The sequence below is a fragment of the Asterias rubens genome, chromosome 18 (genome assembly GCF_902459465.1).
Source record: "Asterias rubens chromosome 18, eAstRub1.3, whole genome shotgun sequence".
NCBI lineage: Eukaryota > Metazoa > Echinodermata > Asteroidea > Forcipulatida > Asteriidae > Asterias > Asterias rubens.
In genome coordinates, this window is record NC_047079.1 from 12,416,274 (window position 1) to 12,484,954 (window position 68,681).

Below are 68,681 nucleotides of genomic sequence, written 5' to 3' on the forward strand. Positions count from 1 at the left end.
TTTAAATTGCCAATTCCAATTAGTTTCGGAATTAAGGTGCCCAAAAGTGGCAGGAAACCCCCTTCAAGTGCGAGTGATTCGCGCCATTGAATATTTTTATGTTTTGTTAAAAGTTATAATTTACAGCATGTACATTGTGTTTGCGAAGAATGCACATGTCATGAACGTATCTTTTAAATATCTTCTTAAAAATAATTAACATTATTCATCATTGGGCGTGTCGATGCCAAGCTGTCAATCGCCCTAGACTCAAGCTTCAGATTGTCTGGGGTATTTATGAATTGCTATTTGTTTCTTTGGGTAATATTATTAAACAAGCAAAGTTGTCTTTGATTTTAAAAACATTTTTGGCACATATTTGCTGAAATTGTTTGATGCAGCTTTAATTTTTTCAGTATAAATAAGAATTTTAAGTTTGATATATATAGTATAACTCTTTCCTTGCAATCTCTGTCTTTGCATTATAGTATTAAAAAAAATAGTTTTCTTTCATAATTTTCTAAGTTTGTTTTATGCAACATGTAAAATAAGTTTAAGTTTGAAAAATAGTATAACAGATATTAAATTTGCATCGGGGATAAAGAATATTAATTTTGTGTTTTAACCCATATACACCGATGTGGGTTACCCGAGTTCTGTGAAAAAAATCACAGGCATATGATAAAAGCAGTGTCATGGCAACTAGTTGGTATGACACTGCTTTAGAATTGCAATGGTCGTTGGTTCGAACCCCACCTGAGTAATATTTTTTGCACAGAACTCGGGTAAGTACTGAGTATATAGTGCTAAAACACACATCGGGGTATATGGGTAACCCCCCCCCAAAAAAAAAGGAAAAAAAAACAACAATATATATATACATATGGCACTTCAGAGGGAGCCGTTTCTCACAATGTTTTATACCATCAACCTCTCCCCATTACTCGTCACCAAGAAAGGTTTTATGCTAATAATTATTTTGAGTAATTACAAATAGTGTCCACTGCCTTTAAGAGCAATTAATTCAAGTTCTGGTGCAGTCACCGGAGTGTGGGCTCGAATCCCGGTCGTGACACTTGTGTCCTTTAAAGCAAGAAACTCTACTATAATTGCTTATCTTCACCCAGGGGTATAAATGGGTACCTGCGAGGGTAGAGGTTGATTGTGAATGAAAAAGCCACAAGCGCCTTGGAGGCAGCTCAGGGCTGTATACTCCCCAGGTAGCTGAGAAACATTAAAAAGGGATGTTATAGGGTCCTATGGCCAGGGCACTCAGTAAGCGCATTGATATGGTTATTGTGAAATGCGCTATATAAGAATTTGTTATTATTATTATTATTATTATTATAAAAGAGTAAAAATAAAATAAAATAAAATAAAATAACAAGATAAACTATTATATTCGTCCCATAAGTTTGAGTTACGAGTGTTACTGTATATACCAGCCAAATCAGTAAAATATTGTGTTAGTTAATGCATGTATGAAAGAAGCCTTCAAAAAAGTGTTATTGTATTAAAGAAGCCTTCAAAAAAGTGTTATTGTATTAAAGAAGCCTTCAAAAAAGTGTTATTAAATGAGTGTTGCAAGAAGAGTTCTTTTTAAAGCAAAATGGATCGTCGCTGTTTTTACGAACCAACAAAACAGCCATTTCAGATGAAATGTGGAGTACGAGAAAATCGTGTTTTACGAAATGGGAGTATTGAAACGCTAAATTTTAGAGGTTTATACTCCAGGATGGTTGCAAAGGGTTTACTTTTAACAGTACACGTGAATATTTTATCAGTACTTTAGTTTAAAAGTAATTAGCTTTTTCGGTTCGTAAAAGCATTTTTTACTGTGCACGCGCATATTGATGTACTGCGTGAAGGTTTTACGAACCGGTGCGCGTACTATTATTTTGTCACTTCGTAAAACTAGTGTAAAGTATCAGTCACATGGTAATGTTTCACGAACTGACGAAGCGGTAGTTTCGCCCCAATATTTTATGAATCAGTTGAACTTTATTTGCAGCTCTGCTTTGTTGACGTCCCCAAATATCACAAAGGTGATTTAAAAAACCTATTAACCTAAACAACAAAATGAAAAATGTTTGAAATGCGTACCGAATATGGACTGAGTAAAATTATTGGAGAAAATGTTGTTTCAAAATCAATGTTTGATTTTCAAAACTGCCCATACTAGATGGATTCCCCTGCCATATTACACGAAAACAGCAATCAAAATGAAAAACTAAAACAGATTTAGAATAATGAGAGTCAGTTATAAAGCATTTCCAATTATTCGGTTCTTGCATCCAAGATTCAGTTTTTTTTGTAAACAAGCATTTACACTTATTCTGTTCATGCAATCAATTTTTAAACAGAATATCATTAACATTAAATTTAAAATCATTTGAACATAACACCTGAGCACCAAAGTAGAAATTTATTTTAAATTTTATAAAGCATTTACATGTACAATGATTCTGTTCTTGCAACCACGATTCAGTTTATTTTATTTTGTAAACAAGCATTAATACTTATTCTGTTCATGCAATCAATTTTTAATCAGAATATTATCATTAACTTTAAATAAAAATTCATTAAAACATAGGCCTAATACCTGAACACCAAAGTGGACATTTATTTTAAGTTTTATCATGAAACAGCTGATAATTTTGTTTGAACATTCTTTAGGGAACAATGCCAAGATATAATTTAGTTCCTGACATCCTGATGCATTCGATGATGTGTAACCCAAAATTCATAAGAATGAGTTAAACCTGTAATGTTTTTTTAAAACGTATTTTTAGAAAAATACTGTAAAAAAAAATTCTCTTCCGAATTGCGTGCATGTAACTTCAATTCTTAAATGTGCCGTGTATATACGATATGACCTATGTTTACATTCAAACCGCCCTCTGTTGACAAAACACTTACGTCATGTTTAGCCGGGCACTGAGTTGCTTAGTCATAGTAAGATTGCGTACACTTTCTAGCTGGCTGCCAAAACACAAAGGTTTTGCCCGCCGGTATGCGCGCGAATCATGTTATGGTTTGCGTGTGACGTCAGAGGTGACATCGTCTATACGTTTGGTAATTGGAGCCTACTCATTGTGTTAATCCTAAACAATGAAAATAACCTGAGAAAATTTCACTCAAAAGGTGGTCGCTTTTTGAAATATCACCGACAAACAAGAGTGAATATTTCTACTTCACAGGGGAATTTTTCACGAGGGAATACACAGTCTGAGAAGCATTAAGACCGTTACGCTTATCAGATTTAAATGTTTGAGGATAAAAGGTGATATGGTTTTTCGATAACTGTAGTACCTCAAGTGAAAAGTTTCTCAAAATGCAATATACTTTAGTAATTTTGTATTGCCATTAATTTTCAGAGTTGTTACTAAACGTATACAGACCCTTTAAAGCCAGTGGACACTATTGGTAATAATTGTCAAAGACCAGTCTTCTCACTTGGTGTATCTCAACACATGCATTAATAACAAACCTATACAAATTTGAGCGCGATCGGTCGTCGGAGTTGCAAGATAACTATGAAAGAAAAAAAACACCCTTGTCACACGAAGTTGGGTGCTTCATCAGATGCTTGATTTCGAGACCCCCAGGTTCTAAACTTGAGGTCTCGAAATCAAACTCGTGGAAAATTACTTCTTTCTCTAAAACTACGTCACTTCAGAGGGAGCCGTTTCTCACAATGTTTTATACAGCCAACCTCTCCCCATTACTCGTTACCAAGTAAGGTTTTATGCCAATAATTATTTTGAGTGTCCACTGCCTTTAAACGCTAAGCAAAGTGTGATGTCACAATATAAATTATAATGACAACATTAGATAATACTTAAATTTAACTTAGCAATTTGAACCTGGAATGTTCGGACTCTCCATCAGCCAGACAATCAATCTCAATTTCCTCATCCACTCCATCAAGAAGACTTTGACTGGGAAGCGATGGGAATCTTTGAGACCAACTGAACTGACTCTATTTAAGGAGAGCAAATGAGAGTCGGGAACGGACATGGAAATCCCCTGACAGTAAAACAAAGAAAACAGTTATTTCATAATAATAAAACAAACATGATTCAGAAAATGATTTTCAGTGCTCGGTTTTAAAAGTTGATGAAGAGAGCAGAAAGTTTGGGCTTACAATCAACATCAGCAAAACTTTGAGGACCTAAACACCAGCAAGGTAAAACAAAAGTTTGTGTATCCATAAAGGGAAAACAGCTGGATCAGGTCAACAATTTGCTAGGGGAGTCATCTCAGTTTCTGGTAGCAATGAAAATGACATCAAAAATCGGTTGGACTGGCTATGGGAGCGATACAAAAACTGAATACGGTTTGGAATTCTCATCAAATAGCAACATTAACCAAACTAGAAATAGACAGGGTACCCATCCGATCAATAGCCACTTATGGATCAAAGACTTGGACAGTGAAGACAAGTGATGGAAACAGACTGCTAGTCTTCGAGATGACCTGTCTGGGGAAAATCATTTGGGTTAACACAAGAGATAGGTTGAATGACACATCAGTCAGAGATACATTGGACTACCATTTTCATCATTCCTCATGGGGTAAGTTTTTGTAGAAGGCGACAAGATCTTGTTTGGCAACTACTGGGCAGGACCCTGTGCAAAGACTTGTAAATCTCTGTACTTCCCTGCTGACAATTTAGGTCTACGGGCCATATTTTTGACCGTGTGAGGGCGCTCTCAATCACTTCCGGGGGTATATTAATTCATACCCAAAACAGTTTTTAAAGATTGGAACACATTACCACCACAGACATCTAATCCATCACAGACAATAAGGCTTTTAAAGGAGCCGTTATAATCCACCTCTAAAGCAAATTAAAACTACGGCGCAACAAAAGTGACGGAACGCCTATTAATTTGTGCAGGGCGAATCGCGTGTACTCCCGGAAGTGATAAAAATCTTATTTATAGCGCCCTCGCGCGGTCAAAAATAAGGGGCATTGGGAAGTTCTGGTTTAGGACAGGGAGTGTTCTCGTTAGCAGAACGGAGGTTGCGCAAATTTCTCAGTTGAAGAGTTATAAACTCTTTTTGTGTGTGTGAAGTCATGAAGCTAATCACATTGGCCAGATCTTTGTGAATTTTGAGTTGTTTTACTTTTGTCCAGTCGATGGAACTACCATCACCCGCTTCCCTGCATTTGAGAATCCCCATGGCTTGTCCGTATGACTTCCAGTCTACTATGTCAGAGGTTTTGACATGTCCCACACATAGGGGCTTATCCTCTATTATGTTAGATAGTTGACATGGATGGAAAACTTCTTCTGTACGGGCCAGGTTTTGCTCAATCTCTGAGTGCATGCTATCCCCCTCACTTTGGCCATGGTTGCTTTCAAAGAACAGAGTTTTCTGTAAGTGTACAGAACAAAGGAATTTCCACAAAGTGACTGCAACACTATGTGATAAATTTAACTTATTACTAATAATATTAATAATAATAATAACAATTCTTATATAGCGCATTTTACAATAACCGTATCAATGTGTTTTACATTAGTGCCCTGGTCATACTGCCAATAACATCCCTTTAAATGTTTCTCAGCTCCCTTGGGAGTATACAACCTGGGCAACAGTTTATATCGCTCCAAAGGCTTATTCATTCACAATATCAACCTCTACAGGTACCCATTTATACCCCTGGGTGAAGAGAAGCAATTATAGTAAAGTATCTTGCTCAAGGACACATGTGTCACGACCGGGATTCAAACCCAGACCGGTGACTTTTTAACCATAAGAACTTGAATTCGATGCTCTAACCATTCGGCCATGACACTCCACTAAATCTCTAGTTTGTTAAAATCATGTCAAGCTGTATTTCTCGTCTATAACTTACCTTCAGTTTAATACACTGTTAGCCCTTCTGCTAAAATTTTATCAAAAAAAAAATTCACAACTAAGTGTGCTGTGTCAAGGCCACAAAAATAACGTTCAAAGAAAACACAAAATACTGCAGCTACCTGAAGGGTGTCATGACCTTATGTTTAGAGCAGCGTGTGGGTTCGAAAGGGTGTCATTGCCATGTGTTTAGAACATTGAATTCAATTATGATGGTTAAGTCATTGGGACGTAGGTGAAATCCTGGTCATGATACTTGTGTGTCCTTGGGCTAGATGCTTACTATTACTGCTTCTCTTCACCCAGGGGTAAAACATGGGTACCTGTGAGGGTAGAGGTTGATGTTGCGAATTAAAAAAGCATTTTAAGTGCCACAGCAGCTCAGGCCTGTATACATCCCCCCCCCCCCAGGGAGCTGAGAAAGATTAAAGGAATGTTATTGGCCCAATGACAAGGGCACTATAGTGAATATCATTATTAAAGGGTCTTTGTACTTTTTTTTCTAACACCAAACACAATGTCCACAGATTTACATTTAACTTCAACTGTAAGTTTAGTGTAAAGTCTGTGGACACTTTGAAAAAGTAACCGAATCCTTCAAATGGGCTATAAGAAATATTGTAACGAAAATACACTGTTACAAATAAATTCCAGTCAGCACACTTTATTACTTCATAAACTTTATTTACCAGATTTTAGGAAAGATTAAAGTACAAGTTCAATGTTATAATTATTTCAATGTAAAGAATGACTTTATACTTGTCAACCAAAAGTTTGATGACCTCTACAAGCTAAATTCACCTGTGCCGTATTTAGCCGAGGATTATTATGACTTAGAATAATCCTTGCGCTTGTGTTGAATGACCAATCAGAGTAGTGCAAGAGGCATTTTGTTGTGAGACGCTAGCTGCTTGCGTTGTTTGCGCACCCTAAAAGCTATAAAAGACGAGCCAAATGTGAGCTCGGTGTTCAGATTGCTGTGACTTGTTCTAACCCGGTGAGCAGCGGCTAGACTGTTCTAGAAGCGCGTCTTACAACCAGCGAGTGTTCCATTGCAGATGCACATTGACGCTCCGACTCATCGTCAACCACTTAGGCTTTAGTTTACGTACGTTACGCACATGTAATATACAGAAATAAGTGAAGACATCTGAGACCGAATACAAGTGTTATCATCATTAGACGAGTAACTTGATCTCAGAGTGCATGTTCTTGCTGAGTCTATTACTTGAACAAGCGGTTTCCAGGCCCGTTACATTATTACTAATACAAAAACGCATAATTATTGGCAAGTGTACACCACTAAATAAACTGGAGACAGCAAACAGTCTCTACTACTAATACACCTGTCTTTGAATGTAGTTCTTTTAATTCACTTGCATCAAATTGTGCTTCTTTATTGCTCTGTAGTACCAAAATCATGGTGGTATGAATGCTGTCAATGCTTTTGATAAAATGAATAATGACGACTGGAGAAGAGACCAACTATCCGGAAAGGAAATGTTTGTTGAAAACAGTCTACGTACGTAAAGCCCTTTCATATGATGTATAGATTGTCAAAATAGCTTTTGTGGTTGAGTACATAGGAACTTATGCATAATGACGACTGGAGAAGAGACTAACTAACCCGAAGGAAAATTTTGTTGACAACGCCTTGAAAACAGACTACGTACGTAAAGCCCTTTCATAATTATGATGTATAGATGGTCAAAATAGCTTTTGTGGTTGAGGACAAAGGAACTTATGCATAATGACGACTGGAGAAGAGACTAACTAACCAGAAGGGAAACGTTTGTTGAAAACGCCTTGAAAACAGACTACGTACGTAAAGCCCTTTCGTATTATGATGTATAGATTGTCAAAATAGCTTTGTGGTTGAGGACATAGGAACTTATGCATAATGACGATTGGAGAAAAGACTAACTAACCGGAAGGAAAAAGGTTTGTTGAAAACGCCTTGAAAACAGACTAAAAACGATGCTATTTATAGGAGAAGAAAATAAAAAAATTAAAAAATAAATAATACAAAATGTGCTCGTCGAGTTGTCTCCCATCCAAGCACTGATCTTGCCCGATGATCTTGCCCGATTTAGCTTAACCTCAGTGATCGGATGGGAACCGATGTTATCAACGTAGTATGTTCGTAATAATGATTTCCTTTTTAAGATAATAATATTATCTATACAATAAATTCGATTTGTACCAGAAAACAACGTAAATTTTGAAATTTTAAACCTCTCTTTTGAGCCGGAAGACAAAATCAAAAAGGGGTCATGTCTGCGAGGCGTTTACGGAGTTTTTAATGACCTTTCTGATGATGCATTGATTGTAAAAACCCCTAATGTAGATCAAAAGTTATGATTTTTTAAATAATAAACTTTGAATTAGTCTATTTCGTCAACTGAGGAAGTTATGTTTCCCAGACATTGTGTTTCATTCATATAAATTACTTTGGACAGGTAATCTACTATGATTGGTCTAGAGGATATCAAAGCCGTGTTTATAACATGCGATATAAATAAAGTATGTTTTAAGATATGACCTGACAACATTGGTGGCAATAAAAGAAGACATTCTTAGCGCTGATCACATACATGAAGCTTTAACACACAGGCAAGATGAATTGAAGTTAAAATGAAAGAACTATTTGTAACTTTTGAAGGTTTTGGGCACTTTTTTTATTACGTTAATGGGATGAAATGTCCACACAATTTGTTGTTAATTCAATGGCCATACATGTATTTGTACAAGCTCAGTATGTGCTAATAACTTTCATTTGTATTTTACATTCAGAATTTACTTTGTGCTTCAGCGCTCTCTTTTCAGTCCAGCGCACTGCGACGATCACAAGTTTGAGCCAAGATCTTGGTCTGCTGATGTTCTCGCTGCAGCTGGCACTCCCTGTCCGGTCCACTTCTCTACATGTATGTCAGTTGTCCATGGTGTTGCTTAAAGAACTCTCCTCTTTCCCTCAACCGACCCCTGTAAAATGTCTTTGCTGGAACTCTTCGCGACGCATTACGTGTTAAAAGAAATTCATCTTTCTCACTCTTTATGGTATCCCTGACCCAGGGTTTTGTCCAAAATGCATTATGGAAAGCCCACATCATTAACTGGTGATTATTTTCAGTAAATACTCTCTATTTTTTTTTCTCCAGAAAATGTTGACAAGAAAATCTTGTACTGCAGTGAAATATGTCATTTTTTTTCCTGTGATACAAAGATCAAGGTAATAGATACAGATACGGATACGGATAATGATAACCGTATCCATTTACATCAGCCGCATGTTAGATTTTGTTTCGCAAACTATAGTTATGTTTCACTTGAGTGCGTTCGCAAACATGACCGATAGAGACCCCGTGTTTTATACACTGCATTTTCTCATCGTTTTGCTTGCAAATGACTAACAATTTTCTATCTATATCAAGCACGATACCAGTGAAAGCAGTTCCATGGGAAATGTTTTTGATCTGGGAAAAAAACATAACTAAAAGTCTGCAAAACAGTATCCTACGACGTTTTTCTACGACGGTTATGAGCTCCTGTATCCAGAGGGCGGCCGAAAGTAAGCTTTCCGTATCTGACTTTTGATTGGTCGACCGACGTTCCTCAGACAGATCAAAACAAGCCAAGATACGGTAGCATTCACTGCGTTTATACACTTTAAGACGTCTCTCCTTGGTAGACACCCTGAATCGAGAAACCGGCTTGGCCAGCGCTGAGGAACTACGCTCCTGCATGCTGGATTGGAACATCTGGAGAGAAATCACTGGGCAGGCTCGAGCTCCCACATGGCGCTCGACTTGATGTTGATTTATTCAATTACATCTTTGTATCCAATGAAATCACTGGATCTAAATAGCAGGTACCTGTCTTCATCAATGCGGATAAAGACAGGGGCCCAGTCTGCAATCTATGGGTACGTTCGTTTAGCTTCCCTAGGTCGACCCCGGCCTGCCCCGGTGCGTTCGAATAGCTTTAACGTCATTCCAGGGGTTCACCCGGGTCAGCCCCCAGTGCCCTGCTTGTGGAGTGGGTCAGTTGCGGGTGACCCGAAGTGCATGCCGTCACCACGGGAGGGCGATTGTGATCGTCCAATAAGCTCTTGTCAGGGGCTCACCCGAATGAGCACCGCGGGGTCGACCAAGGGAAGCTAATCGAACGCACCCTATGTAGGCTGCAAACTGTAAGAAAATATACGTACAGGGCGCTGTGGCTCTGTGGTGTTATATAATAGACCTTATCGCAAATACCAATGCGCAAGCGCAGACTGTTGAATGAGGTGCATTGTGGGATATTATATGGATCAAATTTGGATACCAGCTAGACCACAATGCACCTAATTCCAAGCTTTACGCGCGCGCCCCGGTATTTGCGAAAAGGTCTATTGAAAATATACTTACAAAGCGCCCTCTATGTATCAATTTATCAAAAATGTAAAACAATGTGAGGTGTGTACAGATCCGAACGTTGGTTTTGTGTGTGCTCGCGAACACCGTTTTCTTAGAAACCGGGGGATGAGAATTACAAAGCGCCCTCTTTTGCTTCTATTTACTACAAACGTACAGTGTGCGGTGTTGTTACCCAGGCTACAATGCCGGCTATATCTCTTTGGGCCCCTGCCCCCTTTCAATGTTTGTTCCGGTCTTCTGCGTTACATTCAACATTGAGAGGGGGACGAGGCAGGGGAGACAATGTTTATTGTTAGTGGGAAGTGGACAGGGAATGGTTTTATATAACGTAGGAATGGGTGGACCAAGCATTTTGACCGGGATTGTAGGCCCCGTTGTCGGAGGAACACAACTCGTCTTATGATTGGCGACCAAACATGTTGTTTTATTTTTGCTTCCGAAACACTGCAAACAAACGAAGTGACCCGGCTCCTCCTGCCTTCCCCAGGCTGGTAGGAGCCGCGGTTAACGAAGAGCAGGAGTGCTATCGATTTTTCCTCAGATATTCTGATATCAATACGGTCTGAAGCAGATTGAATCAAGAGAATGTGCTTTCAGAATTAAGAGAAACGACTATGGTCACCGCTCACTGTAAGAAGAGGGAACCAGCTCCAAGGGACAAAATCTCCTGCCCCTCGCAATTCAAGGGCCACGCGCAGTTCTCCAGGACTAGGCGCCCGGATGGGTTGCCGGTGTCTCAGTGAAATCAGTGCTGCCGGAGATTCTTTCCCCTGTTTGAGAAACTAACATGGGCTGAGTGAGGGTGATTTAACAGAGGGCGCTATCACAAGTAGTTTATAACAAAATCTTATATTTTATGGAGATTGCACTGTCTAATTCTTATCAACTTTTGAAAGGGGGCACATCTCAAAACTTGTCCAGCTTTTACTTTCATAACTCTTGGTTTAACGTTGAAATTATGACACAAGATGTCAACTTTCCCATAGGACCAGTGTAGTACAGTGCCTGCCAGAATACTTCAAGAATGTACAAGGTCACACTTGTTGTAAACAAGGTTCACATGGATGAGGGGGAGGGAACTTGGGGAGAACATAATCTCCTGACACACCTGCCAAAATTGGGGACAGAATCTCCGGGGACAGATTTCCATGAAACACCGGCCCAAGGCGGAATCCTGCGTTACGTGTTAAACAATAGTACTTAATCAAAATCACTTCAATCTCATCAACAATATTGTTAGTTAATATGTGACCCTTGGAATAAGTACGTGCATGAAACGGCAAGTCTGATAGTAGCTCTTTAGTTTTATTGAGATCTGTAAACGGTGAATCTCTTGGGTGAAGACACACAAAGACGTCAGTTTAGGTCTTCTGCCCAAAACAGAATGATCATACAAAATATACAATAATAATTACATAAACTAAACTTTAAAAGAATAAACAATGAAACGATAAAACAATACCCGCGGTTCGTGCCAAAATTATGGACGCGACCGCCATCTTGGATTTCAGGCAAATTAACAGTGAAATGCAATATAAACAGGTTATTTCTAATTCCAGATGCAATGATGAAAGAAACTAAAGGATTTCCAAAACGTTACGTTAAGTAACACTGCTAAGATTTTTAGGAAAGTCTCTGGAGGTAATAAATAATTCTAAACATCGCAAGTCAATAAATAGCTAGCCTGATGTTGCAAAAGCAACCAAATATCCACTAAAGTCAACAAAATTCTATAAACAAAATGAGACTTGAGGATAGTCCTTATTAAATACAAATTAAAAATAATCTAAGTAGTAATTAGGAAAAAATTAACAATAACAAGATCTTTACCTATTGGGTGAAGACACACAAAGACGTCAGTTTCGGTCTTCGGCCCAAAACAGAATGATCTTGAACCCGAAAGCAGCCCGCAAAAAGGGCCCTAGCCATGCAATTAAGGCAAACGATAACTTAACATAAAAATAAACGTGGGGGGTTCGCATCGCACCCATGACAAATAGTAAATAAATTCCAATCGCAATGTGTTCACTTGATTGTTTTGCTCCGTTGAACATTTTTGTTTCCCGAAAAAGCATTTGTGCGTTTCAGTGGTAGTAGACTCTGAAAAAACAAAGAATACAATTGGAAATCAGTTTAAAATTACCCTTTAAGGGCAAAGGCATGACACATTAGTTAACTCCCGTGAACAGGTGAGTCTTTCCACTTGGTGTATCTTAACGTTCTTAAATTAACAAACCCGTGAACATTTTGAACTCAATTGGTCGTCGAAATTGCGAGAGAGTAATGGGAAAAACACCGCTTGTCGCACTAGTTGTGTGCTTTCAAATGCTTTCAATTCGAGACCTCAACAGTTCGAGAAACTGCTTCTTTTCAAAAACTAGGTTTCTTCATAGAGATCCGTTACTTACAATGCTTTATACTATTGCTCATTACCAGGTAAGGTTTTTATGCTAACAATTATTTTGAGTATAAATTACCAATGGTGTCCAGTGCACTCTACTATATACATTGTCATTGAATTTGGAAAACAACCACTGAGTTAGTGTTCGTAAACATTACGTCAAAAGAGTGGTTAACGAAGCACGAAAGAGAACCATCTGAACAGTATATATATTGCGTGCACAGTTCTTTCTTTGATAATAAACTTGCACTTTATCTCACAATCATCAGGGAAATACATCAATTGAGCGGAAATAGAAGGAAACTGGCCAGGAACTTCAGGAAGCAATCACAAAGTGCAACCCAGTTGGGCGGATATACATGTGAAAATACCATACCATTGAAGCATGTACACATTGAGCTCCATTGGTAACATACAGCCTCATACGAACCAATGGTAGAGTAAGTCACTGCTTTCAATCAGTGACTTTAAACACATACATGTAGTGTAGAGTTTTACGTCATTGGTATCCATTCAACATACAGTATCATTCAAACCAATGGTAGAGTAAGTCACTGCCATAAATCAGTGACTTTAACACGGAATTGACGCACAATTGTAACATACAGCCTCGTTCAAACCAATGGTAGAGTAAGTCACTGCTTTCAATCAGTGACTTTAAACACATACATGTAGTGTAGAGTTTTATGTCATTGGTATCCATTCAACATACAGTATCATTCAAACCAATGGTAGAGTAAGTCACTGCATTCAATCAGTGACTTTAACACATACACCATGTAATGTAGAGTTTTACACCATTGGTATCCATTCAACATACAGTATCATTCAAACCAATGATAGAGTAAGTCACTGCCATAAATCAGTGACTTTAACACGGTATTGCCCACAATTGTAACATACAGCCTCGTCCAAACCAATGATAGAGTAAGTCACTGCCATAAATCAGTGACTTTAACACGGTATTGATCCACAATTGTAACATACAGCCTCGTCCAAACCAATAGTAGAGTAAGTCACTGCAATAAATCAGTGACTTTAAGACGTATGATTGGCTGCTCATCGATTGTCAATCAAACCCGAAGTAGACTGATGCGCACTTCAATGGAAATACAGCAGTATTTAAACGCGCTGCACCAGCAGCAGTGTTCATAACAACTTTGCATCAGAAGAGAGGAACTGAGAAGGTTTGGACTACAAGAACACATCATCAAGGTAAGTGTTCCTCATTCTACTGCTGGACTGAAGCTTTCGTTTCCAGATACAAGTAGTGGGTTTAAGGTTAGCCTATTGCAATGCGGTTGCAGTTTTTGCTCCAAAAGGGCTACCACTCGATACAGCTGATATTCTCATGCAGTGGCTAAGGTCTCTTCTCTCCTAAAGCTCTGTCATCTTAGTGAACTGTGGTGGTACTATGATTGTACACAAACATGTGCACCCAGTTGCATCTCCCTTTGAAACCTTGCCGTAATTGCCTCAAAGGTTTCGTTTCTCACGTTTATACGTACTTGCAGGTGGTTTTGGGCGAGGCAATTTTTACACTGGTTTTCAGTGCAATGCCTTGTTCAAAAATTTGACTTCAAGTTCTTTTCCACTGGATTGACATAAACGGCGCTTGACTTTCTGCTCGTTTATAACATATTGTTTAAAGATAATTATGGTCAAAAAGGTATGGCATTGCATTGTTTGACGTGACCATTGCATTATTTTATATATAGTAATTAGGTAGACTATTTCAGATTGAACATTATACAAGATATGTACCTAGAATAAGATGTCGATGGTCTTTTGGGAAACCGAGGGGGCAATAACCGAGGCAAGACGAGTGTATCGCCTGCTCCAAAGGTTTTAAGATAATCTTTACACTTTATTCTTTAACCTTGGCGGGCCACGGTTAAAGGGACAGTTGTTTTGTTTAACCAGGGCAATTGAGTACTTTTTTTAAGGCATTACATTGCCATGTTGCGAGATTACAAACAAATTTGCAAAATTCGACCCAATTTAACGTAATAATGGCAAACATAAAAACTAAAATGGTGGTAAGCCTCAGCAAGACACACCGTAAAAACAAGTGTTTGGGTTCTGTAACAAATTTTCGAACGCATCTAAGGGTTTAGGTTAAACACGTAACACTGTATAGGGCCCATGAGTTGTGTTGTAAAACATTGCGTTCGCAGGAAGTACGAACAGGGCTTGAAGCATTTTGTGATATACAAATGGCGATAATTTATTGCATGCATAGCTGCGCTGAAATCATCACTTTTGAAAACGAGGTCATCTCAAAACTAAATTCTTGTCAACGAATTCTTCAAAAGTATTATCTCGACAACAGTGTCCTAGTTTTGGGTGGTTAAACAAGTCATCGGCCTGGTGCTAACTGGCTCACACTATGACAAATAAGGTTTACGGCAAGCAACGTCGAGCTGCATATTGAAATTTTGAGTTTGCCGCAAATCAACGTGTTTTGCCGTCAATTGTCGCTGACGAACCCGCTAGTGACCGCAGACGGTCGAAATTATCAGTCGTGTCCGTCGGCAAAGTTGTGACAGCAAAACAAATCTTTGTGATTGCGTTCAGATTTCGTTGGAGAACGCAACCCTCATTTTCTTGACGCAGACGGCCGCAATTATCAGTCGCATGACATTTCCATGCCGTGCGATTCCGCCTATTGACCCAATTCACCTGACGTCATCATCAAAATAATCTTGGAGGCGCCATTTTGGTGGTCAATGTCAACGTGTGTTGTTCAGAGAAGTACGCATTTTAGGCGACTCTGCGTTTACACGTAAATCTATTGACCACCAACATGGTGAGCGTGGCTTCAGTCGCCGCGTGTGATGCGCGTGCATGGGGTCAATTGTCGATTTGAGTTCGTCACAATAGACCCTTCCCATGAAATAATGTAAATTACACATAGCGCGTGCGCACTAACGTTTTGGTTGGCAAAATGAGGGAACATCGCGCTGTTTTGTACACGGCCAATGGGTGACGCAGACGCAATTGCGCGTCTGCTTAGTGCCCAAATCTATGGTGTTTGCCAACCAACAGGGTTTGTACGCACGCGTGAATGTATTAACATATTTCATGGGAAGGGTCCATTTCGTTGGTAGTCATGATGTCTGATGAGTGGATGACCAGAATATTGTGAAGAGTGGGAACGCCAAACTCGACTTTTTATACAACCTACACACAGAGGTTTTGATGTCGGCAAATGAGTCACGTCATCGTCGCCGCAACCCACCGTCAGCCACCGTTCCTTGCCGCATCCCAGTCCGCTGCCAGCCGTCTGACCTCTTTCCTGTTGTCGCTGAAGGTCGTTCCCAACCGTCAGCCATTTTTTTTTTCCCCTTTTGCCGCCAAGGTCTTGGGATTTTCACGTTCTTCACTTTCCGTTTGGTCTTTGCCGCCACTATATGAGCCAGCCAAAGTCTGGCTTACATAGTAGCGACAGACGTGACTAGTTTGCAGCCATCTGTGGTCGCTAGCGGATTCGTCAGCGACAATTGACGGCAACACACGATGAATGGCGGTAAACTAAAAATTGCGATTCGCAGCTAAACGTAGCTAGCCGTAATTGTCATAGTGTGAGCAAGCCTTAGCAAAGGAGCAAATATAAAAACAATTTGAGGTTAACTCTGGGTTCTACCCTTACCCTGTTATCCCAGTCAACTGTTTTCTCGTACTCTTTTGTTGTAAACATTTGTGATTTGCTGGCAAAATAGGTAAACCGTGAACAATATTGATTGATAACTCGGTTGGAGAGTGCCGAGAAATTAGGGTCACAGGTTCACTTCCCACTTTTGACAAACTGTCTTTGCTCAAGTCAAAATCACTGTAATTAAGAATAAGATTCGGAATATAATTAGTAGAAACTACGTTAAGTGGATCAACTCAATAAGTGACCACGTAGAGCATTGAGTTGATCCGTGCTGAACGAGACGCCATACTTGAACTTTGCCAAGTCACCAGCCTAGTCACCAAACGTGTTGAAAAGGTACGTTAATATAGTCATGAGAGTATGATCAAAACTGACGTTGATGGCCACAATCGGCCGAAGACTCAAGAGTACGGTTTTAGCTGTGGGTTTTTTTCAAGTCAGTTTTGTTGCCTGAGTGGCTCCAAGTGACACCACATGATCGCCGCGTAACGTCAACCTCCATTGTTCTTGGGTTGCTCTAGTCATCGTCAGTCTCCTGACGATGACTACAGCAACCTAAGAACTGACTCCGCGGTAGAAATAAGTAATAGTCCCAGCCTATTTCTATTCCATCCGCCCAGGTAATAGTTAATAAGCAGTACAGTTCTTTTCAGAACTGATAAGTCTCCCGAGCACCCGAACAATCTACTCCGCGGTAGTAGCATTAAGCAAGACAGTTCTCTAAGAACAAACTCTACCTGGCAAGTAGATACACACATGGTGTTAAAGGCGCAAACCAAATTATATACAACAGACCTCTTATCATTCGCACCCGTAGAGTGGCAATCCGACGAATATTACACAGTAATGACATCGAAGTCTTATCTAGCGCACGTATCTACCAACAAGGTACTCAAGGCGCTGAGTATAATTTTACCAACTTTCAGAAAGATAACTTATTGTAGTGATGAACTCGAAGAACTCGATGAGAACCATTTATGTAGCACCTAAGAAGGAGTTACAAGGTGGCACGGCGTACACAGCAGCCAACACCAGGTGAACCCCTTCACTTTTCGATAAGTGCACTGGGTTCCTTTACATGCGTTATACACAACACATGGGACCGACGGCTTTACGTTCCTAATGACGAAGCAATAAGTGTCACGGCTCGGGATTCGGACCCTAACTCTGCTGATCAGAAACACCAGAGTTCGGTGCTCTAAACCGTTCGGCAACGACACTTCTGTTGATAATAATATCAATTATAAACAGTTTTAACACTCTAAAGGCGTTCTCATTTAGTTGCTTTCAAAAAGACCACAACATTTTGGAAAACTAATGTCACAGTTAACCCCATGCAACCGTGACGCGAAAGACAGTTTGCTAACTCTAGAACAAAAGTCTCTTCGACAAGATATTGTATTTACAATTATTTTACATTTATTTACAATCACTGGGGACACTGCCCCATTTCTGGAAAAAGTACACTGAATAACTATATCTTTGATTCTACGGAAACTAATCAATAAACTCAAAACACTTCGTCTCAATCTTGTCAAATAAAGCTTATGACTTCAACTCTGACTTCAACTCCGACCAAAATGTTCATAATATTGGGTGAATAAAATTGGCCCACCGTGAAAATGTCCAAAGGTTAAACTGTCCTGTAGGCACGTGTCATAGACTCTCCTGCCTTCCTTTTTGTCCGTCTCAGAACTTCCATTAACGCTTCTCACTCTATGAGGGAGGGTATAGTCCCTTTAAACTTCTAGGAGAGGGTTAGATTCCCACCTCAACATCATGGCCATCTATAAAATAATTATTAATAATTATTAAATTAACAAATACAATAATGCCTGATGCTCTCCTTCATTTTGATAAATACACATGCACTTCTCAAACAATTTTTTTGTCTGATTTCTTCTTCTCAAAAAAATGGTGAACTACAAATTCAGAGTATTCAAATTACACAGCTATTCAAATCCAATGCTCCATTAATACAGCATGAAATACACATTTCCAAGAACAATTTAGTTTCAAGAATTCTGCTCAATTAGAATCATTATCCTCAAAAAACAATAAGCAATACTTAAATTTACGATTTTCTCCTTGTTTCCAATCTCAAACTGCCGATCTCTGCCACCTCAGTTCTCTGCCAATCAATTGCTTAAAATAATAGCCTGAATAATCTGTTTCTGATTTAGCATTACAATTGCAGTAAAAGAACAACCTCAAAGGCTATAATTGTAGCGCGACACTGTTGAGATATAGGCACTTCCAAATACCCATTCGAATTCTCTCTATCTTTCTCTCACTCAAACTTTCATGACTCTTCTTCAATAAGAACCTATATGAGAGACTAATGCCGCTCCCTAAAATATTGCATACCACAACTTCATGCAAAGGAGCTCAATCCTTCAATGCACAACAATATATAATTATTCACACCAACCTGTGTGACCAGACAAGTACAAAGGAAAGGGAAGGCACTGACCTCTGCACTCCTATTCATAAACCAAGTTACAAAATTAGCATAATAACAAGAGTTCACAACCTTTGGGGAGAAAAATACATATTCATTAGTGTAAACTTAAACATACATATTCATTAGTATATCTGCTCCTGCAAAACAAACACCATACATTAGAATGGGGGGTAATTCTGACAACTAACTAAAGCTAACTTTGTTTATAAGTCCAATTCTTTTGAAAAAAAAAGTAATTTCAAAATAAAATTAACAACCACTTCATTTACCGATTTAGTTCAGCAAACTTAGAACTTAATTCGGTTAGTCAACTAATGTACCATTTTATCAAATCTAATACCTTACGGGCGAATACATAAAAAGTTTGGTCCAACTGACACATGACCAACCCTCCCAGCTACGAAAACAACACTGCTATAAATGTTGTAATTGTTTGTTTTCTGTCTGTCTTTCAACTTACAGATGAATATTACTATAGCAGTGGGCAGTGTCTTGGCTTTTATGCAAGTTTGGTTATTGGTGGCTACAGCAGCAGTTTCACCTGATCCGGGACTGACGTGTAACTCCTGCTGCCAGGGCCCAGCCGGTATACCGGGAATCCCCGGATCTAATGGAAACCATGGTCAAGGGATTGTAGGCCCGAGAGGTGATGCAGGCTCCCCTGGTGAGGTAGGTCAACCCGGGGCTAAAGGAGACAAGGGGTCAGATGGACTGGATGGTGAGCCAGGCGCTAAAGGGGATTATGGACTGAAGAGAGATCAAGGACTCGGTCAACCAGGGAAACAAGGACCTCAAGGTCTGCATGGGTTGAATGGTCTGAAGGGGGAGAGAGGTGAACCTGGACCAGCTGGACAGATCGGTGAAGCAGGTGAATGTAGTACGCGACGGTCCGCCTTCACTGCAGTGAGGAATACCCGCTTCAACCCTCCATCCAACTATGATCCTCTGCCCTTTGAAGAGTTATTGTTTTCAGAGGAAGGGACTGATTTTAACTTGAATAACGGCACGTTTACGTGTAATGTGCCTGGGGTATACGTATTCATGTTCTCAGTCCGGAAATCATCAAGTGAGCCTTACCTATATGCCCAGCTGAGGAAGAACGGTAACATCATTGTTTCAGGGGGTGTACACGGTGCAGATTATCATCAAGTGAGCAACAGTGCAGTGATTCCCCTGCACTATGGAGATCAAGTTCACTTAGCTGTATACGGTCCAGTATATAGTAACTCTGCCCAGTACACGTCTTTTACTGGATCCCTGCTGTACGAAATCTAAATCAAACATAAAAACACACGGAAACGTTTATATGTTTTATACAACGATTTAAATAAACTAATATGCAACTACATAGTTTTTAAAAATATAATAATCATGAGTTAATTGTGGAAAATCGAACGTGTGTTTAGATGAATCAAATAAATTTACTATATTATTAATTGTTTTATTATTTGCAGGACAATAAGTATGGAAAAGACGTTTTATTTGAACACTTGATTTCGCAAATGTGTATTGTGGCAACAACTTTCAACGTGTTTTGTCACGTAAACAGTGCTTTAATATCAGTTCATCCTTTTTTTGAGTTTATTTCATTTTCGGGAAAGTTTGAAATTTCTGCAGCCTGTAATTCCGTCCGAGGGTGCAATGATGAGTCCTTGAAACGACTCTACAGCTTTCATTTTCCATAAAATGCAAAATGAAACTACGCAACAAAAAAATGACAGTTTATTAAACAGTACATACAAAACTTCAGATTCCTTAATACAGACTTAGACTAATAATTCATTGTGGCCTCCGATTGTGCCCGCAATTTTATTTCAAACATTTTAAATTGGTTGAAAAAGCTGTACCCTGTTAAGGCAACAAAATACAAATAATTCACCTAACAACTGGTAACAGTTGTCTTCTGTTAATATATTCGTTAATGTACAATACTTGCGTTGTAAAGTTACCAGAAAACATTTATTTTGTGTCGTCTTTTGAACACGTTTCGATATGGAGAAATATTAAATTTTTCGTCGTGGTGTGAGCGTTTCTTTGTTTTCACATGAGAAAGCACTTTTGTTTAATGCAGATGAAACATTGGGTGTTCGTTTTGAATCACTTTCGTATAAAACGTTTGATGATGTCACGACTAACATGTCAAAGAGGGGAAAATATATTTCACTTACAGCGATTCGTTAATCGGCATGAAACCAATACACCATCTTAGTGTGAATTTGGAAATTAACAATTCCCTCACTTCGACCGTGACTTAATTATTCGGAATTATTATTAGCTGATTACACAATGTCGCATTTTATCTTGATCTATCTTACACAGACAAATTTCGTTGACAGTAAAATTGTGACCCACTCTGTGATTTTGTTTAGAACTAAATTTGCATGGTATACCTTAAAGTCACCTGGAAATAGAATTTATTTTTATTCAAACATTAGAGTATATGTTAATGAACAATTACGTAATTGGTTTGTTATTGTTTGTAACAATTTATATGTTTAAAAAATAGATAAAGTTGTTTGGGGTGACTCCGCCTACCCCTTTTGTGACGTCAATCGAGCAGACTTTGCCTCAAACGTACATTGAACACAAGTACGTGCAATTACATGCAAGTTCTAGTTTGTACGTTTCGAAAAAAGGTTTAATTCTTGCATTTTTCCGGCAATGTCGACCACGTGTATTGCTGCTGCAGGCAGCAAAACAACTAAAAATGGGGTCAGTTTGCAAAGAGGTTCGGTCCGACGTCTTTTCCAACGCTGTGCAGCAAACACTTTGAGCCGTCGTGCTTCAAATATCGCGCCTCGATTGACATCACGAACAGCGCCCTCTCGGGTCGGGCCTACTTTTAAATTTGTTAATAAAATGGAAACTAAATTTCTAGAACCTTAGTTAAATGTTTATTCATATTTTACTCATCAAAACACATATTTTAGTGACAAAAGCTTTATTTTGAAAAAAATACCACTTAAACACTTGGTTTTTAGCAATAACGCTCTGAAAACAACAGTTTTGTGATCAAATTTTAGTCTAATTTTTATCCTTTTGCGCGAAAACATCACTTTACTTGTAATTAGTTTTAAACAAAAATTTATACACTGGCTTATTTCAAACGGGAGTAACTTAGCAACGCGATACACCCAAAGCTTGGACATTAAGTGTTCTTTCCAGCCCCTGCATATAACTCAATTCTTTAAATTGTCAATATCTGATTCATTTCACAATTAAACAATTATTACGTTAAAGGTCGTCAAAAACACAGTGTTAATGTTTGCATTAACGCTAGAATACAAAGCATTAGTGTAATTACTAGATACTTGTATTTCTACAAAGCATGTTTTTGTTAAATTTAACTATAATCCAATTAGTGTACTAGAAGTTAAGATATAAAATTATTGCATAGTTTTAGAAATAGTCAGGTGTCACTTGAATGTTTTAAATACATTGAAGGAATGAACATGAACGCCGTATCAATTGATTGTTTGGTTTTTGTGTTTTGAGTATTTAATTGATATTGAACTAAAATTATTGGTAAATACAATTTGCAAGCTGAACTAATTTTCCTAACACTGTTTTACTCTTTTTTGTCAAAACCTACAACACCTCAGAAAATAAAATTTAAGTGAAACTTTTTACCGTTTTACCTTCAAACAATGCAAGTTTACCGTAAATCAGTGAACATTGATTTTGCGTCCTTCTACAAAAAGTACACAAACCCTAAAAACTTGTCAGTTGGGAAGTGAACAGGGAATGGGTTTAAATAACGTAGGAATGGGTGGCCCAGGCATTTTGGCCGGTATTGTAGCCCCCGTTGTCGGAGGAACAAAACTCGGCTTATTTGACTGGCGACAGAACATGTTCGTTTTCTTTTTGCTTTCGAAAAACTGCAAACAAACGAAGTGGCGGCCCCTCTTGTCTTCCCCAGACTGGTATGGGCCGCGGTTAACGAACAGCCGGAGTGCTATGGATTTTTCCTCGGAGTATCTGATATCAATACGGTCTAAAGCAGATGGAATCAAAAGAGGGTGCTTTCAGAATTAAAAACGACCATGGTCACCGCTCACTGTAAAAGGATGAAACTATCTCCAAGGGACAGAAATCTCATGCCACTACAAGGGCCACGCGCAATTCTCCAGGACTAGGCGCCCGGATGGGTTGCCGGTGTCTCAGTGAAATCAGTGCTGCCGGAGATTCTTTCCCCTGTTTGAGAAACTAACATGGGCTGAGTGAGGGTGATTTAACAGAGGGCGCTATCACAAGTAGTTTGTCACAAGTTTGCCGTATAAGGGGGAGCGAATTTTGGGAGAACATAATCTCCTGACACACCTGCCTATAATGGGGAAAGAATCTCCGGGGACAGATTTCCATTAAAAACACCGGCCCAAGGCGGAATCCTGCCTTACGTGTTAAACAATCAAAATGACTTCAATCTCATCCAAAAGTTGTAAATAGTAAATACATTTTGTTCGCAATGTGTTCATTTAATTTGTTTTGCTCCATTGAATATTCTTGTTTCCCAAAAGCATTTTTGCGGAAGTAGACTCTGAGAAAACAAAGGATACAATATTGAAAATCAGTTTAAAATTACCCTTTAAGGGCAAAGGCAGGACACATTAGGAAACTTTCAAGCACTAGTCACGTCTTTCCACTTGGTGTATCTCAACATATTCTTAAATTAACAAACCCGTGAACATTAATTTGAGCTCAATTGGGAATAATGGGAAGACACCCCTTGTCGCACAAGTTGTGTGCTTTCAGATGCCTTGAATTTGAGACCTCAACAATTCGAGAAAGTACTTCTTCTCAAAAACTAGTTTTCTTCAGAGAGATCCGTTACTCACAAATTTTGTTTATACTATTAACATCTCTCCATTGCTCATTACCAAGTAAGGTTTTTATGCTCACAATTATTTGTTGAATTTTGAATGGTAGTAGAAAATGCTTCAAAACAACAGAATTTAGCCAGTAACTTATGGTTTGGTGTAACGAACCCCAGAAAAGGTGTCTTCAAATTAAAATCCTCAGTTTGTTGAAAAAAGGTTGTTAAAGCTTGACTTGAGTAGTATAGTAAAACGTTCGTGTAAAAAGCAATACACAACTGGCCTTATGTTGCTTTATGTGCTTGTGTAACCCGGAAAATGGGTACACTTAGAAAAAGAATGAATAAAGCTAAATAAAAATGCTAACTATGGGGGCACTCGCTTGAACAAATGAGAAAAACCAAGATCGGATAGGGCTAAGACGCGAGGAGATGCAAAAAAATAGGAACAGTGACTCAAAGTGTAGGTTTCTCAACAAAAACAACTAAAAATAGCTTTATTGACTATAAATCAATCAACGAAAGCAGTATTAAACAATAAAAACCTCTAGACCAAAACGAATGGACTTGGACCTCGCACTTTAAATTACTCTGTTTGAAACCTCAACTTCAACAAAGGAAACCTATACCAAGAACTAATAAAAAACTCAACTAAACCAAAACTAAAATAAAAACACAGTTAAACCATCAAACACAGTTAAACCATCAAACACAGTTAAACCCGATTAAAACTAAAACACAGTTCCAAAGAAAAGTTACAAATTAAAATCAAAATGGCTTTAGGATACCGAGTCCAAAATAGCAGAAAATACACTTGAAAGATGGCAAAATTACATGGTGAAGAAAATCACACTTAAGAAGAGAGCTAAGAACACATGTGTTCCCTGCGCTGCCAGGCTGCTATCTGCTTATTTACATGTACAGGATGGGTCACTACACTACCTAAGGATTAAGAAACTGTTTACCAACATGTAACACAAGACTTCTAAGAAATAACAACCTACATGTACAGGGGTGCAATAAAACAGCTGAAGGGACAATGTAAACAGGAAAAGCAATTAACTAGAACCTGGAATTAACTAACTTGAATAATAACACAATGCATTTTGTACCCCTACTACACTTGCAAATTAGTCTGTTCTGACAAAATACATTAACATTTACAATGTATTATTTTTTTACCTTGTTTGAGGTAACAATTTAATTTAAAATTTAATAAATGTCTGTTAAAATGATAAAAAGCGAAACTACCATTGGAGTTTCGAGCCAAAGGGGCAATGATGTGTCATAGAAACAATTAGGTGAATATTTTTGCTCGAATAAGATGAAAATGTTATGTTTATTTAAACAAAACTAACTTCGGTGTGCTAGTGTAGTCAACATATTCACTTTACTTACCAATCGGGCACTTCGAGCCGGATGGTGGCGCATTACTTCTTCCTTTTAATTTGTTTAAGTTTACAGATTTTAGTGACTGGTAACTGTAAATGTAATCATTCGATAAAAATATGTTTTGGGGATTGATAAAAAGTGATCAGACAGAAACACAATCACACTACAATTGCACGCACGTTAATCTCCCCCAGCTGATGGCTATGTGGTTCCCGGAAGCTCAGTGGTGACCTTATCATCGTGAGACTTACACGGTCTATTGGAGGGAAATGGTTGATCACCCTGGGGAGCCCCATGTGATCTTGACTTCACATTTGAAATAATATTTAGAAACTGGGGGGGGGGGGTCGAACACACACACTAAGCCCACAATAACATCAGAGTTTTATAAATAACGCCCTCTGTTGGTCTAACAATTTTGCAGCCTTAGTTTTAACCATGGCTTTAATCTCCTATAATTGGAAAGGCGAGGGTCAAAGGTTGCCGATGATACCATAATGTACGTAGGGGTGTACCAAACGACAAAACAGCGAGGAATACAAATCAGCGATACTTCGCGCTATGTAGAAATAAAAGGGGCACAAATGAAACAAAAGTACATGTTTTTTTTTATAGCTTCATGACTAAAATTAAGTTATCTGAATATTGACCATACTATATAGATCCTAAAGAAGTAGAACAAAAACGTTGTTCGAGCGGGTCACTGGTCTCTGGCTACCACGGCGAACAAGTACATATGGACAAGGCGAGGAAACACCAGGGCTACGTTAATATAAAGATCACAGGTTCAAATGTCAAAGTAATTTGATTTTTGGGATTTGTTTTCATCAAACACTAAACTAAAATGTATCCAGTCAGTTTCTCATTTAGGCCTGACGTTTTTTTTTTTGTTTTTTTTAATCTGTATGATTCAAAAGTGATATATTACTGGAAAAAGTCGGTCTGACTTAAGCGGCTGTAAAAAAGGTTAACAGATGTCATGTTTTTGGTTGTTTGTTTTACTGTTTGCAAACACTACTAAACTATAATATTGGCTGTCTTTGCTATAAACTGGCCAAAATACATTAATTTAATTTCTTTTTCAATCTATAAACTTCCGTACGAAAGAAAACAACAGTAAAGCCAAAATGGAATTTGGTCCAGTAGAGGGCGCCCCATTGTGGCAGTTTAACCCGGAAGCATATCTGACCACGTGGGCAATGTAGTGCTGCTCATGTACCCCGTGAAAAAGATGCGACATTGGTCCATTGGCGTAAATAGTGACGTCCTCTCCACCATGAGTCTCTGAATCAATTGGGACAAGCGCTGGATGGTGAAAATCGGCAGCCTCTGCACAAACGAAATAATAAAACAATGTTTATCACAATAAAATTACGATAAAACAATTTTTGTCACAATAGTAATAATATTGTTTACACAAGTTAATGATTAACTCTATGAAATGGCAAAGGGGCACTTTCCCTTGGCAAAATCGTGTTTGCAATTACTTCCCTGTAACTTTGCCAAGTTATCATATGTTTAAGATTTAAAACAAATCAAAAAGTCTGCATATACTCGGATTTAATTTTACTGAGTGGTGTACTTGAGTGGTACAAACCAATACTCAAAGTAATCAATTGGAGCTTTACCTGTGTTGGTATCCGTCAGATTCCGTCTCGAACCAGTGCTTTTAAAGCTGTTTAACTCCTCAATTCCTCCAGGGCCGTTTGCATATGAGAGTGTTGTAAATGGCAAACCGTCATTCATCAGACCTTGACATTTATGCAAAACCATTTTGTTGTAATTAGAATTTAAATATGAATGGTTTGACGATGAGTCACCATTCACTTATAGAAAACTGAGAAGCTTGCACAACTTGTTAACATTACTTACTGGTCAGAATTCAGTCTGAATTCGGGTAACTTAACGGAGTTTACTTTTTGTTTCAAAACATAATCAAGCTGCAGTCTACAAACAATTGGATTTATCGAGAGATATCGCCCTTTGAAAAAAGGGAAGTAAATAAATAATAATAGTTAGAAACAGTCTCTCTTTAAATTCATCGTATACTATTTTGCATACAAATGATATTTGGAAAGATATAGCTTTTAATTGTTCAAAGACACTAGCACTATTGGTAATTGTCAAAGACAATAAAATATCAAACGTCGAAGTTGAATAATGAAAGAAAAACGCCCTTGTCACACGAAGTTGTGGGCTTTTGATGCTTGATTTCGATACATCTAACTCTAAGTCTCAGCTCTCGAAATCAAATTCGTGAAAAATTACTTCTCGAAAACTACGTTACTTCAGAGGGAGCCGTTTCTCACAATGTTTTACACTATCAACAGCTCTCCATTACTCGTTACCAAGTAAGGTTTTATGCTAATAATTAATTTGAGTAATTACCAATAACAATAACATAACATAACAATTAATATTTATAAGGCGCTATTCCATCAAGATCATAGCGCACTAGAAAGAATTTAACTTGAAAAAGGTGAGTCTTAAGGACTTTACGAAAAGCAGACAGAGTATTAGATTCCCTGATGGCAGTTGGGAGATTGTTCCAAATCGTGGGCCCAGCCACACTGAAAGCCTTCTGCCCTAGAACTTTGTTTGCTCGGGGAACATTCAAGCGATTGATCGAAGAAAATCGTGGAGGAGTGTAATGTGACAGTTAAGTGGTTATAATGAGGTGTAGTTTTGTTAAAGCATAAAAACGAGAAGAGCAATCTTAAAATGGGTTCGTTCTCTAATTGGTAGCCAATGAAGTTCCCTAAGTGATGGGGTAATAATATGTTCTCTCAAGGGTGTGGAACATACTAAACGAGCTGCACTAGTTTGTAGTCTTTGAACTCTGTCCAATTCATATGACGTTGCACCAAATAAAAGGAGATTGCCATAGTCAATACGAGAGAGGACTAAAGCTCTGACAACATGATGGAGAGTATCCTTATCCAGATACCGTTTGATTCTCCTTAAGTTACGTATAGTTGAAAATGTATTGATTGGCAGAGGCTGGAAACTTGCTTGATCATTGTCATATTATGAGAATCAAATTTTATTGTTAAGTTGCTGACAGAATCAGTAGGGTCAATCGATGTATCATTTTTATTTTCATTGAGCTTAAGCTTGTTAGAAGTCATAGTGTCCACTGCCGTTAAAGTTATATTTGTGGATGAAACTTACCTCCTCTGCTGAGTATTGGACTACCACGATCAGCTGCTCCTCCTATAGAGAGTACATGGCTATGGTCGGCAGTTACAATAAATAAAGTCTCCATTTCATTGGTCATTGACATCGCCTTGGCTACAGCCTTATCCATTGCAATATTGTATCATGCAGGGCGTGGTAGGCTAACCCGTCATGATGCGCATGGTCAATTCGGCCACCTTGGTGTATCAATTCAAGATAGTATGATTTATTTGTGTTTGAATTATTGACATTTTAAGAAAAATCTGGTAGTGTGTCTTGTTCGTGAAGAATGTTCACGCTGTCACCATCTTGGTCATGTTCCCTGTTTCCATAATAGTAATGAATGCTAACATTCATTGCACAAACATGGCACCAGCCTCAGTTTGGTTACAATTGAGTATAAAGTCAAGATGGCCACACCGTGATAAAGGTTTATAATCACGCTGTCACCATCTCGGTCATGTTACCTGTTTCCATAACAGTAATGAATGCTTATATTCATTGCGCAAACATGGCACCAGACTATTATTTCGTCCAGCCTAAGTTTGGTTACAATGAGTTTGAATGGAGTAAAATCAAGATGGCCACACCGTGATAAAGCAACATCATAGACGGAGTTTTTGTCAACCAAGATTCGAAAACTAGGAATACAAAGATAACAAACGATGGCCCTAGTTTTTAAAAATGTTTGTTTACAACTAAATTACAAGTTTGCAGAAAAGTCTACTTTGGTGACAAAATCTAGTAGGTCGGTTGCATGTTTGCTATATTATTCGGCCGTTCATGCCAACCTGCGTGGTCTTGTTATCAACAATGAAAATACATACAATCTGTGACTGGACAATGGCATTAAAGAGACAATGTAAATACTCCATATAACGAGGTTTCAGATTGTCAATGATTTTCTAAGCCTCAAAAATAAGAGGTAGGGCCTATAACGATAACCACTTGTGAAACAGCAGCAATGACGCAAAGGGCTCATGTAGTCTTGTCCAAGGTCTTTTACGCAAGCACCGGCTCGCTACTATGAATTCAAGAACTGCATAGTTACTATACAGCACGGTATATAACAGTTCTTAATACCGTGGGGTCGAAGCATGGTTTTTCGAGGTTGTCGTACCTCATACAACGAGGCTGCAACTAGACTCGGTATCAAGTACTGTTATGTACCGTGCGGTATAGTATCTATGCAGTTCGTGAATTCAGAGCTGGCCGGTGCTTGCGTATAGAGGCTTGGACAAGGCTAGGGCTCATGAAACCAATTAACCAACACTTTACAAAAACCAGAAACCTGTATGTTGTAATAATAACTTACCCTCAACCATCAGGAAGAACCCGTCTTTGTCCTTCTGAAGTATCTGAATGGCCTTTTCTACCATCTCAGACAATGAGGGCTCACCCCCTACGTCATTCATTCGGTTACCTTCGAATTGCATATGACTGGGCTCAAACAAACCTGAAAGGTAAGCAAACTTATTATAACTGTCAAACAAAAGTTTCAATATTAAATCGTCCTGGCTATAGTTATAAAGTTCAAACCTACGCCTTTTCTCTTTTCCGTAAATAAATCAGATAGTCAAAGATTTCCTCCCTCCCTATGACTGTTCCCTATTAAGACGGACACGTATTATTATTGTGATATAATAATATAAAAAACTGAGTGCAAACAAAGTAATGTAATGATGTACAACCAATAATTTTAGGTTTGCTTGAATATAAAACGTGTTAAAGACACTGGAGACCTTTGGTAACTGTCAAAGACCAGTCTTCACTTGGTATATCTCAACATATGCATAAAATATTACAAACCTGGCGCGCGTTTTGGCGACCCTAACCAGAAACATGTTTGAGCTTTGGTTATTGGTCGAGCGTATTCGGTTGAACCGCTGTTCCGACCAAACCGTAACCGACTTGTTGGCTCGGTTAGGCTTGGTTTTAAGATGGCGGACTCTAAAAATTAACGGAAAACGTACTGGAATTATTTTAAAAATGAAATACTTTGAAGCATAACAATTAAATAATGTTGATAAAATTACAAAGACTAAGTTCCATTCCTCGATAATAAAATGACGGCAATATATTTTGAGAACATAAATTTTCAAGAGATGTACCTACGTCATGAACTGTTTCTGGTTACCGACCCGTTTTCGCGTAGCTCTCTGAAAGTTTTCGGTCAGTGAATTTGACGTCAGTAACTGGTTTCTGGTCATGGTCGCCAAAACACGCTCCTGTTAAATTTGAGCTCAATTGGTCGTCGAACTTGCGAGATAATAATGATACAAAAAACACCCTTGTCACACGAAGTTGTGTGCTTTCAGATGCTTGAATTTTGGATCAACGGCACCTAGCCTAAAGCCGAAGACAAATAAGTGACACAACCTTCGATACCAAAATGAAACCCTCTACTAAGCCAACATCCTAGACCTATACACATGAACATTTAGCCCAAGATTTATGCAGCGCAAAGGTTGTAGGCACAATCATGTTCCGAACGACATGCCTTGGTTGGCTGTGCCATACAGACGATTGTTCGTACTTGTTCAAATTGGTACATAAAACAACAACTCACCTAAAAGGTTGTCAGTTTCAAGTGGATTGACGTCTTTAAATTGTTCCCAATTCCACACGTACTTGCTGTTTGTCTTGTCTTTTCCTGCTTGCCATTCGTCTTAAACAAAACATAATATTGTAAAACAACTAGTGAAACAAATCCTTGCTTGATTGTTACAATTCGTAGTATATAGCAAGAGCTTCATGTGACCGAAAGAAAATTAAATGCTGTGGAACTATAACAAACATCTATAAAGTCAAGGTTTGATCAAGTGAAACTATTTTGATGAGAGATACTTCTACAAGAACACAAACAATTTAAAAGAACATAAACAGACAATAATAATTAAAGGTGAATAGATTAATGACCATTAAAGACACTGGACTATATTGGTAATTGTCAAAGACCAGTCTTCTCACTTGGTGTATATCAACATTATGCATACAATAACAAACCTACGCAAGTTTGAGCTCAATTTGTCGGCGAAGTTGCGAGATAATAATGAAAGAAGAAAACTCCCTTGTCACACGAAGTTGTGCGCTTTCAGATGCTTAATTTGGGCCCTCAAAAACTAATTATGACGTCTCGAAATCAAATTCGTGGAAAACTATTTCTTTCTCGAAAACTACGTTACTTCAGAGGGAGCCGTTTCTCACAATGTTGTATACTATTAACCTCTCCCCATTACTCGTTACCAAGTAAGGTATGCTAATAATTATTTTGAGTAATAACCATTAGTGTCCACTGCCTATAAATAAGTTCATCTGGATTGTTGAAGATAATGATCGTTTTTACAAATCCAAAATTATGTATGATGTTACTTACATATTTACAAAGCTCCTAGCTTAGGAGTGAAACGTAACTACTAGTACTAAATTATATGTAAAGTATACATCATACATAATTTTGGATTTGTAAAAACGAATCTTTTATTTCAGATTCATTACCACTTTATATTCAAGTACATTCATCCTATCTTCTATAACTACGCACCATGTTGTCTCTGTGGTAATGTCAGCGTCTTGTGGCTCATGGACAGTTATCGATTCACCGTTATCGACTTACCAATATTTATTTACCATTGTTGTTTCAACATTATCTTTTCCCATTATCGATTCTCCATTTCTGAATCACAGATATCTTTTTCCTACTATCGGTTCACCGTTACTGATTCACAAATATTATCGAATCACCATTATCAATTCACCAACATCGAATAGTCGTTATTGATTTACAAATATCAACTCACCAATATCGACTAATTATTATCGATCAACCATTATTGATTCACCATTATCAATTCAGCATTATTAATTCCAGTAGCTTGGTTTCTATGGAATCTGGATGGGATCAGAAGCTGTTAAAGCAAAATGATGCAATAGTCATCAATAATTGGGTTTAAGTTTTATCAGGTTTACAAACCAATGAGATTTCGTCCATCATTTCTAGATCCAGCTTTAGAAGAGTCTTTAGGATACTCTGGGTCGGCAGCTTCTCTCGGTAACATTTTCATCCTTCCCCCACCCATTATAACCTGGCATAGATTAATGAAGAAGTATAGTATAAAAATGACCGCACCCAAAGTTGGTGGTACATTCGAGTTTATTTGTTTGGTCGGCATAAAGTAATGAATAGCAGGTAGGGTATTCTAGGAAGCTGCTTCTTAAATAGACGAACACCATGCATAAAGTGATACTGACAAGTTTGAAATAATGGCATTCGCCAGCCTTTCATTATGTAGCACGCTTGAAAAATTCTATAAATTGATTAACTGTTCTATATCGTTCTAATTTAACATCTATTATGTTCTATATCGAGTGCGTCCAGCTACCTGTTTCAGTGCCGGTCAGTTTGTGAGATACTTTGATTCAAAAACCATAACACCCATGACAGAGGGTGGCGAATAATCAAACGATACATTCAGAAAAGTGAACGCAAACACTGGTTTGTGTCAATGTTGCAGATTGTACCTGTGTATCCTGTGCGAGTGTTATGAGTTGCTGAGCGATGTCAATGCAACCAATGTCAGTTTCCTTCTGCGGTATATCAGAGTCACACTCCCAGTCTCGATGGGGCGAATGTGCGTAAAGTGCGGCAGGGGTAGCGTGTGTCACACGGGCAGTGGTGACGAACCCCGTTGCCTTGCCTTTAGAAAGCATACAAAAAGCAATGAAAAACCTGAATAATTAATTGACAGTCTATTATATTCGGTCAATGAAATGTTAAAGGCATAATTGTCAGCATAAAAACTGACTTGGTAACAAGCAATGGAGATCTGTTGATAGTATAAAACATTGTGAGAAACGGCTCCCTCTGAAGTTACGTATAGTTTTCGAGAAAGAAGTAATTTTCCACGAATTTGATTTCGAGACCTTATAATTATATTTGGAGGTCCCGAAATCAAGCATCTGAAAGCTCACAACTTCGACACGCAACTTCGACAACCAATTGAGTTCAATTGATATCTTGAGAAACATCATGTGAGAAGACTGGTCTTTGACAATTACCAGTAGTGTCCAGTGCCTTTTAGGACACAGGATTCAAATCATATTAAAAAACACTCGACAACAAATCAATAAAAGTTATAACATTATATGAATAACTTGACGTGTAAACTTACCTGACTTTTGAGCAGATATCATAGCAGACTCCACATTAGCATTGAGACTAGATTTACAATCTCCTTTAATAGCAGAATCGTCTAGGCCTATCACTGCTGTCTTGGTTTTAACACCACTAAAATAAGCAGTAGCCGTACCAGCCGAGTCCGGTACTTGCCTGTCGGTATTGTAGGTCTAAAGAATGAAATAGGACAGGAAATAGTCACAGACTGATTTTATGCGCCGTATTTTTGACCACGTGGTGCACTCTCAATGGATTCATTCGTTTAGCTTCCCTGGGTCGACCCCGCATTGCTCACTGACAAGAGCTAATCGAACGATCACACTCGCCCTCTCGTGGTGACGGTATGCACCTCAGGTCACCCCCAAGTGACCCACTCCACAAGCAGGGCACTGGGGGCTGACCCGGGTGAGCCCCGTCATAGCTATTCGAACGTACCGGGGCAGACCGGGGTCGACCCAGGGAAGCTAAACGAACTCACCCAGTATTTTCTATTTGAATGTCCAAATCAAAGTACAGGGGTGCGTTTTGGCGGTCGTAACCAATAAATGTTTCGGTCATTGTCCAGTGATTAACCAATTCAACCGAAACAGTTGTTCGCCAAAAACGTACCCATTGGCTGGCTTAATAATCCACACTGATGCAAGATGACACTCCCTCACTACCTGCCTTGGTGCAAAATGATACTCTTTCCGCACAATAGTTAAACAATTGTATTCATAAATCACATTATTTTGTTGGTACTTTACACTGACACGACTTGGCTTATTTCAATGCGGTACCATTTGATAGAGTATGGGCTTTGACGAGTGCAATTTGTTTGCATGAACAATTGCACGATTACTAGTTACACCTGCATTGCAGTTTAAAAAGTAGTAGTAAGGGCGTTTCATGTATAACTGTCTTTACAAGCCTGGGCTTCCTGTCTGCTAGCCTGAACGTCTGACGTCATTCTTCGAGGCTCGTGAATAAACGCCAGAGACTAGCTTCCAAAACCGGCGTGTAGATTCACCTTTGACCTCATTTCATATTTCGCAGTCAAACTCTATTGCGGATTTGAGAGCAGTGAACTGTTTGGGCATAATATTGGGTGCACGTTTATCCAATGTCATTGTATCCAATGGAATCACTGGATCTGTGAAGCTGGGACCTGTATTTATCCTTCCGTATTAAGACAGGGGTCCAGTCTACCTGTCTGCGACCTCCCCATACTGTTAAAAGTTCTATAATGGGAGACTTTGGGACGCTAGGTGGCAGCAGACTTACCAGGTATAAATGCCCATTGTTTACTTAGTTCTGAGCGTGCGCACATGATCGAGTACAATGGATTTTACCTGGTAAGTATGCTGCCACCAAGCGTCCTAAAAGTCTCCCTGAACAAATGGTATGGTAATAAACCTAAACCTGAAACCTGAACCAGGCCTGCATTAAGGGGGAATGCTTTTTAAACGATGAAAATCTCCAGTAGTTTTTTTCTGTGTGTAAGGTTTGAGACATCACCATTTTTACCTTTGACAACGCTACACTAGGGAATTTATCCCATTCGAGGTATGTTTCTTCCCCGTGATCTCCTTCCAGTTGCCCCTTGAGAATCCTCGAGAAGCCATTTTCGGTTTACATGAATAGGCCCAAAACAATTGACATCGACTTGTAGATTCAAACTTGTGTTAAATAAATCCTGATCAAAGTTTGTATAAATCTCTCATAATTATGCATTTGCAACTTGTCTGTACTCTGAATGTAGCTCGGGGCAAATGTGTGTAAACACCTTTTGTAATATTGTCAAAGACCAGTGTTCACTCTTGCCGTATCTCAACTATGCATAAAATAACAAACCTGTGAAAACTAGAGCTCAATTGGTCGTCGAAGTTGCGAGATAATAATGCAAGAAAAAACACCCTTGTAACACGAAGTTGTGTGCTTTCAGATGCTTGATTTCGAAAGCCTCAAAATCTAATTCTGAGGACTCGAAAACAAATTCGTGGAAAATTACTTCTTTTTCGAAAACTACGTCTCTTCAGAGAATGTCGGTTCTCACAGTCTTTCATACTGCCAACAGCTCCCCATTACTCGTTACCAAGTAAGGTTTTATGCTAATTTGAGTAATTAACCAATAGTGTACACTGCCTTTAAGCACATTTTGACGATTTTGAGATTTTCAATATATGAACGAGTCCTTTATGTCAAACAGGTTGCCCTAGATGGGGACAGAATCTCCGGGGACAGATTCCTGTCTTACCTGTTTTTTAAAACAATCAACATGACTTCAATCTCATCCAAAAGTTCATTTGATTGTTTTTGATTTTTGTGGTTTGTATTGATTGTTTTTGCTCCATTGAATATTCTTGTTTCCCAAAAGCATTTGTGCGTTTCGGTGGTAGTAGACTCTGAGAAAACAAAGAATACAATTGAAAATCAGTTTAAAAATACCCTTTAAGGGCAAAGGCAGGACACATTAATAGGTAACTTTCAACCACTAGTGAGTCTTTCCACTTGGTGTATCTCAACATATTCTTAAATTAACAAACCCGTGAACATTAATTTGAGCTCAATTGGTCGTCGAAATTGCGAGAGAATAATGGGAAAATCACCCCCGTCGCACAAGTTGTGTGCTTTCAGATGCCTTCAGTTTGAGACCTTAACCACTCGAGAAAATACTTCTTTCTCAAAAACTAGGTTTCTTCAGAGAGAGCCGTTTCTAACAATGTTTTATACTATTAACATCTCTCCATTGCTCATTACCAAGTAAGTCTTTATGCTAGCAATTCTGTTGAGTAATTACCTATGGTGTCCAGTGCCTTTAGAGTTGCTCTGTTGGTGGCGCACTCTACTATAAATACATTGTCATTGCATTTCGATTTCAGAAAAAAACACACTGAGTTAGTGTTAGTAAACATATACCTCAAAAGAGTGGAAGCACGAAAGAGATCCATATGAACAGTATATATATTGCGTACATAGTTCTTTCTTTGATAATAAACTTGCACTTTAACTCACAATCATCAGGGAAATACGTCAATTGAGCGGAAATAGAAGGAAAACGGCCAGGAACTTCAGGAAGCAATCACACAGTGCAACCCAGTAGGGCGGATATACATGTAAAAATACCATACCATTAAAGCATGTACACATTTAGCTCCATTGGTAACATACAGCCTCATTCAAACCAGTGATAGAGTAAGTCACTGCTTTCAATCAGTGACTTTACCACATACCCAATGTAGTGTAGAGTTTTACACCATTGGTATCCATTCAACATACAGTATCATTCAAACCAATGATAGAGTAAGTCACTGCCATAAATCAGTGACTTTAACACGGTATTGCCCACAATTGTAACATACAGCCTCTTCCAAACCAATGATAGAGTAAGTCACTGTCATAAATCAGTGACTTTAACACGGTATTGATCCACAATTGTAACATACAACCTCGTCCAAACCAATGATAGAGTAAGTCACTGTCATAAATCAGTGATTTAAACATGGTATTGATCCACAATTGTAAACATACAGCCTCGTCCAAACCAATGATAGAGTAAGTCAGTGCTTTCAATCAGTGACTTTTACTTGTATCTATGATTGGCTGCTCATCGATTGTCAATCAAACATCAAAGTAGACTGATGAGCACTTCAATGAAAATACAGCAGTATTTAAACGCGCTGCACCAGCAGCAGTGCTCATAACAACTTTGCATCTTATCGGAAGAGAGAGACTGAGAAAGCTTGTACTACAATAACACAACATCAAGGTAAGTGTTTCTCGTTATACTGTCGGACCCGGACTTTGGCTTCTAGATGCATGCAGTGTATTTTAGGGTAGCCTATTATTTCAAGAAGATTGCAGTTTTGGCCCAAGAAAGGGCACCACTCTACCCAACAAAGCAGTAAAATCTACGGTGCTTTACCTGGCAGCTAGGGTGCAAGGTTAAGTGCAGTAAATTGCATAGTGGAGTTTTTGTAAATTGTGCCTTGAAGGGGTAGTTTGCAAACTTTCCACTTTGCAATTTACTGCACTTTACCTGGCACAGGTAATAAAGCACAGTCATTTTTACGGATTTGTTTTACAGTGTTTTCAGCTGAAGTTCTTATGTAGTGTTTGGGTCTCCTTCTCTCTGCCTACTTTAGTGTACTGTGGTACTGTTTGGGGGTACAGATTTTAATGCAATTGCATTTCCCTTTGAAACCACGGTATATAGCTTTGTGTCGTTGGGGCTTTTCTCACTATGTTGCAACTGGTTTCCGATTTGGAGCGGCAAGTTCCGCTGGTAATCTGTACATTGTCTTGTTCAAATAGCGGACAATAAAAGTTTATCTAGACAGTTTCAGTTGAATGTGCTTGATATTCTGCTCGTTTTAATGTGTGTGTACTCTTCATTCAAAAGCTGTCAACAAAATTAACAACAAGTACTGATGAAATGGCATTGTGTGACATGACCACTTTGTTATTTTCTTTTATGTTGTGGGTAAAACAAAACAAGATTGAACATTATGCAACACTTTCACAATTATTATGGTGATTTTGTACAGCCGACGTGGGGAGGGGCAACCGAGGTGAAGCCGAGTTTGCCTGTTTGCCCCAAAAGTTTACACAAAACCTGGACCCCGTCACGGAGCATTGTTTTATTTTACCATCATAACTGATTCATCTTGTTTGGGGACAAATTGTTACCATCCTCCATTATGACACAGTTTAAAACTATGACAGCATATTCTGTAAGCCAAAACATGGTGGCACACTGTCTTAAGGTGTTGTCACTTGACGTTTTAGCCAGCGTATGTCAACGTATGAAAATTTTGGCGAGTACGCTGGCGTACGTCGAATAATTATGGGTAAAGGCCCCGTCACACCTTGACGTTTAAGCCAGCGTATGCCGACGTATGACAATAATTTGGCGACTACGCTGGTGTACGTCAAATAAGTTATGGATAACTTTGTATAAGTTAAGAGCACGATGAAACACGCTGACATACACGTCGATGTAAGTCGTGTGGCTCATGAAGGCCATGTCACACTTTGACGTTTTAGTCAGCGAATGCCGACGTATGCAAGTTTTTCTAAAACGTTGGCATACGCTGAACTATCGATGGATTTTTCAATTTTGAGCGTATACGAAGCCTATTCATAAGGAGGTGGACGGATGCTTACCGTAGAAGAAACTTACACTGAGCGTTTCCATAACGAATGCTTAGCGTGTTGACGGCGTTCAAAACTTATGTTATACGATGGTCCAACTACTGCATAGAGCGTGGGGGCAGCGTATTGCCGACGATCACATAAAGAGGGTGCCTCTCGACGGTTGAAATAATAACTGCAATTGACATCGTATTAATCCTCATGCGAACCCAAATTTTATATACCGATTCACATTGCTCTGCCAATACACCATTACATGGTAGCTGTAAGTTTAGAAACAAGTTTAGTAAGTTCTGTGGTCATCCGGAACACGTCAAATACGTTCGACGTAAGTTCAAAGCACATTACTCATATAGGTTATAAGAAATACGTTTTTGGTACGCTAGACATTATATCGACGTATGTCGACTTCTGATAACCTTACAAGTAACGTGTGTGAAACGTGCGTCATCGATTGTATAACGCACCTACAACTTATGCGGAACTTATGAACCACACGCTGGCATACTTAGATTTTGTTGTGCATGCACACAACTTCTCGACGACCTCGCCTTACTACGACGTACACGGCGTGTTTCAGCGTGCTCATAACTTATACAAAACTTACCCATAACTTATTCGACGTACGCCAGCGTATTCGCCCCAATTTTGTATACGTCGGCATACGCTTGCTAACACGTCTAGGTGTGACAGGGCCTTAATATTCAATAGTAGTAACGTGCTTTGAACCTACCTCGAACGTATTGCACGTGCTCCGGACGACCACATAACTTAATGAACGTGATTCTAACTTACAGCTACCGTATAATGGCGTATTGGCAGCGTTTATGTGAATCGGATACAAATTGGGTTCGCGGGAGGATACTACAATGTCAAGTGTAGTTATTATTTCAATTGTCGAGAGGCACCCTCTTTGTAGGCAACTGGATGTGATCGCCGGCAATACGCTGCCGCGCGTTATGCAGTAGTTAGATTACCGTAGGACATAAGCTAAGAACGCTGTTAACAGGCTAAGCATTCGTTATTGAAACGTTCTAAGTAAGTTACTAATACGGTCTGCAAACGTCCAACTCGTTATGAATAGGCTTTGTATACGCTCAAAATTGAAAAGTCCATCGAAAGTTCAGCGGATGCCAACGTTTAAGAGAAATTGTCATACGTCGGCATACGCTGACTAAAACGTCAAGGTGTGACAGGGCCGTAAGTTAAGATCACGCCTAAATACGCCGATATACGTCTTTGTATTATGCTTTGAACCTATGTCGAAATTATTTGACGTGTTCCGGACGACCACTTTTGATGAAATTAAGTAGTGGCAGCGTTTTGGGAAATCGGTATACACAAATTGGGTTCGAAGGAGAATACAGTGATGCCAAGTGCAGTTATTATTTCAATACGCTGCTGCGCGCTATGCAGTAGTTAGACTATTCGTAGATATCGTATCTTTTTACACGAGGAGAAATCCTCACAATGTAGACAAGTTGAGGAATCTTTCTTGGATTATAAAATGAGCGAAGTGATACGGACAGGAGCTCAATGTATAGGGTGTTGGTTTTATCTCAAACAATCACTGTGTTGCACCATCTCTTGTTGATATAGAGGCATACGCGCCCCATCCTGTATCTTCCCTGTAATTTTGTAATCTCTGTCAAGTCGAATCCGAGATCCAAAGCCGTCTATATGGAGTTCATTACTCTGGGTTGTATTGTCTAACCATGTCTCAGTCAAGGATACCAGAGTCTCTGTGTTTACGCATGTGATTAAACGAGCTCATCCATTTGGGGCATAGAGGGAACGGCACCGGACGATACCATTAATGGGAGAAAGATTCTACCGGTCTGATAAAATTTCTTTCTCCTCACCACCCATATTTCCTCTTGTTCTCCTTTTAAAGTTGTTTATTATTGTCTGACAGTTGTTTGGGTATCATTGGGGAGCATTTCAACACGATATTCAATATGTTGAAGATCAAACGAGCCAACGGCACCCTGCTGTAAGCTAAGTAGGTACTCAAGTGTGTAGCGGTAGCCACTTTGTTGTGTGGAGCGATTATTTAGCTCAACACAAGAGAACACTTACGATCAATACGGCCAGGTACATAATTTAACACACACATGCTCATTCCAGCGAAACACAAATTGACTAAAACGTGGTTAATGTGGAAAGTAGCGATAAAGAACTTCCACAAACACATGGATAACGTGAATAAATTGGAGCTGACAATAAACTGGTGGTCACCGCTAGAGCAGCGCCTGATATGGCTGCATGTTTCTTATCGTTTGTTTTATGTATCCTATTAAATTACAGATGAAGATTACCATAGCAACAGTGACCCTTCTTCTTGGTATTTTGCAAGTTCCGTTCATGGTGGCTAAAACAGCAGTTTCATCTGATCCGGAGACGACGTGTAACTCCTGCTGCCAGGGCCCAGCCGGTATACCGGGAATTCCCGGGTCAAATGGGAACCATGGTCAAGGGCTTGTAGGGTCCCCTGGTGAGGTAGGTCAACCCGGGGCTAAAGGAGACATGGGGTCAGATGGACTAGTTGGTGAGCCAGGCGCTAAAGGGGATACTGGACTTAAGGGAGATCAAGGAGTCGGTCAACCAGGGAAACAAGGACCTCTAGGTCTGCCTGGGATGAATGGTCTGAATGGGGAGAGAGGTGAACCTGGACCAGCTGGACAGACCGGCGAAGCAGGTGAGCCCGGGGGAAATGGAGACATCGGGTCAGATGGACTGGTTGGTGCGCCAGGCGCTAAAGGGGATCATGGACTGAAGGGAGAGCAAGGAGTCGGTCAACAGGGCAGAAAGGGACTTCGAGGTCTGTCTGGGATGAATGGTCTGAAGGGGGAGAGAGGTGAACCTGGACCAGCTGGACAGACTGGTGAAGCAGGTGAATGTAGTACGCGACGGTCCGCCTTCACTGCAGTGAGAAATACCGCCTTCAGCCCTCCATCCATATGGGATCCTCTGCCCTTTGAAGAGTTATTGTTTTCAGAGGAAGGGACTGATTTCAAGTTGAATAACGGCACGTTTACGTGTAATGTGCCTGGGGTATACGTATTGATGTTCTCAGTACAGAAATCATCAAGTGGGTCTTACCTATATGTCCAGCTGAGGAAGAACGGTAACAGCATTGTTACAGGGGCTTGTACATCGATGCAGGTCGACATCAAGTGAGCAGCAGTGCAGTGATTCCCCTGCACTATGGAGATCAAGTTCACTTAGCTGTATACGGTCCAGTATATAGTGACTCTGACCATTACACGTCTTTTACTGGATTCCTGCTGTACGAAATCTAAATCAAACATAAAAACACACGGAAACGTTTAAATGTTTTATATAACGATTTATGTGTTTCGAAATACAATAATCACCTAGTTAATTGTGTTTAGATGGGGCAGTTTGTTTAGATGAATATAATAAATAAACAGTTGTTTTAATGCATGTAGGACAATTAGTTTGATTAAAAACGTTATGTTTTAGAGCGTGGTATGGCAAACGTGTTTATTGTGGCGAAAACATTAAAATGTGTTGTTTTTTTCTGTCACGTTAAAAGTGCGATAAATATCAGTTCATCTTTTTTTTTTCTTTTTTTTTTTCATCACATCTTCGGGAAAATTTTATATTTCTACTGTAATTCCGAGGGTGCAATGATGAGTCCTTGAAACGACTCTGCGACATTCATTTTCCAAAATGAAACTACGCAATAAAAAACCGACAGTTTAGTTAATAGTATATAAAAACAACTGTAACTTTATATTCCTTGATGGAATTCATTATGGCCGCCGGTTATGCCTGCAATTTTTATTCAAACATTTTAAATTGGTGGAAAAGGCTGTACCCTATTGAAGCAACAAAATACAAATAATTCACCTAACAACTGGTAACAGTTGTCCTATGTTGATATCTTATGATATTAAACAAAATAATGATAACTTCTGATCAAAAGGTCATAGCGTTTTAAAGTTCCTGGAAAACATTTCTTTTGTGTCTTCCTTTCCCGAACACGTCTCGATATTGTGAAACATATAACTCTTCCTCGTAGTTTTGCGTGAGTATGTTTTTAAAAGAGAGAGCACCTTTTTATTGCAGATGAAACATTGGGTTTTCGTTTTGAACAACCTTTGTATAAAACGTTTGATGATGTCACAATAACTTGTTAAAGAGGGGATGCACATTTCTGTACAGCGATTGGTTTAACCGTCAAAACGGCATGAAACCAATCTTGCTGTATCAAGAAGGTTTACCAACAAAAAAAGCACCATCTTACTGTGAATTTGGAAAATACAATTTTCCTCATGAGCTGGTTACACAATATTGCATTTTATCTCGATCTCCCTTACTACATAAAAGTGTCGTTGGCAGTAAAATTAAACAAAAAACATTAGAGGTCCTCGAAACCACTTGTGTTTAATGTTTGCATTAACGTTAGAATACATGAGATAATAATTGATACATATATTGCTACAAATCATTATTTCTCAACAAACTATTAATCATTATTTTAGTGTACTAACGTTAAGATATATATCATAGTTCTAGAAATAGTGTATTTTGTTTGTTTAAATAAGTATATTTTAAGGAATAAATAGTGACGTAGTATCAGTCGATCGTTTTGGTTTTTTTCCGTTTGGATATATAATGAGTTTTTAAATATCATAACGGCTAAACACAGTTTACAACTAAACAATTTCCCCAACATTGTTTTTCTACATTTCAAAAACTACAGCACCTCAGCAAGTAATTGTTAAAGAGAAACGTTCTACTATCTTTGAACAGTGTAAGTTTAATGTAAATCAGTGAACATTGTGTTTTTGTCCTCCTACAAAAAGAACGCAAACCCTTAAATTTGAAATCATCAGACTCAAGTTGCTATGTCAAATAGTTCAGAGCACGCTTTTTTAAATGGCACAATGGTATAACAACCGTTTGCCCAGCACAATTAAGTAATGTTAAGCATTATTTTCTTATAGTCTGATAATCTAGAATTCAACTTGTTCTCTTATTATTGACCAAACCCTCATGAATGATATAAGTTGTACAAACTCATCAGCCCTTCCCAGTGTTGCTAGACGAGACCGGTGGGGTCGAGCAAATCGGTCCCAGTGCCTCATTAAAAAGCACATGTATTGACTGACTTACGCACCTGCGCATTGGACCTAAACCCTCGACAAACAAACCCCGGTCGCCTCTTCCTGTACACAACCAACAATCTATGGGTGCGTTCGTATAGCTTCCCTAGGTCAACCCCGGTCTGCCCCCGGTACGTTCGAATAGCCTTAACGTCATTCCAGGGGCTCACCCGGGTCAGCCCCCAGTGCCCTGCTTGTGGAGTGGATCACTTGGGGGTGACCTGAGGTGCATGCCGTCACCACGAGAGGGCGAGTGTGATCGTTCGATTAGCTCTTATCCGAGTGAGCACCGCGGGGTCGACCAAGGGAAGCTAATCGAACGCACCCTATGTAGACGGCAAACTGTAAGAAAAAATACGTAGAGGGCGCTGTGGCTCTGTGGTGTTATTTTAATTGGGAATATATTTTCAAAGCGCTCTCTTCGTATAAATTTGTCAACAATGTACGATGTGATGTGTGCAGATCCGAACGTTGGTTGTGTGTGTGCTTGTGAACACCGTTTTCTTGGAAACCAGGGGATGAAAATTACAATAGCGCCCTCTTTTGCTTCTATTTACTACGACCGTACAGTGTGCGGTGTTGTTACCCAGACTGCAATCCCGGCCATATCTTTTTGGGCCCCCCTGCCCCATTTCAATGTTTGTTCCGACTGCCGGTTTTCTGCGTTACATTCAACATTGAGAGGGGCGGGACGGGGGCAGACAATGTTTATTGTCAGTGTGAAATGGACAGGGAGTGGTTATATATAACGTAGGAATGGTTGGCCCAAGCATTTTGGCCGGGATTGTAGGCTCCGCTGTCGGAGGAACAAAACTCGGCTTATTTGACTTGCGACAGAACATGATGTTTTCTTTTTGCTTTCGAAAAAACTGCAAACGAACGAAGTGACCTGGCCCCTCATGTCTTCCCCAGACTGGTATGGGCCGCGGTTAACGAATAGCCGGAGTGCTATGGATTTTTCCACGGAGTATCTGATATCATTACGGTCTAAAGCAGATGGAATCAAAAGAGGGTGCTTTCAGAATTAAGAAACGACCATGGGCACCGCTCACTGTAAAAGGATGAAACTATCTCCAAGGGACAGAAATCTCATGCCACTACAAGGGCCACGCGCAATTCTTCAGGACTAGGTGCCCGGATGGGTTGCCGGTGTCTCAGTGAAATCAGTGCTGCCGGAGATTCTTTCCCCTGTTTGAGACACTAACATGGGCTGAGTGAGGGTGATTTAACAGAGGGCGCTATCACAAGTAGTTAGTAACAAGTTTGCCGTTAAAGGGGGAGGGAATTTTGGGAGAACATAATCTCCTGACACACCTGCCTATAATGGGGAAAGAATCTCCGGGGACAGATTTCCATTGAAAACACCGGCCCAAGGCGGAATCCTGCCTTACGTGTTAAACAATCAAAATGACTTCAATCTCATCCAAAAGTTGTAAATAGTAAATACATTTTGTTCGCAATGTTTTCATTTAATTTGTTTTGCTCCATTGAATATTCTTGTTTCCCAAAAGCATTTGTGCGGAAGTAGACTCTGAGAAAACAAAGGATACAATATTGAAAATCAGTTTAAAATTACCCTTTAAGGGCAAAGGCAGGACACATTAGGAAACTTTCAAGCACTAGTCACGTCTTTCCACTTGGTGTATCTCAACATATTCTTAAATTAACAAACCCGTGAACATTAATTTGAGCTCAATTGGGAATAATGGGAAGACACCCCTTGTCGCACAAGTTGTGTGCTTTCAGATGCCTTGAATTTGAGACCTCAACAATTCGAGAAAGTACTTCTTCTCAAAAACTAGTTTTCTTTCAGAGAGAGCCGTTACTCACAATTTTGTTTATACTATTAACATCTCTCCATTGCTCATTACCAAGTAAGGATTTTATGCTCACAATTATTTGTTGAATTTTGAAAGGTAGTAGAAAATGCTTCAAAACAACAGAATTTAGCCATTAACTTATGGTTTGGTGTAACGTACCCCAGAAAAGGTGTCTTCAAATTAAAATCCTCAGTTTGTTGAAAAAAAGTTGTTAAAGCTTGACTTGAGTAGTATAGTAAAACGTTCGTGTAAAAACCAATACACAACTGGCCATATGTTGCTTTATGTGCTTGCAAATTAGTCTGTTCTGACAAAATACATTAATATTGACAATGTATTTTCTTTTTATTTGACCTCGTTTGAGGTAACATTTTAATTTAAAATTTAATAAATGTCTGTTCAATGATCAAAAGCGAAACTGCCGTTGGAGTTTCGAGCCAATGGGGCAATGATGTGTCATAGAAACAATTAGGTGATTTTTTTTTGCTCGAATAAGATGACAATTTTATGTTTATTTAAACAAAACTAACTTCGGTGTGATAGTGCAGTCAACACATTCACTTTGCTTACCAATCGGGCACTTCGAGCCGGATGGTGGCGCATTACTTCTTCCTTTTAATTTGTTTAAGTTTACAGATTTTAGTGACTGGTAACTGTAAATGTAATCATTCGATAAATATGTTTTGGGGATTGATAAAAAGTGATCAGACAGAAACAAAATCACACTACAATTGCACGCACGTTAATCTCCCCCAGCTGATGGCTATGTGGTGCCCGGAAGCTCAGTGGCGACCTTATCATCGTGAGACTTACACGGTCTATTGGAGGGAAATGGTTGATCACCCAGGGGAGCCCCATGTGATCTTGACGTCACATTTGAAATAATATTTACAAACTGGGGGGGGGGGTCGAACACACACACTAAGCCCACAATAACATCAGAGTTTTATAATTAACGCCCTCTGTTGGTCTAACAATTTTGCAGCCTTAGTTTTAACCATGGCTTTAATCTCCTATAATTGGAAAGGCGAATGTTGCCGATGATACCATAATGTACGTAGGGGTGTATCGAACGACAAAACTGCGAGGAATACAAATCAGCGATACTTCGCGCTATGTAGAAATAAAAGGGGCACAAATAAAACAAAAGTACATGTTTTTTTTTATAGCTTCATGACTAAAATTAAGTTATCTGAATATTGACCATAAAAATATAGATCCTAAAGAAGTAGAACAAAAACGTTGTTACAAAATAAAAACCTCTCCATAACGACCCCTTCCACATGTAACCGTCCATTGCACGCTAATGCATTGCGCGAAATTTTACTCATTTTCACTGGTCTCTGGCTACCACGGCGAACAAGTATATGGACAAGGCGAGGAAACACCAGGGCTACGTTAATATAAAGATCACAGGTTCAACTGTCAATGTAATTTGATTTTTGGGATTTGTTTTCATCAAACATTAAACTAAAATGTATCCAGTCAGTTTCTCATTTAGGCCTGGCGTTCTTTTTTTTATTTTTTTTTTATTTTTATTTTTTTTTTTTTTTTATCTGTATGATTCAAAAGTGATATTACTGGAAAAAGTCGGTCTGATTTAAGCGGCTGTAAAAAAGGTTAACAGATGTCATGTTTTTGGTTGTTTGTTTTACTGTTTGCAAACACTATTAAACTATAATATTGGCTGTCTTTGCTATAAACTGGACAAAATACATTCATTGAATTTCTTTTTCAATCTATAAACTTCCGTACGAAAGAAAACAACAGTAAAGCCAAAATGGAATTTGGTCCAGTAGAGGGCGCCCCATTGTGGCAGTTTAACCCGGAAGCATATCTGACCACGTGGGCAATGTAGTGCTGTTCATGTACCCCGTGAAAAAGATGCGACATTGGTCCATTGGCGTAAATAGTGACGTCCTCTCCACCATGAGTCTCTAAATCAATTGGGACAAGCGCTGGATGGTGAAAATCGGCAGCCTCTGCACAAACAAAATAATAAAACAATGTTTATCACAATAAAATTATGATAAAACAATTTTTGTCACAATAGTAAAATAATTATTTACACAAGTTAATGATTAACTCTATGAAATGGCAAAGGGGCACTTTCCCTTGGCAAAATCGTGTTTGCAAATACTTCCCTATAACTTTCCCAAGTTATCATATATGTTTAAGATTTAAAATATTTCAAAAGTCTGCATATACTCGGATTTAATTTTACTGAGTGGTGTACTTGAGTGGTACAAACCAATACTCAAAGTAATCAATTGGAGTTTTACCTGTGTTGGTATCCGTCAGATTCCGTCTCGAACCAGTGCTTTTAAAGCTGTTTAACTCCTCAATTCCTCCAGGGCCGTTTGCATATGAGAGTGTTGTAAAGGGCAAACCGTCATTCATCAGACCTTGACATTAAAATGCAAAACCATTTTGTTGTAATTAGAATTTAAATATGAATGGTTTGACGATGAATCACCACTCACTTATAGAAAACTGAGAAGCTTGCACAACTTGTTAACATTACTTACTGGTCAGAATTCAGTCTGAATTCGGGTAACTTAACGGAGTTTACTTTTTGTTTCAAAACATAATCAAGCTTCAGTCTACAAACAATTGGATTTATCCAGAGATATCGCCCTTTGAAAAAAGGGAAGTAAATAAATAATAATAGTTAGAAACAGTCTCTCTTTAAATTCATCGTATACTATTTTGCATACAAATGATATTTGGAAAGATATAGCTTTTAATTGTTCAAAGACACTAGCACTATTGGTAATTGTCAAAGACAAAGACAATAAAATTGTTGCTGAAGTTGCGAGATAATATGAAAGAAAAAACACCCTTGTCACACGAAGTCGTGTGCTTTTAGATTCTTGATTTCGATACATCAAACGCTAAGTCTGAGGTCTCGAAATCAAATTCGTGAAAAATTACTTCTTTCTCGAAAACTACGTTACTTCAGAGGGAGCCGTTTCTCACAATGTTTTACACCATCAACAGCTCTCCATTACTCGTTACAGAGTAAGGTTTTATGCTAATAATTAATTTGAGTAATTACCAATAACAATAACATAACATAACAATTAATATTTATAAGGCGCTGTTCCATCAAGATCATAGCTCACTAGAACAAAATTAACTTGGAAAAAAGTTGAGTCTTAAGGACTTTACGAAAAGCAGACAGAGTATTAGATTCCCTAATGGCAGTTGGGAGATTGTTCCAAATCATGGGCCCAGCCACACTGAAAGCCTTCTGACCTAAAACTTTGTTTGCTCGGGGAACATTCAAGCGAGTGATGTCAAGTGTGGACCGAAGAAATCGTGGAGGAGTGTAATGTGACAGTTAAGTGGTAATAATGAGGTGTAGTTTTGTGGTAATAATGAGGTGTAGTTTTGTTAAAGCATAAAAACGAGAAGAGCAATCTTAAAATGGATTCGTTCTCTAATTGGTAGCCAATGAAGTTCCCTAAGTGATGGGGTAATAATATGTTCTCTCAAGGGTGTGGAACATATTAAACGACCTGCACTAGTTTGTAGTCTTTGAACTCTGTCCAATGCATATGACGTTGCACCAAATAAAAGGAGATTGCCATAGTCAAGACGAGAGAGGACTAAAGCTCTGGCAATATGATGGAGAGTATCCTTATCCAGGTACCGTTTGATTCTCCTTAAGTTACGTAATTGAAAATGTTATGATTGACAGCCGGGCTAGAAACTTGCTTGCTTGCTGACAGAATCAGTAGGGTCAATCGATGTATCACCTATATGCAAAGATATCTTCGGCAGTTTCTTAAGGTTTTGGGGAGTACCAAGCACAATGAACTCAGTTTTATTTTCATTGAGCTTAAGCATGTTAGAAGTCATAGTGTGGATGAAACTTACCTCCTCTGCCGAGTATTGGACTACCACGATCAGCAGCTCCTCCTATAGAGAGTACATGGCTATGGTCGGCAGTTACAATAAATAAAGTCTCCATTTCATTGGTCATTGACATCGCCTTGGCTACAGCCTTATCCATTGCAATGGTATCATGCAGGGCGTGGTAGGCTAACCCGTCATGATGTGCATGGTCAATTCGGCCACCTTCGTGTTTCAAATCAAGATAGTATGATATAAATTATTTGTATTTGAATTATTGAAATTTGATGAAAAATCTGGTAGTGTGTCTTGTTCGTGAAGAATGTTCACGCTGTCACCATCTTGGTCATGTTCCCTATTTCCATAACAGTAATGAATTCTAATATTCATTGCACAAACATGGCGCCAGCCTCAGTTTGGTTACAATGGGGTATAAAGTCAAGATGGCCACACCGTGATAAAGGTCTAAATCACGCTGTCACCATCTTGGTCATGTTCCCTGTTTCTAATAACAGTAATGAATGTTAACATCCATTGTGCAATCATTGCACCAGCCTAAGTTTGGTTACAATGGAGTATACAGTCAAGATGGCCACACCGTGATAAAGGTTTATAATCACGCTGTCACCATATCGGTCATGTTCCCTGTTTCCATAACAGTAATGCATGCTAACATTCATTGCGCAAACATGGCACCAGACTATTATTTCGTCCAGCCTCAGTTTTGTTACAATGAGTTTGAATGGAGTAAAATCAAGATTGCCACACCGTGATAAAGCAACATCATAGACGGAGTTTGTGTCAGCCAAGATTTTAAAACTAGGAAAAGACATGAATACAAAGATAACAAACGTTGGCCCTAGTTTTTAAGAATGTTCGATTGCAACCAATTGGGATGTATTCTTTTTAATTACAAGTTTGCAGTAATGTCTACTTTGGTGACCAAATCTAGTAGGTCGGTTGATGTTTTGCTATTATTCGGTCGTCCATGCCAACCTGCGTGGTTTAGTTATCAACAATGAAAATACATACAACCTGTGACTGAACAATGGCATCAAAGAGACAATGGAAATACTCCATAAAACGAGGTTTCAGATTGTCAATGATTTTCTTAGCCACATAAGTAAGAGGTAGGGCCTAACGACAAGCTCTTGCGAAACAGCAGCAATGACGCAAAGGGCTCATGTAACCTTGTCCAAGGCTCTTTACACAAGCACCGACCCGCTCTGAATTCACAAACTGCATAGATAATATACTGCACGATATATAACAGCACTTAATACCCAGGGGTCGAAGCATGGTTTTTCGAGGTTGTTGTACCTCATACAACGAGGCTGAAACTAGACTCTATGGCCGAGTTCGGGCGGTGTGTTCTTGGATGCTCGAGAACAAGTAGGTTAGCTGTTCTTGTTTCATCCGCTCCAACGACGATTAAATAGAGCGCCACAAAAAGTGATTCGCAGTAGGTCAGTCAATAATTATAGGTTGTTTTTTAAAATTGGAAACTTTACAAAAGAAAATAGTATTGTTATGTGCTGTGCGGTGTAGTATCTATGCAGTTCGTGAATTCATAGCGGGCCGGTGCTAGCGTAAATAGCCTTGGACAAGGCTCATGAAACCAATTAACCAACACTCTACAAACCTGTATGTTGTAATAATAACTTACCCTCAACCATGAGGAAGAACCCGTCTTGGTCCTTCTGAAGTATCTCAATGGCCTTTTCTACCATCTCAGACAATGAGGGCTCACCCCCTACGTCATTCATTCGGTTACCTTCAAATTGCATATGACTGGGCTCAAACAAACCTGAAAAGTAAGCAAACTTATTATAACTGTCAAACAAAAATTTCAATATTAAATCGTCCTGGCTATAGTTATAAAGTTCAAACCTACGCCTTTTCACTTTTCCTTGAATAAATCAGATAGTCAAAGGTTTCCTCCCTCCCTATGACTGCTCCCTATTAAGACGGGCACGTAATATTATTGTGATATAATAATATAAAAAACTGAGTGCAAACAAAGTAATGTAATGATGTACAACCAATAATTTTAGGTTTGCTTGAATATAAAACGTGTTAAAGACACTGGAGACCTTTGGTAACTGTCAAAGACCAGTCTTCACTTGGTATATCTCAACATATGCATAAAATATTACAAACCTGGCGCGCGTTTTGGCGTCCCTAACCAGAAACATGTTTGAGCTTTGGTTATTGGTCGAGCGTGTTCGGTTGAACCGCTGAAACCGTAACCGACTTGTTGGCTCGGTTAGGCTTGGTTTTAAGATGGCGGACTCTAAAAACTAACGGAAAACGTACTGAAATTCTTTTAAAAATGCAATACTTTGAAGCATAACAATTAAATAATGTTGATAAAATTACAAAGACTAAGTTCCATTCCTCGATAATAAAATGACGGCAATATATTTTGAAAACATAAATTTCCAAGAGATGTACCTACGTCATGAACTGTTTTTGGTTACCGACCCGTTTTCGCGTAGCTCTCTGAAATTGTTTCGGTCAGTGAATTTGACGTCAGCAACTTGTTTCTGGTCATGGTCGCCAAAACACGCTCCTGTTAAAATTTGAGCTCAATTGATCGTCGAACTTGCGAGATAATAATGAAAGAAAAAACACCCTTGTCACACGAAGTTGTGTGCTTTCAGATGCTTGAATTCGAGATCAACGGCACCTAGCCTAAAGCCCAAGCCAAATAAGTGACACAACCTTCGATACCAAAATGAAACCCTCTATTAAGCCAACATCCTAGACCTATTTACATGAACATTTAGCCCAAGATTTATGCGGCGCAAAGGTTGTAGGCACAATCAAGTTCCGAACGACAGACGATTGTTCGTACTTGTTCAAATTGGTACATAAAACAACAACTCACCTAAAAGGTTGTCAGTTTCAAGTGGATTGACGTCTTTAAATTGTTCCAAATTCCACACGTACTCTCTGTTTGTCTTGTCTTTACCTGCTTGCCATTCGTCTTAAACAAAACATAATTTTGTAAAACAACTAGTGAAACAAATCCTTGCTTGATTGATTGTTTCAATTCGTAGTATATAGCAAGAGCTTCATGGGACCGAAATTAAATTAAATGCTGTGAAACTATAAAAAACATCTATAAAGTCAAGGTTTGATAAAGTGAAACTATTTTGATGAGAGATACTTCTACAAGAACACAACATTTTAAAAGAACATAAACAGACAAGAATAATTATAAGGTAAATAGATTAATTACCATTAAAGACACTGGACTATATTGGTAATTGTCAAAGACCAGTCTTTTCACTTGGTGTATATCAACATTATGCATAAAATAACAAACCTATGAAAATTTGAGCTCAGTTGGTCGGCGAAGTTGCAAGATAATAATGACAGAAAAAAACTCCCTTGTCACACGAAGTTGTGCGCTTTCAGATGCTTAATTTGGGGCCTTCAAAATGTAATTATGAGGTCTCGCAATCAAATTCGTGGAAAACTACTTCTTTCTCGAAAACTACGTTACTTCAGAGGGAGCCGTTTCTCACACTGTTGTATACTACCAACCTCTCCCCATTACTCGTTACCAAGTAAGGTATGCTAATAATTATTTTGAGTAATAACCAATAGTGTCCACTGCATATAAATAAGTTCGTCTGGATTGTTGATTATCATGAAATAAAAGATTCGTTTTTACGAATCCAAAATTGTGTATGATGTTACTAAACATATAATTGACAAAGCTCCTAGCTTAGGAGTGAAACGTAACTACTAGTACTAAATTATATGTAAAGTATACATCATACATAATTTTGGATTTGTAAAAACTAAACTTTTATTTCAGATTCATTACCACTTTATATTCAAGTACATTCATCCTATCTTCTATGACTACGCACCATGCTGTCTCTGTGGTAATGTCAGCGCCTTTTGGCTCCTGGACAGTTATCGATTCACCATTATTGACTTACCAATATTGATTTACCATTGTCGTTTCAACATTATCTTTTCCCATTATCGATTCTCCATTTCTGATTCACAGTTATCTTTTTCAGACTATCGGTTCACCATTATTGATTCAAAAATATTATCGCCACTATCGATTCACCAACATCGAATAGTCGTTATTGATTTACAAATATCGACTCACCAATATCGACTAATAATTATCTATCAACCAATTTTGATTCACCATTATCAATTCAGCATTATTGATTTCAGTAGATCGGTTTTTATGGAACCTGGATGGGATCAGAAGCTGTTAAAGCAAAATGGTGCAATAGTCATCAATAATTGGATATAAGTTTGGTCAGGTTTACATACCAATGAGATTTCGTCCATCATTTCTAGATCCAGCTTTAGAAGAGTCTTCAGGATACTCTGGGTCGGCAGCTTCTCTCGGTAACATTTTCATCCTTCCTCCACCCATTATAACCTGGCATAGATTAATAAAGAAGTATAGTATAAAAATGACCGCACCCAAAGTTGGTGGTACATTCGAGTTTATTTTGTTGGTCGGCATACAGTAATGAATAGCAGGTAGGGTATTCTAGGAAGCTGCTTCTTAAATAGACGAACACCATGCATAAAGTGATACTGACAAGTTTGAAATAATGGCATTCGCCAGCCTTTCATTATGTAGCACGCTTGAAAAATTCTATAAATTGATTAACTGTTCTATATCGTTCTAATTTAACATCTATTATGTTCTATATCGAGTGCTTCCAGCTACCTGTTTCAGTGCCGATCAGTTTGTGAGATACTTTGATTCAACACCCATGACAGAGGGTGGCGAATAATCAAACGGTACATTCAGAATAGTGAACGCAAACACTGGTTTGTGTCAATGTTGCAGATTGTACCTGTGTATCCTGTGCGAGTGTTATGAGTTGCTGAGCGATGTCAATGCAACCAATGTCAGTTTCCTTCTGCGGTATATCAGAGTCACACTCCCAGTCTCGATGAGGCGAATGTGCGTAAAGTGCGGCAGGGGTAGCGTGTGTCACACGGGCAGTGCTGACGAATCCCGTTGCCTTGCCTTTAGAAAGCACACAAAGCAACGAAAACCTAAGTAAATAACTAGCATTTATTAGCTATATATTCGATCGATACAATTTCAAGAACACAAGATTAAAATTATTACAAAACACTTGACAACAAATCAATGAAAGTAAATCATACTTATTATACACACACTGACTGGCAATGAGGTAATTGTACGTCTACCCCCGAGGGACTTTGAATGACCAGAAGAGGGACCTATTTCCCGAGGCTGAAGGCCAAGGGAAATAGGCACCTCTTCTGGTCACTAACAGGCCCGAGGGGGGAATAGACGTACACTAGTTACCGAATTGTGCCAGTCAATATTGTGTATTATTATACAGCTCGGTCTTAAATGTAAAAATAATAAGAACAACACGTGGAAAAGAAAGGAAGTTTTGTAGTTGCTGTTCACGGTTCAAGTCAAGAGAGGGCGCTGTAACCGGGCACTATTTTCAAAGAACTAGTTCCCGCAAAACACATGCGCCCGATCACTAGACTATAAAGCTCATCCCACGAGACCGTGTTTCAGCCAACCAGAATACAGAAAAAGCAAGAGGTGTGTTATAAAACATTATATGAATATTTTGACGTTTTTTTTAAACTTACCAGACTTTTGAGCAGATATCATAACAGACTCCACATTAGCATTGAGACTAGATTTACAATCTCCTTTAATAGCAGAATCGTCTAGCCCTATCACTGCTGTCTTAGTTTTAACACCACTAAAATAAGCAGTAGCCGTACCAGCCGAGTCCGGTACTTGCCTATCGGTATTGTAGGTCTAGAGGATGAAAGAGGACAGGAAATATTCTCAGACTAAATGATCCGTATGTTTGACCACGTGGGCGCACTCAATATAGTGGGTGCGTTCGTTTAGCTTCCCTGGGTCGACCCCGATCTGCCCGGTACGTTCGAATAGCTTTGACGGGGCTCACCCGGGTCAGCCCCCTCCCCCAGTGCCCTGCCTGTGGAGTGGGTCACTTGGGGTGACCTGAGGTGCATGCCATCACCACGAGAGGGCGAGTGTGTTCGTTCGATTAGCTCTTGTCAGGGGTTCACCCGAGTGAGCACCACGGGGTCGACCCAGGGAAGCTTATCGGGCACACCCACTATTTGTGTCACTTCTGGGCACTATTTCCCCGGTCAGGTTCTTGCTTTTCAGAACCAGTGATTTCATTGGATAAACGTGCAGTGACGTAAGCATTCTGTTTCCGTGTTTTGATTGGTCTGAGGTGATGTTTGGCATTTGTACTAGCGGTCATCTGCATATGAATCTAGGTGAAAGGTGAAGATGGACAAGGATTGACCTACGCTAGAGGCCACTCTCTGGCGTTATCATTCACGAGCCTCGAAGTGTGACGTCAGATGTTCAGGCTATAGGGATATACTAGCCTGAACATCTGACGTCACACTTCGAGGCTCGTGAAAAACGCCAAAGAGTAAAACCTCTCGCCTCTAGGTCAATCCCCGTCACCAATCCCCGTCTATCCCGTCCCACGATTCGTCCTGTACAGTTTTGATCAACGTTCTGCCACTTGTTGCGCCGTTAGTGTTGCTTGAGAGACGGGTTGTAATGGCTCCTTTAAGGGTTTTATTGTCCTTGGTTTATATGATTGTAATGGGGTGGCTATGTTTTCCAGTCTTTAATAACTGTTTTGGGATGAATGAATAAACCCCGTGATACAAATATGTTTGATAGCGCCCTCATTTGGTCAAAAGTACGGCGCATTTCTGTTTGAATGTCCAAAATCAAAGTACAGGGCTGCGTATTGGCGGTCGTACCAATAGAGGTTTCAGTCATTGTCCAGTGATTATCAAATGTCCAATTCAACCGCCAAAAACTCACCCATGGCTGGCTTAAAGTCAGCGCGAAAATAATCTGCAGTAATTATGCAAAATGACACTCCCACAATATACCTGCATTGGTGCAAAATAATTCTCTTAAAAACACCACAACCGGCAACTTTCCGCACAATAGTTAAACAATATTATTGTAATCATAAATAACATTTGCTTTTACTTTACCGTGACATGACTTGGCTTGTTTCGATGCGGCACCATTATGAGAGTGTGGGCTTCGACGAGTGCTATTTGTTTGCATGAACATTGCACGATTACTAGTGAGTTACTCCTGCATTGCAGTTTAAAAAGTAGTAGTAAGGGCGTTTCATGTATATATATATACATACATACATATATATATCCAACCAGGGGGTGGATTTCACAAGAGTTAGGACAAGTCTTATCTCGACTTAGGACGAGTTACTCGTCCTAACTTTGGACTACCCATACGTTTTTAATATCTCCTATATAGGACTAGCCCTAACTCTTTGTGAAATCGACCCCAGGCCTGCTTTAAGTGGGGAGGTTTTTTAAAAAGCAATGAAGATCTCCTGCAGTAGTTGTTTCAGTGTGTAGGTTCGAGACGTAATAATTATTGTTACCTTTGACAAAGCTACACTAGGGAACTTATCCCATTCGAGGTCTGTTTCTTCCCCGTGATCTCCTTCCAGCTGCCCCTTGAGAATCCTCGCAGCCGTCACGGTTGTTATACCCATCCCATCTCCAACGAAAAACACCACGTTCTTAGCTTTATTCGTGTTGAGTGTTTGCTCTCTGGTAATAGCTTTCTGCAAACTGTCGTAAGCCAGTTCATTCCAGTACTTCGCACCTACAACGATTAATTTATACAAACACTACAAACGCTACTCATAAACCATCAGATAGTGTAGTCTGCTCAGAACTGAAAGATCATTGGTGGAATTTTATGGGTTTCGTGATTTAGCTTTTGCAGATGTTGAAGCTCCTTGTAAATAGGATAAATTGATCAAGAGTGCACTTAAAAAAATAATTATTGACAAAAAAAAAACACTTTCATTTACTAAATAAAACATCCATTTGTTGATTATGGGGGTATTCATTTTCATTTAATTAATCACTATACAGATATCTAATTGGCATATAGTTCTAAACATTATTGTTTATTAATTGCAACACCGAAATACATATACCGGGTATTTTGTTACGAGATTAAGGTGTTTTCTTTCTCGACCATCATCTTCTGTGTTTTTCGAGAAAAAAGAATCGTCTGTAATATTTGTTGTGTTCGTACGTCGTTAAACTATCAATAAAAGACAATGGAACAGGGCACATTGCGTCAAAAACTCGGGTTCTATTCACGAGATAACAACAAGCAAAACAACAGAGCTCTCGTACAACCAGATCTCGCGTGAAACAATGGCATCATATTCTATAAATAGATCACTAAGTCTGCATACACTACAATATTAAAATTGTATCTGTTGAAAAGTCAAATGGACCTCTACTCTATGGTTCAAGCGAGAACCACTGGGCCTACTTACTTTGTGATATCACATTGCCTCCTGCGGTCAGCATGCAGATCCAAATTAACCATCTTAAATCCAACATGTTGAAATCAACGTAACAAAATCAGAAGTAATTGAACAGTGTATACCGATCGTCACTGTTGTTATCCGACTGAGGTCATAGTCAGTTTGTATTACAGACTTCATAACTATAGAATAGCAATAACTTATCATTTCATTCATTCTTTGGCCTTTGAACCTTGGAAATAAATTATCGGTCTTTGAACTTTAATTTCATATTTCAAATGACCATTATCTGTCGGTACTTATACTAAATCATCAACTTCATATCTCTAGTACCAAATAGTCTACTGCGAAGTTCCACAAACAACGGGACTCCTTCAAATTATTGCGTCGAGGTTAAAAGAACACGTTGCCTTGGATCGGTCGAGTTGGTCTTTGAAAAGCGTTATAACCGTTTGTTAAAAAATGCATGGTTAGAAAGATGTTTTAAAAGTAGAATACAATGATCAACACAAATATGCCTCGAAATTGACTGGTTTTCCTTCTACTTTGCGAACTACCGGGTCGGCCATTTATGGGAGTCAAAAATTTGACTCCCATAAATGGCCGACCGTGTTAGTCGACGAGGTAAAAGGAAAACCACGCAATTTCGAGTGATACTTGTGTGGATCATTAAATTCCACTTTTTTAATAAAACATCTTTCTAAACCATATGCATTTTATAACAAACTGTTACAAACGCTTTTCAAAGACCAACTCGACCGATCCAAGGCAACATGTTCCTTTACCTCTGCACTTCACTAAAGTGATGTCGGTCATTGTGATACTTTGGCTTGCTGTTATGGCTTTCAGCATGTTTGTATGAGGAGTTGTAATAAGGTTCATTTAGAAAAATCACTTCGAATAACTAATAGTTAAATACGAAAGCCCTCCAGAAAAAAAACTACGTTTTAATGTGTGCTAACGGCTTGATTCGTCATTATGGATTCACCCTGCCCCCCCCCCCCCCGCGTAACAGGCGGATTCAATCTTAACACTACATCTTGGCGTTTTATCACTATTCGAAGTAGCTGATCCTCAATGTAATACGTTTTTAATATAGTTTTTTAGTATTTACTAAAAGGTACCCCACCCTCGACTTCTTCAATGCTATTTATTTATTCAACCATCTTCTCCTGCATTGGAGTGGTTATACAAGGAAATAATTGTACAGACATTTGTTTGTTGATAACACCAAGTATTTAAAGACCCTGGACACTATTGGTAATTGTCTGTATACTCTATATGTAGCTGGGGGAAATTGTGTGTTAAACACCTTTGGTAATAATTACTGGTCTTTGACAATTATTGTCAAAGACCAGTAGTTTCCCTTGCTGTATCTCAACTATGCATAAAATAACCTGTGAAAATTTGAGCTCAATTGGTCGTCGAAGTTGCGAGATAATAATGAAAGAAAAAACACCCTTGCCACACGGAAGTTGTGTGCTTTCAGATGCTTGATTGCGAGACCTCAAAATCTAATTCTGAGGTCTCGAAATCAAATTCGTGGAAAATTACTTTCTCGAAAACTACGACTCTTCAGAGGGAGTCGTTTCTAACAGTTTTTCATACTGTCAACAGCTCCCCAGTACTCGTAACCAAGTAAGGTTTTATGCTAATTTGAGTAATTACCAATTGTGTCCACTGCCTTTAAGCACACTTAGATGATTTTGAGATTTTCAATATGAACGAGTCCTTTGTCAAAGAAGTTGCATACCATATTTAAAGGAACACGTTGCCTTGGATCGGTCGAGTCGGTCTTTGAAAAGCGTTTGTAACAGTTTGTTATAAAATGCATATAATTAGAAAGACATTTTAAAAGTAGAATATAATGATCCACACAAGTATCACTCGAAATTGCATGGTTTTCCTTTTACCTCGTCGACAAACACGGTCGGCCATTTATGGGAGTCAAATTTTTGACTCTCATAAATGGCCGACCGTGTTAGTTCGCAAAGTAAAAGGAAAACCGCGCAATTTCGAGGCAAGTATGTGTGGATCATTGTATTCTACTTTTAAATCATCTTTCTAACCATATGCATTTTAAAGCAAACGGTTTACAAACGCTTTTCAAAGACCAACTCGACCGATCCAAGGCAACGTGTTCCTTTAACGACACAAGAAACAAAAATAAATTCAAAGGACCGAAATGAAAACGGCTAAGCAAACAGCTAACAAGCTCGTCTGCGGAGAACCCAATGCATTTCCTAAATCACAAGCTTCATCCAGCGGGGAAGGGTTGGGATGGGTCACGGGGTATAGCGCCCTCAAGTGGTCATGCCGTCTCGTCTGACAGTGTTCATTGTAGTCGAGGCATGCTGCGTATCTGACTACATGAGCGATATAAGATTGTTCATGGACACCGTGGACGAGATGAGACATAGGACCATTGGCGTATATACCAACATCTTCACCGCCATGTGTTTCTAGAAAATTACCAAAGAGAGCTGGCTGCTGAAAGTTGGGTTTCTCTGTGGAAGAGAAAACGATGTTTAGCAATTTCGAACAAAACTAAAATGTATAGGATTTGAGGCATTGCATGGTGAGTTATCAATATAAATTTAGTTTGTGGTAACACCATGTGTGTATCTACTTGCCAGGTAGAGTTTGTTCTTTAGGGAACTGCCTTGCTTTATTCTACCACGGAGTAGATGTTTGGGGGTTCGGGAGACTTCTCAGTTCTTAAAAAAACTGTGTAGCTTTTTAACTATTACCGGGCGGATGGTATATAGAAAACAAGCTGGGACTACTACTTTAGCTTATATGATTGGATTAACTGTACTACCGTGGAGTCAGTTCTTAAATTGGTCTCAACGTTTCGACTAGCTTGCTCTAGTCATCGTCAGGAGACTGAAACTAAAAATGATAACATGAAATTGGTGACCCCCTCCCCAGCAATGTTATGTTGCTCTACTTCCTGTTCACCATTATCGTAGTTACTGGGGGATCATCGTTCCATAACCCCAGAGCCATCACTACGAAACCCTAACTGTAACCCCATGTTTTCTAAGGAAATAATAGCTTTCCAGTCTTTGTTGACAACTGTGTGGTTTACAGAGATGGTGATGATGACAGTTTCTTACCAGTGTCAACATTTGTAAGGTTTCGTCTTTTTCCCGTCGTTGCGTAACTTCTTCTTTCACTGAACCCCCCTGGGCCACTCGCGTAATGCATTGTCGTGAACGGCAAATTGTCATCTCCAATCTTGTTATCAGCCAGGCCTGCATGCACAGAATAAAAATTGAAAGTGTGCAAAATATTTCAATTACTTTTAAATGAAAGCCTGTGATCGTCAGATAAATATACATTAATATTATATATTTGTCACTAGTTGGCGATGGGAGGGGGTATCTTTTTGAAGCACTGGCCCTGTTAACGTGTCGCCTATCAAAGCATGCATCGAAATCATTTGTTTTGTGCAAAAGAATCTGGTAAAATGCTTGAAATATTTTAATAGCATTAATGGCTAGACACTGGACACTATTGGTACCTGTCAAAGACCAGTCTTTTCACTTTTTGTGTCAATCTATATGCATACAATAACAAACCTGTGAATTTTGTTTACTCAATCGGTCGTCGCAAATGCGAGATAACAGTGAAAGAAAAAACACCCTTGTCACGCGGAGTTGTGCGCTTTCAGATGCTTGATTTCGGGACCTTAAAATCTAGTTTTGAGGTCTCGAAGTCAAATTTGTGGAAAATAACTTCTTTCTCGAAAACTAAGTTACTTTAGAGGGAGCTGTTTTTCACACTGTGTTTTACTACCAACAGCTCCACATTGCTTGTTGTTACCAAGTAAGTCTTTATGCTGACAGTTATGTTGAGTAATTGCAAATAGTGCCCACTGCCTTCAACTTCAACATACATTTACAAACGAAGTCGCCGGGTAGTGCAATCAATACCCTGCCTCGTTGAGTCTCTATAAGGTGTGCACCACTCCCTCAAACAAACAAATCATCATAATTACCTAGAATAGGATTGCCCTTGCTCGGGTATCCTCCCAATGTCAACACGTGACTATGATCAGCTGTGACGATCACCAATGTATCCTCCTCATTGGTCAATTCCATTGCTTTGGAAACAGCCTCTTCCATTGCAATAGTTTCACGGAGGGAAATATAGGCTTTCCCCATGTGGTTTCCATGATCGATTCGACCACCTATCAAAACAAATATAAACACGAATAATTTGCACAGTCAAATTGTCATGTGAAACTCATTTTGGGGACATTAATTGCTTTTTTTTTTAATAAGCATTAGTCAAAGACAATGGTACACATAACTTGGGTGTAAAACGTAAACAGCAAACAATAAACGATTGCTATGGCAATTGGACCCCTTTTTTATACCGTTATGAAAAAACTATTACTTCGGAACATCACACGGTCCCGATAGTGTGTAATACTGGCCTTTGGAGTAAATAATGGATGGATCTTTTGCTAATTATTTACCTTCAACCATGAGAAAGAACCCCTTTTCATTTTTCTGCAGAATCTTGATTGCCTTTTCCACCATTTGGGCAATAGAGGGCTCACCAGCTTTATCAGTCAGACGCTCGCTTTCAAAATTCATGTGGCTTGTCTCAAATAAACCTAATAATAATTGTGAAACGGTGTACATCAATGAGCAAAAAGGTTTAATTCTCAGAGGCGGGCACTTGGTACAAGACGGTTTACATTTGTTTACCTCACAGACCGACACTTGTGCCTATACTACTTCACTTAAAGGCACTGGACACTATTGGTAATTACTCAAAATAATTGTTAGCATAAAACCTTTCTTGGTAACGAGCAATGGAGAGCTGTTGATAATATAAAACATTGTGAGAAACGGCTCCCTCTGAAACGTAATTTTCCACGAACTTGATTTCGAGACCTCGGAGTTACAGTTTGAGGTCCCGAAATCAAGCATCTGAAAGCACTTTCGTGTGACAATGGTGCTTTTTTCTTCTATTATTACCTCGCAACTTGGACTACCAATTATTGAGTTCTAATTTTCACAGGTTTTTTATTTTGTGCATATACCAAGTGAGAAAAGACTGGTCGTTGACAATGTTACCAAAGGTGTCCAGTGTCTTTAAGTTTTTACAGATTAGTCTTTTTTTTAACAGTATAAAACATTGTGAGAAACAGCTCCCTCTGAAGCAACGTAGTTTCCGAGAAAGAAGTAATTTTCCAAGAATTTGATTTCGAGACCTCAGATTTAGAATTTTAGAATAGTCACTCTATCTCGGTGGTGACTATAGCTCGATGGTCTAATGACAAAACATCTGCGATAGCAATGCAAAGGTCGTGGGCTCGAATCAAACCCGAGTGATTTGCATAGGTTCATAGAACTCGGGAAAGTGCTGAGCATACAGTGCTCCATTACACATAAGTAATGTAAGGGTAAAAAACTACATGTTATAAAAACATCATAATGGTTACCAAGTAGGTGGCTTGTTTTAACTGGGTCGACCTTGTTGAACTCGTCAAGGTTCCATACATATCGGCTTGAAGCGTTATCCTTGCCAGAAAGCCATTCATCTGCAGGAAAATACCGTTTTCATACAACTTGTCAAGAATAAATAACTGCAATGAAAGTCCCTTTTTTACATAGGCCGCTGTTATAGAGAATTCTGCCCCCTGGAAATACTACCTCGTCGACTAAAACGGTCGGCCAGAATGAAACAAATAATAGGGAGAACAACCCAATTATTGATGACTATATACTTTATGTTATCAAAGGAACACGTTGCCTTGGATCGGTCGAGTTGGTCTTTGAAAAGCGTTCTGTAACCGTTTGTTATAAATATGGGTAAGATGTTGTAAATGTAGAAAACAATGATCTACACAAATATGCCTAAAAATTGCGTGGTTTTCAAAAAGTTGACTCCCATGAAGTTAATGGCCAACCGTGTTAATTCGCAAAGTAAAAAGAAAACCGTGCAATTTCGAGGCAAATTTGTGTGTATCGTTGTATTCTACTTTTAACACATCTTTTTACTAAACCATAACGCATTTCATATCAAACGGTTACAAACGCTTTTTATAGACCAACTCGTCCGATCCATGGCAGCGTGTTCCTTTAAGATAGGCAACCCACCTACAAGGTTACGACCATCTTTACGTGATCCTTTTACGAAGGGATATTCTGGGTCTGACTCGGAGTTGGGAAACATCTTTGATCTACCTCCACCTAGAATAACCTGTGTGTTAATAACAAGACAAAACACCTCACAAATGAAGAAAAGGATATTTATAACCAAGACAAATGTGGTAATAGGTATGGCGGACGCGATAGGAGTGTATTGTTTGGTTTGGGTGTATATCAAAGATTAAGGGGCGCTGAATGACGCGCAAGATGCGGAACTGGAGCTTCATCTGTTGGAACGTGAAATAATAATAATAATAATAATAATAAGGCTTGTAATGCGCACATATCCACCCTGCTGGGTGTTCAAGGCGCAGTAAAACCAAAAACAAAACAAAAACAAAACACAACAAAATTAGTCATTGAAAACCTGTGAGTGAGACATAAGATAAGTTTTGAGAAGAGACTTGAATTTTGCAGTACAAAGACAAGATCGAAGATTAAGTGGTAGAGAGTTCCAGATGCGTGGCGCGGCTGAAGAAAAAGACCTGTCACCCCATGAGTGTCGAGACGTGGGTTCAATGAGGAGAAGCATAGAACTTGATCGAAGATTCCTTGATGGAGTGTAAACTTAAAGCAGTTCAGAAATATAGTGGGGAGCCTTGCCATTAAGAGCTTTGTGGACAATGAGCATCAGCTTGAAGATGATTCGTTAAGAGATAGGGAGCCAGTGTAGTTGTTTCAGAATGGGGGTGATAGAACAGGATTTTCTAGACAGTGTCACAATGCGGGCAGCAGTATTGGTTGTTAGGAAGACTGTAGAGAAGAGCATTGCCGTTGTCAAGACGAGAAGTAACAAATGCGTGAATGACCTTTTCAGTGGCACTTTTGTCCAAGTACTTGCGAATCTTACCTATATTCCTGATGTGATATGATGATAAACGAACAATGTTGTTGATGTGTGGCTGAAGTGTCATTGATGAATCAAAAATAACCCCTAAATTCCGAGCTTTCAGCGAGGGAGCTATCCGAGCATCACCGATGGAGATGAATGGCACTGAAACCTTAGTTAACTGTTGACGTGACCCAAATAGAAGGAACTCTGTCTTATCATCATTTAACTTCAGGAAGTTTTGTTGTGTCCAACGTCGAATCTCTTGGATGCATTTCTCAAGTCTTGCAATAGATGCATTGGCGTTTTCTTGAGAAGATTTAAACGTGATGTATAGCTGAGTGTCGTCTGCGTACATATTCAGATTAAATTTCAGGATGATGTCACGAATCGGTAAAGTGTATAGCGTAAACCACTGCGGGCCGAGTATCGACCCCTGTGGCACAGAGTAGTTCAAAACAACAGGGTCGGATATCGCGGTGCCAATACATACATGCTGAGTTCTATTGTAGAGATACGATTTGCACCATGCTAGGGCTGTGTCCTCTATGCCAAGTTGATTCTGGAGCCGAGAGAGAAGGATGTTGTGATCGACAGTGTCAAAAGCAGCACTCAAGTCTAGCAGGACTAGTGCTGTAAGGTTACCATTGTCCATAAAAGAGAGAATATCGTTGCTCACACGGACTAGTGCAGCCTCGGTCCCATGGAAAGGCTTGTATGCTGACTGGAACACGTCAGACAGGTTGAAAGTATGAATGTGATCAGAAATACGTGATGAAACTACACATTCGATGACTTTTCCAAGATATTTTAAGTTTGCAACCGGTCTGTAGTTTTTGAATATCTCCTTGTCCAGGTTTGGTTTCTTGATGAGCGGCCTGATGTAGGAAACTGTGAGGCTATCGGGGAAACAACCGGAACTGAGGGATTCGTTTACAAGCTTATATAGTGATGTAGGGTACAAAAATATCGAAATACGCGTCGCCATTTCAGCCAGTGAATGTTTTGTATCCCATCGATAGGAATGGTCATTGTCTGTACTGATCTGCTCTAATCTATTGTTGTATCAAAAGAGTTACTTGCCAAAACGGCGTCCAGAGTGGGATTTCACATTTCAGCCCGATAAGTTTGCGTCTTGCGCCTTAGGCGTATACACACAAAGTTACCCAAACCTTATAGTGGGTGCGTTCGACCCCGGTCTGCCCCTGGTGCGTTCAAATAGCTTTGACGTCATTCCAGGGGCTCACCCGGGTCAGCCCCCAGAGCCCTGCTTGTGGAGTGGGTCACTTGGGGGTGATCCGAGGTGTATGACGTTACCACGAGGGGACGAGTGTGATCGTTCGATTAGCACTTGTCAGGGGCTCACCCGAGTGAGCTCTGCGGGGTCGACCAATGAAAGCTAATCGAACGCACCCACTGTTGTAGCATTGTGTCTACCATATCTCAATAAAGCTCCCTTTAGGAATAAATAATTAACGTAAATGCAAAACATAAAATGTTACGTTAGTATTGTTGGCCAGGCTTATGAGTTGTTGAGCTATATCAGTACAACCAATGGCTGCCTCTTCGTCTGGTATATCTGCGTCAGTTTCCCATGATCGCTGAGGTGAGTGAGCGTACAGAGCTGCTGGAGTAGCGTGTGTTACTCGAGTAGTTGTCACAAATCCCGTTGATTTACCTGGAAATGCAGAGAGTTTTTAGTTCAATGTCAATTATTGGTGGAATGAAAGACAACATAATTAATCGACATTTCTTGCTGAAATCTGCTCTTTTGACCTCGGGTCTAAAGCTCTTTCTTTTTTAAGGCAGTGGACACTATTGGTAATTACTCAAAATAATTATTAGCATAAAACCTGACTTTGTAACGAGTAAATGGGGAGAGGTTGATAGTATAAAACATTGTGAGAAACGGCTCCCTCTGAAGTGCCATAGTAAAGAAAGAAGTAATTTTCCACGAATTTGATTTCGAGACCTCAGATTTAGAACTTGAGGTCTCGAAATCAACCATCTAAACGCACACAACTTCGTGTGACAAGGGTGTTTTTTCTTTCATTATTTTCTCGCAACTTCGACGACCGATTGAGCTCAAATTTTCACAGGTTTGTTATTTTTTGCATTTGTTGAGATACACAAACTGTGAAGACTAGTCTTTGACAATTACCAATAGTGTCCACTCTGTCTTTAAGCCATTTTTTATGCACACAAAGGGACGTTTGAACATCAGCAGATTAATCAATAAACATTTTAACCACACGGTGTCTGAATAAGCTGTTTTCAATGACTCTTTTTTTTTTTTTGCTCGTGCCAATGGAAAAAATCTATAAGTTATTGTCTTTTTGTGCTATCCTTTAATAATTTGTTTTTCAATTTTACTCTTTTGTGTTTTAGTTTGGTTATCTTATTTCATTGCTCTTCCTCTCTGTTGTTTTGTATGTATTTTTGACATTTTCTTTGTGTATTTTTATCCGAATAAATTCAACCAATCGTCAATCTGTGTTAGCCCGATAGCCAGAGATTGTGCTTGGTATCGTTGAATTTGTATCTAGACTAGTTTTGGCCGAGTAAAAAAAATATGTTTAGCGTCCCCGCCCGCTTCCTTTTGAAATGCCGCTTTTTTGTTTGTTAATGTTGTGTGTTTGGAAACGGAAGAGGGGATTCTATGTTAACCGTTTAAACAAAAAATTGTAAAGCCCCCTCCGTCCTTTTTTCTTAAATCCGGACGCTAAACAGGTTTTCTTTTTTTACTCGGCCTTACCCACCTGCTCTCTGAGCATGCACCATAACGGAATCCACTGAGGCTGCCTCAATATTAGCCGGACATTTTTTCTTCATCACAGAGTCATCGAATCCTATTACCCCTGCCTTCGTCTTCACACCACAGAAAAATGCCGTAGCAGAACCCGCCGAGTCCGCTATCTGCTGGTCGGTGTTGTAAGTCTACAAGAGCACATAGTCTGCTGTTAGCGTTGATTATTTTTTATATTAGTGAAAATCAGTTACAAAAAACGTATGCTTTTAGAACCGTCTTCCAAACCTCTTAGTATTAATAAGTTTAAAAACTATTCTTCGTTAAAAATATAATGTTGTTTTGGTTCACAAGCTATTTTCAAATCTTTGTCTCAAAAAGTGAACGTGTATGAATGACTTGAACATTTTATTTGTTTATTTATTTTAAATCTTTAGACATATAAACACACTGATTACTAGATGGACAGGAGCTGTCAAGGTTATACACAAATATAAAAAACTGTTATCTTGAGATGTGCAAAACCAGACCCCTGCCAACGCTTAAATATAATTACATAATATAAAAAGGAGATTGCATCATACGCTTTTAATATAATTATTTGTGGCCAAACAAAACATTTATTGTTTGATTTGTAGACAATATTAATTTGCGAAAACATTATGTTTCGTGGTAAGTATACAGTGAAAATACTCGTTGTACATGAACATCGTGTTATAAAGACCTGATTAAAATAATTACAATTTTACACTCTAAAAGGTACTTCGACCATTAAAGGCAGTGGACACTATTGGTAATTACTCAAAATAATTATTAGAATAAAACCTCACTTGGTAACGAATAATAGGGAGAGGTTGATGGTATAAAACATTGTGAGAAACAGCTCCCTCTGAAGTGACGTAGTTTTCGAGAAAGAAGTAATTTTCCAGGAATTTGATTTCGAGATCTCAGATTTTGAATTTTGAGGTCTCGAAATCAACCATTTCAAAGCACACAACTTCGCGTGGCAACGGTGTTTTTTGTTTTGTTATTATCTCGCAACTTCGACGACCGATTGAGCTCAAATTTTCACAGGTTTGTTATTAATTTTATGCATATGTTGAGATACACCAAGTGAGAAGGTGGTCTTTGACAATTACCAACAGTGTTCAGTGTCTTTAAACTAAAACCGAACACAGGGAAAATATGTAACCTCATTAAAAGCATCGGTCACGTTTGGTAATTGTCAAAGACCAGTGTTCTCACTTGGTGTATCTCATCATG

General features: G+C 39.0%; 2 protein-coding genes and 1 pseudogene across 2 annotated transcripts; 2 read left to right on the forward strand and 1 right to left on the reverse strand.

Annotated features, from left to right (window-relative positions):
- The first annotated feature begins 13,776 nt into the window (after positions 1-13,776).
- Positions 13,777-20,834, forward strand: LOC117302513 (complement C1q and tumor necrosis factor-related protein 9-like). Its single transcript, XM_033786478.1, has 2 exons — positions 13,777-13,881; positions 19,251-20,834. The coding sequence occupies exon 2, from the start codon at positions 19,251-19,253 to the stop codon at positions 20,061-20,063; it is 813 nt and encodes a 270-aa protein (XP_033642369.1). The 5' UTR covers positions 13,777-13,881; the 3' UTR covers positions 20,064-20,834.
- Positions 20,835-25,928: 5,094 nt separating this feature from the next.
- LOC117302683 lies at positions 25,929-35,605 on the reverse strand (annotated as a pseudogene).
- Positions 35,606-37,040: 1,435 nt separating this feature from the next.
- On the forward strand, positions 37,041-42,732 carry LOC117302479 (collagen alpha-1(X) chain-like). The gene is made up of 2 exons (XM_033786437.1): positions 37,041-37,094; positions 40,787-42,732. Exon 2 carries the CDS (start codon positions 40,787-40,789, stop codon positions 41,657-41,659), a length of 873 nt encoding a protein of 290 aa, XP_033642328.1. The 5' UTR covers positions 37,041-37,094; the 3' UTR covers positions 41,660-42,732.
- Positions 42,733-68,681: the final 25,949 nt, after the last annotated feature.

Excerpts from the sequence above, each read along its gene's own strand:
- LOC117302513 (XM_033786478.1), top strand. The coding sequence starts at position 19,251 with ATGAATATTACTATAGCAGTGGGCAGTGTCTTGGCTTTTATGCAAGTT.
- LOC117302479 (XM_033786437.1), top strand. The coding sequence starts at position 40,787 with ATGAAGATTACCATAGCAACAGTGACCCTTCTTCTTGGTATTTTGCAA.